General features: G+C 43.0%; 1 protein-coding gene across 2 annotated transcripts; it reads right to left on the bottom strand.

Moving 5' to 3' along the window:
• Positions 1 to 4,011: 4,011 nt before the first annotated feature.
• On the bottom strand, positions 4,012 to 37,225 carry SLC30A5 (solute carrier family 30 member 5). 2 transcript variants are annotated; one of them, XM_084801343.1, is made up of 16 exons: positions 36,854 to 37,225; positions 32,568 to 32,690; positions 30,044 to 30,110; positions 27,817 to 27,902; positions 22,421 to 22,508; positions 20,247 to 20,334; positions 19,107 to 19,183; positions 17,551 to 17,721; positions 16,780 to 17,068; positions 16,405 to 16,613; positions 15,724 to 15,881; positions 14,501 to 14,630; positions 12,091 to 12,286; positions 8,833 to 9,059; positions 5,282 to 5,410; positions 4,012 to 4,853 (listed from the first exon to the last, which is right to left on the bottom strand). In XM_084801343.1, exons 1-16 carry the CDS (start codon positions 36,928 to 36,930, stop codon positions 4,683 to 4,685), a joined length of 2,286 nt encoding a protein of 761 aa, XP_084657469.1. In that variant the 5' UTR covers positions 36,931 to 37,225; the 3' UTR covers positions 4,012 to 4,682. The 2 variants fall into 2 exon arrangements, with proteins under 2 accessions (XP_084657469.1, XP_084657470.1); XM_084801344.1 differs by lacking the exons at positions 30,044 to 30,110; positions 32,568 to 32,690; positions 36,854 to 37,225 and having other exon boundaries at positions 27,805 to 27,902.
• Positions 37,226 to 51,159: the final 13,934 nt, after the last annotated feature.

Below are 51,159 nucleotides of genomic sequence, written 5' to 3'. Positions count from 1 at the left end.
TATCTTAGCATTTCCAAGGCGTAATGGTGGGCACATGCTCCTGTTTTCGTATCAGTGTCTGTAGGGAGGTTAGAGGACAATTTGCTGGAGTTGGTTCTCTCCTTCCACTGTGTCAGTTCCAGAAAGTAAACTCAGGTTGTCAGGCTTGGCAGCAAGCACCTTTACTTGCTGAGCTGTCTCAAGGGCCCAGGATTTGTTTGTTTGTTTGTTTAGACAGGGTATTATGTAGCTGGTCTGGAACTTGAAATGTACCCTTGATCCTCCTGCTTCAGCCTCCCAAGTTCTGGGATGACAAGTATATGCTCTAAAACTAGGACATATGGTTTTAAAAAGCTCAAACCAGAGCTTAGAATGCAGTATATGCTTCTGTGTTTATGACACAGATCCTGGACTCAATCCTTACCACAAAGCAAGCAAGCAAGCAAGAGAAAAGAACAATTCAAAACTAATTAAAAAATGATTTATTTATTTATGTTATAAATAACATATAAATGCCTACATATATTCCTGTAACTAGAAGAGGGCACCAGATCTCATTATAGATGGATGTGAGCCACCATATGGTTGCTGAGAATTGAACTCATGACCTCTGGAAGAGCAGACAGTGCTCTTAACCGCTTGGCCATCTTTCTAGGCCCCAATGTAAAACTATTTATCTAGGCATGGGAGGCTAAGGCAGGTGGCTTATACATGTTCAAGGCCAGTCTGGGTTACAGAGTAAGACCCTGCCTCATAACAATAGGGGTTGGATAGATGGTCCAGTGGGAAAGTGTTGGGATCTGGACCCGGGACAAATGGCTGAGGGACTTATTTAACATACCAAAGCTGATCTGGTTTTCAGGTTCTCCTAGCATCCCTCAGCTCCTCTCTGAACTTTCCAACCAAGGGGATGGGCTTCCTCTCCCCCAGAGGCTCTTCACTATATAATACAGGCATTTTGGTTCCCTCTCGCCTCTCTTTGTGTACCCCACCCTGATCCCCTGTCTCCCTCTGCATGGTGACTTCCCAGGCCTAGTTCCTTGGGACTGGTGAAGCCACCGAGAGCTGCCCCCAATAAATTTGCATTTATGCTTTAACTTGGCATAAGCTCCGTGTAGAATGCCCATCAGTAAGAGCAGTTGATACTCTTCCATAAGACCCAAGTTCAGTTTGTCACAGGCCCCAGACCTTAGCACAATTGACACCAGGATGGAAGGATCATTCAGACCATAAACATTCAGCATGTAGATGGTGCCACCTGCCAAAACAAAACAAAAAAGGCCCAATCCATCCAAGTCTGTAGTTCTGGTAAAGTATCTAAATGCACTAACCTTGTTTTTTTTTTTTTTTTTTAAGCTTCTGTAGTTCCACTTCTGGCTAACTGTTCTTGTTATCTGAAGTATGTCAACCCAAGATATGGTTTTGTGCTTGCAAGCGCACCTCAAGAAAGGCTTGGGGCTACACTGGCATCTAGAATACCCAGTGTAGTCGCTATCTGGCCAATGAAGACTTTCTTTTGGCTTAAATCAATGTTGGTTGGCTCATGACTGCTTGCTACTCCAGCTCCGGGAGACCCACCGTGCCCAGCTGGCCTCTGCAGGCGTCCACACATAGGTCTGTACCCACAGGCACACACACATACTAAAAAAAGAAAGAATTAGGCTCTAATGACAGTGAAGAAATGGCCTTGCTGGTGAAAGCAAGCAGGCAAAGACCAAGATTCTTTCTTCCATGTCCTGTATGTAAGCTTTCAGCAGGTGTGGTCCAGAATAAAGGTGGATCTTCCCACTGCAAATATATGGATTAGAAGTGGGTCTCCACACCTCAAATGACTAAATTAAGAATAACCTCCTCACCCAGCAGTTGTGGTATCTTCAATCACAGCAGTGTGTGTGTGTGTGTGTGTGTGTGTGTGTGTGTGTGTGTGTGTGTTGGCGTGGGAGGAGCAGAGGCAGGTGGATTTCTGTGAGTTCAAGAAACTCTGTCTCCAAAAACAAAAAGCAAAGCAAAATGAAACATAAAGAAGAAAAATATCCCTTTCAGGTATGCACAGCATTATTATTATTGTTTTTGTTTTTGTTTTTTTGAGACAGGGTTCTTCTGTGTAACTGGAACTTGCTGGCCTCGAACTCACGGAGATCTACCTACCTCTGCCTTCCCAGTGCTGGGATTAAAAGTGCGTGCCTTCACTGCCCAGCTGGATTTGGGGTTTTAATTCCAGATGTCATCAACTTGACAACCAAGACAGCTGCCATACACTGGCATCTGGAACCTATGAATATTCTTCTTTACATGGCAAAAAGGACTTCAAACACCTAAAGATGGGGAGACTATTCTGGATTCTTCAACTTCAGGCTATCATTTTTCCAAGCAATCCTTGTGCAGTATATTTTATTGACTTTATAAATGAAGGGTAAATAAGACACCAAGCTGGTTGTAGTGGTGCATGCCTTTAATCCCAGCATTGGGAGGCAGAGGCAAGTGGATCTGTGTCCTCTATGAGGACAGTCTGGCCTACAAAACAAGTCCAGGACAGCTAGGGCTACACACACAGAGGGGGGGAAAAGACACAAAGAGAGGCCAATCAACTTAAAGTACTCAGCTCTGCAGTCTTCCTACATTCTGCCTGCGTTCCTTCACCTTCAGCCCTCAGCTCACCATTCCCAGTCACTTTAATTCAAGTTCTTTTGTTATGTATATACCTTTTAAGGGAAATAAACTTTTAACATTAGTATAATATTTACTGTATCTCATAATCTGAAATGTTTTTATGAATACAATTTGTACTTACACATCAACATACAATTATTTTCTCATCACCCAAGATTTTCTTAATTAAGAAAAATATTTTTTGATGAGTGGTGGATATAACTTTAATCCTATCACTTGGGAGAGGGGCAGAGGCAGGCAGATATCTGTATTTGAGGCCAGCCTGGTTTATACAATAGAGTTCCAGGATAGTGAGGGTTACACACACACACACACACACCCCCATCTTGACATACAAACAAAATTATTTATTTTTATGTGTTCAGATGTTTTGCCAGCACATATGTGTATATATCACATATATACAGTGCCCCAAGAGGCCAAAAGAGGGCGTTGGAAGCCCTGGACTGTAGTTTGAGATGGCTGTGAGCTTCCATGTAGAATGCTGGCCAGGCCCTTGTACTTTTAACTGCTGAGACATCTCTCCAGCTCTATCTACCACTCAAGATTTTAATATGGGCTGAAAATTCTGGACCAAAACACGCAAAGAAAAGATAAAGAGTACCAAAGTTACTTGTAACAAATTTCTAAATTGCCTCATATATTGAAACTGGTAAGATAAAATATTATTTAAAATGTCTGCCATCATGATAGAAAATATTATCTATTCTAAATCATATCATTCTACTTATCAAAATTCCTATTGTAATGAAAATATTCAAGTTTGCACTGAACAACATTCTTTGGTCATAAAACTGCATATGTCTATCATAATGTTTCTTTAGATTATACATCTAGCTAAAACTGGAAATGATTATGGTAGACAAAGCTATAGAAAGTGATTCTAGAGCCGGCCGTGGTGGCGCATGCCTTTAATCCCAGCACTCGGGAGGCAGAGGCAGGCGGATCGCTGTGAGTTCGAGGCCAGCCTGGTCTACAAAGTGAGTCCAAGACAGCCGAGGCTACAGAGAGAAACCCTGTCTCAAAAGACAAAAAACAAACAAACAAACAAACAAACAAAAAGTGATTCTAGGACATTCTGCTTTCATTGTAGCCAAGAGCTACGTACAAATCTACTTAGATCTTGAAAAACTACTCTGTTATTTATTGTACGTGTACATTTCCCCAGAAATCAGGGAAAAAAAATGTTATAACCACAGGTGGAGAACACAATTTTCAAATGTCAGTTATTGAGACTGCTGCATAGGCGAGGAGGTGACAAGTGAACAGTCGGACTCAGGGCGGCCGCTCCAGGAGGGTCTCAGGATGCCAGAGCACAGGATATTCCACCTCGGAGTGCACAGATAACAGGGAGTAACATGATACAACTTAGTATAAGATCTTTAATCAATTATTCATTTGCAAATACTACCAAAAATAAAAAAATTTATTTAATGGAGTGGTTAAATCACGTAACACATCAGGAACTATACTATAGTTCTCTATTTTCATTGTTTATCTCAAATCGATTTCTCCTCAATAGTTTACATTTCAAGTAGAAATACAGCTTTTACTTAATGGACTTAAATTATAATTAGAAACCAGTTTTTATATACAGAAAATTCATAAATATAGAATTTTATTTCCATTTTGTCCTTCAGATATGCAAAAATCGACTAAAAACTTCATCTGGGTCTTTGTAATAAACATGTAAATACATATTTACAGTGGAGATACTTTCTGATAGAAAGTAAATGCACGGAAGAAATTTTGGTCTTCACCAGCATCCATCATTAAGCGTCCATTTCTGAAGATGTGACAGGAGTACATCATGTTCATTCAAATGTAAGATCCCTTTCATACACATGATTCAAACGGTAACCATGTCCTCTTACACAATTAATGCTTCACTCTGCATTTCAATTTCCTCTTAAAAAGACTCCTTAGTCCAAAAGGAGGGGCTCTAAAGGCTCTGTACAGTTATGTGCAACTATCTTTCCGGTCTGACATGATAGCATCACTCAGCCTCCACTGTTGATGCCACAGGGGACATCTCACATGATGTAAGTACCATCTTTGCAGTATTTCATGGATTCCATTTGTTTTGTCATAGCCAGAACATCATGAAATCCAGTACTTAGGCCAGACATATGCTGAAAGTATGCCTCCTTTTCTACTTGAATTGTTAAGTTGTTTACTCCAGCATCTTTAAGTATTCCTGTAACCTGTTAAAATATTAGAAAATTTAAGAATTTAGGATAATGTATTTAGTACAAGTTTTCTTTTCCAAATGGGCCTTGCGATATAGTCCAGCTGGCCTAGAACTCATGCAGCTCTGCCTGCTTCTGCATCTCTCAGTGCTAGGTTTAAAGGCAAGAGCCACCATGCCCAGCAAGATTGATAATTTATTTATTTATTTATTTAGGTTTTTTGAGACAGGGTTTCTCTATGTAACAGTCCTGGCTGTCTTGGACTCGCTTTGTAGACCAGGCTGGCCTCGAACTCACAGAGATCCGCCTGCCTCTGCCTCCCGAGAGCTGGGATTAAAGGTGTGCGCCACCACACCCGGGCTATATATTTTAAAAGAGTAAATGACTACTAAGCGATATGGTGTATGCAATTCTTTACATGAACTGTCACAGACAAAAATTACCTGCTGTACAACTCTTTGTTCCAGCACATCAGATGTCACCTGTATATGAATTGTCCCTGCTACAACACTGGCAGAATGGCGCCAAAAATGAGGGTCTCGGTATGATAGTAACCCTTCAATTTTCTGTATCTGTGAAATAAACGAGAAGGAGGTATAAAATGATTTTTAAATAAAGTATATAGAGATTACTTGATCTAGAAATCATTATGGTGAGGCCAGAGAAGTGTAAAGGACAGGATAGATAGCTTGTAGTAAGGTGTGCAAGACACACAGAACGTATTTCACTTACTGTAAACATTACCCGAGCACATTTAATGAACTTCAGCGTTCTTTACACTGAGAAATATGTGTACACACACAGTTACAGAGAGAACAGATTAAAAGATAGCCCCAGTTTTCTTTTCCTTTTTTTTTTTTTTTTTTTTTCCAAGACAAGGTTTCTCTGTCTTGGCTGACCTGGACTCCCCTTATAGATCAGGCTGGCCTTGAACTCAGAGATCGCTGGCCTGTCTCCTCAATGCTGGGATTACAGGCATGCACCTCAGTTTCCAACAACAGAGGATTATCAGCTACAGAAAACTAAATGTAATAAGTACATGTAATAATACACTGGCATTAAAATGTATGTTCTTTCAATATAGCAAGCAGAGAAAGCTCATCAACAGTATTTTGCAACTTTAATTCCCGAAGTATTTATTTTTGTTTTTCTTTTACATGTATGGGTGTCTTGCTTGCATGTGCCTGTGTACCATGTGTGTGCCTGGTGTTCACAGAGGCCAGAAGAGGGTGTTGGTCCTTTGGTACTAGCATTACGCAGACCTCTGGGAACTAAATGTGGTCCTTTGAGGACCAGCCAGCGCTCTAACTGCTTACACCTCCTCCAACTCTTCAAATATATTTATGTAGTGAAACAACTTTTAAAGTGTTAATCTGCAATGGGCATATCTGCTGCTATTACTTAGAGATCTGCTTATTATTATGTATATGGATGTTCTGCCTTCATGTATGTATGTGTGTGTATGTATACTATGTGAGGACAGTGCTCATGGAGGTCAGGTTACTGGATCCCATGGAGTTATAAACAACCAAGTCACCACGTGGCTCCTGGGAGCTGCACCTGCATCAACAAGCTCTCTGAAGGGCCAGAACACGGTCCGTGTGAGGGGAATGCTCAATGTTAGCGAGAAAACGCCAAGAAAACAAGACCAGAGTCTTGTGACTTCAGTTTCTTTCTTTCTTTTTCTAGGTTTTTCGAGACACAGGGTTTCTCTGGGTAGCCCTGGCTGTCCTGGGTTTACTTTGTATATCAGGCTGGTCTAGAACTCACAGAGATCCACCTGACTCTACCTACGGAAGTACTGGGATACAAGCATGTGCCACCATGCCTTGTCTGACCTCAAGTTTCTTTTTTTGTTTTTTAAGAAAAGGTTTCTCTGTGTAGCCTTGGCTGTCCTGGACTCACTTTGTAGACCAGGCTGGCCTCGAACTCACAGAGATCCACCTGCCTCTGCCTCCTGAGTGCTGGGATTAAAGGCGTGGGCCACTACGCCCGGCTGACCTCAGTTTCTTAAATATCTTAACCAAAACAATAGAGATAGGTAGGTAGATAGAATTGTTCTTAAAATGTGCTCTCACGGCCCCCAGGTGCGGAGTAGAGGACAGGAGTGGGTTTACTTTACTGCTGATTATTCACTACAGCTGGATAGTATATGGAAAAAACCATGTTTCTGCCACATGGCTTGTGCGCTATGTCCTTGAGACTGTACACGTTAATCATGTAACTCTTAAGCCTCAGAGTGTAAACTGTCTGGTGCTTTTAATAAAGTTGGCTATTGCATGACTTTAGTTCGACTCATTTTTAGGCTCCACTCTCCCAGGTTCACACTGCCAACTAGTGGTGAACACTTAACCACTGAGACATCTCTCTGCCTCTGTATGAACTATTTTTTTGAAATAAAAAATACTTTTTAGAACTGAGGATGTAGTTAGTTGACAGATTGTTTGCCCAATATTTACAAACCCCTGGGTTCAATCCCATGTGCTGGAAACTAAAAGAGGTGAGGTGATATATGCTTGCATTTCTAGTACTTGGGAGCCAGAGGCAGAAGAATCTAAACTCAAGGCTATCCAAGGCTACATGTAGAATTCAAGTCCAGCCTGGGCTCCATACACAAGACCCCATTTCAAAAGCAATAGGAAGGTATTAAAAAGTATGACATAGTATCTATGAATTATGAGAGCATGAGAAAACTTAGGTAACTTTTTAAAAGAATCTAAGAAGTGGGTGAAGCTGGGCATAGAGGCACATGCCTATAATCCTACCCCCAGGGAGATTTAAGAATTGCTGCAAATTTGAGGCCATCCCAGGTTACAGAGTGAGTATCAGGCCAACTAGAGCTATGTAGCAAGACCCTATCTAAAAACAAAACAAAACAAAAAAACTGTATAATCACAAAACAGGGTTCTACCAATTATATTTATAATATATATTTATATATGTTTTAGTTTACTTTGTTTTGAAGCACCTTTTCTTTTTTAATGACTTGTTTTTATTTTATGTGCACTGGTGTTTTGCCTGCAGGTATGTCTGTGTGAGGGTATTGGATCCAAGGGAACTGGAGTTACAGACAGGTGTGAGCTGCCATGTGGTGCTGGGAATTGAACCTAGGCCCTCTTGAGCCATTTCTCAAGCACTTTTTCAATTGTGTGTGTGTGTGTGTGTGTGTGTGTGTGTGTGTGTGTGTGTATGTGCAGGCCCAGTGAGGTTATCCTCAAAAATGCCATGTACCCTCTTTCAAACAGGGTCTCCCTGGCTCAGAACTTCTAAATCAGGCTGTCCTGACCTACTGGGAATGCAGGCGACACTGCCATTCTTTCCCCATTACATGGTTCTGGGGACTGAGCTCAGATCCTCAGGCTTGTGAGGCAGGCCCTCTGCTGAATGAGTTACTTCCTAGCTTCCTGTCTCTTCTTTTTGAGATAGGGCGATGTAGCCCAGGAGAGCTTTGAACTTCTGATCCTCTTCCCTCTGCCTCTCAAGTGCTGGGCCACATCTTCCACCATGCCCTGCTCATGCATGCTTTAACTAATACTGAAAAGAAACAAAAGGAAACCAAAAAACAAAATCCTAACATCACACAACTAACCTGAATTAGAAAACCAGCGTCTTCACCGTATGGAATCTTTCCGTTTACTTAGCTTCTGCTCTGTGCACGGCTTCATCTCTTCTCCCTTCCTGCCCACTCAGGCCGCACACTTCCCTTTCCAGCAGCACTGGGTTGACTGCAGAGCTTGTATATGTGTTTGCATCCTCAGCTCTTTTTATTTTCAGACAGTGTCACTAAAGTTGCCCAGGCTGCCCTTAAACTTTGGTCATCTTACAAAGCAACTGCGATTATAGTCTTATACCACTAAGTCTGCACCTGTTTTGTTTATGTTTGCTAAGTTACACTGTATTTTACTCACTTATATCTTGCACATTTCTTGTTAGATCAATTTATTCAACATTAGGTGCTATTTTTAAAGGACAGGGTAAGTAACGAGGAAAGTACCTTTTCTAAAGCAGTATGTAGTTCTTTCTCGTATTCAGGTGGCAGTCTCAGAAGTAAAACTTGACAGGCATCTTTAATCAGTGGGATAACACTGAGAAATATTAACACGGCAATAAAAAGAGAACATAGGGGATCGGCAATAAACCATCCAAACTGCTCGATAAGAACCGTGGAAACAATCACACCGATGCTGCCCAGCGTGTCTGCCAATACATGGAGGAATACGCCTACAAAGGAACCGATAAGGACGTGAGAAAGCGAACTTCATCTCATTCAGCTCTTTACCCATCCTATACTATCAGCACCAGGCACCTTGCTGGTAGGTGGCCCTTCAAAGCGACTAAAACATGGTTACTGTCAAAGAATTCAGAGTACAGGGTATCTAAGGATGCAGGCAACAGTGACAGAGTGCGGTAAGCAAGAGCTCTACTACTGAGCTATGTACTAAGCCTTTGAGCCTTTTTTTTCTTTTGTAAATCTATTGCCAACCATGGTGGCACAGGCCTTTAATTCCAGCACCCAGGAAGCAACGGCAAGGCAGAGTGAGAGCTACATAGTGAGACTTTGTCTTTAAGAAGTATGTATTTCAAGGCTACCTTGTACTGCACAAAAATAAGTTACATAGCCAGGTGGTGGCACATGCCTTTAATCTCAGCACTTGGGAGGCAGAAACCAGCCTGGTCTACCGAGTGAGTCCAGGACAGTCAAGGCTACACAGAGAAACCTTGTTTCACGGGAAAAAAAGTTATATAAGTAGTTAAAAAATGGAGTGTTTTCCATAATCTTTTTAGAAGAATCCTTTAGAAAATAATGTAGTTAAGTTTGTATTTGAAAAAAAGAATGTTTTTAAAGGTTATTTCTGCCTACAAAAACTTGAAAGTAAAATTATTTTTTTGAAAAAAGTATGTATTGGGCTGGAGAGATGGCTCAGAGGTTAAGAGCACTGGCTGCTCTTCCAAAGGTGCTGAGTTCAATTCCCAGCAACCACATGGTGGCTCACAGCCATCCATAATGAGACCTGGTGCCCTCTTTTGGTGTGCAGGCAGAATACTGTATACAAAATAAACGAATAAATCTTAAAAAAAAAAAAGAAAAAAAAAAAAAAAAGAAAAAAGTACGTATTTATTACTGCGTGTGATGTGCATGACTCAAAGCACGTGTGGTGGTCAGAGGCATTATAAGCATTTATATTATTATTATTATTATTATTATTATTATTATTATTATTATTATTATTATTATTTTGGTTTTTCAAGACAGGGTTTCTCTGTGTAGCCTTGGCTATCCTGGACTCCTTTTGTAGAGCAGGCTGGTCTTGAACTCATAGCGATCCGCCTGCCTCTGCCTCCCGAGTGCTGGGATTAAAGGCGTGTGCCACCACACCCGGCCTAGCATTTATATTATTACACACATATACAATAAACTATGTATAGCAAGAAGAATCATAAAATAATCATGAATTATATAAATGTTGCATTCTTAGCGTTTTGGCTATTTCTATTTGGCAGCCTTGAAGAGAACATCTTTCTTATCTTGGTGTAAATCAATATCTATCATATCCCATCATTATCAACTTTATTTTTGTTTTTTCAAGACATGATTTTTCTGTGTAGCCTTGGGCTTTGTAGACAGGCTAGCCTTGAACTCATAGTGATCCACCTGCCTCTGCCTCCCAAGTGCGCCACCACGCCCAGCTTGTCATTATCAACTTAAAACATCTATCTAGACCTAAAAACATCTTAACTCCTAAACAACTGTCAGAGGCAGTTGTGAGGAATAGTTTCCTCCTTCTCCTTTACATGACTTCCAGGGATTAACTCTGGCCATTAGGTCATCAGCAAGCTCCTTTACCTCAGTCACTCTACCAGTTACCTTGAGCCAAGATTCCACATTACCCAATTACTAACAATAAACCATCGGTATAAAGACTCACTACCACAAGACATCAATACAATCCTACTATTTTTACAGCACAACAAACATGTAGGTTTGTTAATGGTTCACTGAAGTGTTTCCCTTGCAGTCAGAATATTCTTCTGTATATATGAAAAAAGGCTGTACTTACAGCAAGTTATTTAAACACGAGTCTTTATGCAAAGCGTGCCTCCTTGTTTGCTTTTATGGCGCTGATATTCAAAGGCTGCATGTACGGTAGGCAACTGCAGATACATCTCTCTGTACCTGAGCTCCATCTCTAGGCCCTTCATCTCCTTTTGTAAAATGACTTTACTGTGGAGGAACACAACAGAGGCTCTCTCCACTCGCCTACTTTTATAGTGTAGTACCCCATCCTGCCTACAGGTACAATGCTTCACGACTGTGGATCTTCAGAACTCTCACTAGTGGGAACACCAGGCCCAACGATCAGACTGTCCTAACTGCTCCTCTTCTCGGCTACTACTCCACGCTGAGGCGGAGTCTCACCACGTGTACCTGAGTCACGAGGTAACTGCTTTTCTGTGATGGACTTTCGCTGTTGCACTTTACGGAGTCTCTGCTTCCCTCTTCTTCTGTGCAGGGAGCCTTGGGCATGGTAGGCAAGCCCTTCACTGAGCTACACTCTTGCATGTCTCCTTTTTAAAATTCCTGAGTAGTAACTGTAGCAGAATGCTGGGCCTCGGTCCAGGAGTGAGTCATGTGAGGAGAGTTCTGGGTGCTTGTGAGAGCACTCCAAAGAACCAGACAAGTCTTGTGACCTCGGTTTCTTTAAAACAGAATTGCTCTTGGATTATGTTGTCGCGCTCCTCCTTCAGGTATAGAGTGGCTCACCTTAGACTACTCATTACTGCTCACTGCTGTTATTCAATTAAATGTTTACACTATTTTTATATGTTTCTATGGAAAAACATGTTTTTGCCACATGCAGTTTGTCCTTGTGACTGCATATAGTTTAAGCTCATGAACTTTACTCATGTGACCTTTCTTTTTTAAATTTATTTTTATTTTATGTTCATTGGTGTTTGCCTGCATGTATGTCTGTGTGAAGCTCTCAGAAGCCTGGGAACTGGAGTGACAGACAGGTGTGAGCTGCCATGTGGGTGCTAGGAATCGAACCATCTCTGCAGCCCCATGAGACCTTTCTTAACTCTCAGACTTTAAAGTGTCTGATGCTCTGAATAAAGCTGGCTACTGCATGACACTTGAGTCTTCTCATTTACTGGCTCCACTTCCCGGGTCCTACCTCCTCTAGAGCAGCGACACCAGAAAGCACACACGATTGAGACAACTAAAGCAGAACAGTACTTCCTAAGGACTCACCCCTCATGTTAGCGTTCATGCCTCCGCCTGTGAATCCGTGGCTGTGGCCGTGGTCACTGTGCCCATGAGCATGGTGGGAATGGCTGTGATCAGATGAGTGGCAGTGCCCTTGAGACGCTCCGTGCCCATGGCTATGGGCATGGCTAAAGGCACAGATACCAATGAGGTTTACTACCAGCCCTCCAATGGAAACTGGCTAGCAAAAAGGAGAAAAGAAAACTTTAACTGTGAAGCTAAGAAAAAAGAGTTGCTATTTAGAAAATCGACATGTACTGTATGGAAGCATCGCCTGTCAGTAAAAAGCTGATGGCTTACTAGCTGAGGCAGGAAATAGGAGGTGGGAGTTCTGGAGGAAAAAGATGAACTCTGAGAAAGTCAGAGGCGGGAGATTCATCCTGGACTCTGAGGAAGATAGACCCATGAAACTAAGGAGAGGTAACCAGCCATGTGGCACATACAGAACAGAGTAAATGGGTGAAATAAGTTATGAGGTAGTCAAGGAATGAGCCAACGCTTATGGTCCAGGCATTTATTCACAAATAATAAAGTCTGAATCATTGTTTGAGGAACTGGGGCATGGGTGGAAAACCAGTGGTTTCAAATGCTTAAGAAAGCACTTGTAACAAGGATTTGAATTCAAGTGACACAGAATGGCAAATCTGGGCTGGGCACCGTGCTGCATACCTCTAATCCAGCATCCAGGAGGCAGAGACAAGCCCATCTCGGAATTCTAGGCCAGCCTGGGCTACACAGTGAGAACCTGTCTCAAAACAGACAGACACGGGGCTGGAGAAATGGCTCAGTGGTTAAGAGCGCCATCTGCTTTTCCAGAGGTCCTGAGTTCAATTCCCAGCAACAACATGGTGGCTCACAACCATCTATAATGTTATCTGATACCCTCTTCTGCAGATAAAGCACTCATATACAATAAACAAATCTTAAAAAAAAAAAAAACAAAAACCCAGACAGGCAGGTACATCCTTGGTTCAAATGTACAACTGAACCAAAACTCCAAACTATGTTTAGTCTGTTGAGAATTAATTGTTCATTTTTAATCTCCTGTTCCCAGGGATTTCACACTCTCTCTGGCTGCCATGGGCACTAGGCATGCTATGTGGTGTATACATACACACATACAGGAAAAACATCCACACACATAATTAAAAATTCAAGTGCCAGCACATTGATACAAAAAAGAATTAATGATACAGAACTCATCTTAGCTGTGGAAGAATGAGTAAACAGCAACCACCAGTCAGTGCTGCTAAAAGGAGTATGCGTAAGATACAACAGGGATGCTGAGAGGAAGAGACCCCGAGAGACTGAAGATGGAAGAGAGGAGTGGGCTTAAGGGACAGTATCCCAACAGAGGAGACACGCAAGCAACACCTCAAAACAATCAGAAGGGCAGCGTGAAGGAAGGACATGCCACCTACAAGGAACTACATGCATAAGGGTTGGGGTATAGGAAGAACTGAAAGTTGCTTTAATAGTTATATAATGTATTGGGAAAAACCTGTACAATTTTTATTCTTCTCTGATTTTATCTCTGACATATTACAAATGCCTTCAGATTCTTAAAAATACAATTTTGGAAAAAAATTTATTAAGTCATAATATATGTTTTATAATGTAACTATATTTATCTAAGATATTTGAGAAAAGGATTAATTTCTCTTTTCTTTCTTTTTCCAAGACAAGTTTTCTTTCTGTAGCTTTGGCTGTCTTGGACTCACTCTGTAGACTAGGCTAGCCTTGAATTCACAGAGATCTGCCTGCCTCTGCCTCCTGAGTGCTGGGATTACAGGCATGCACCACCACGGCTGGCTTCAAGAAAAGGATTAATATAATATAATATAATATAATATAATATAATATAATATAATATAATATAATAATATAATATAATAATATAAACATGGCAGTCTTTTTTAGACCTCAATGTGTGCCTGAAGCTATGGATGGTACCAAGCCAGCCCATACATGCTGTGTTCTGTTCTATACATACACACTTATAATAAAGCACAAGTTAGGCACAGTAAGAGACTAATGGTAACAGTAAGAAGATAGAACCATTATAATAATGCAGTGCAATACAACAGCTAGAGTCCTCTTGACTATCTCTGAGGTGCTGGGCTTAAAGGCACGCATCATAACACACTGCTTAAAAATGACTAAAACTTTAGGTTTATTTGTTCAAGGAGTTTTTCATTTAGTAGACCATGGTTAATAAAATTGCACACAATGAAATAGTGCATAAGGGAGACTAAAGTACCAAGAATGGAAGTTATGCTGATTTAAACAAAAATTAAAGCTACCATAGGCCAATAGCTACACCTAGTTAGCCCTTGGTAGGGAAAAGCCATGTAAATATGAGTGGAAACTTAAACAGGAAAAGAAAAAGACTTACTGTCAACATGTTTGTGTCTAGTTCCGGAGGATCAATCAATCTAGCCACTGACTCCATAAACACAAAAAAAGCTATCACTATCAGGAAAAGTCCATTAATTAATCCAGAGAGAATTTCTATTCGGCCATACCTAAAAACACACAATAATTTTTAGAAAAAAAGACTGACAAGTATTTTAAAAATATAAACATTACAAACTTAGAATAGTGAGGAAACAAGTCCAGCTTTTCATACTAAGTTACTAATAATGTAAATTATTAAAATTTAAAGATACTATCAATATTCAAAACTCATTCCAAACATATTTGTTGAAATTTTATATATACAAAGCCCTTTTTAAAATGCCATTTTATAAAAAGCCTTGTCTAATTTTTTTTTTTAGCAAATCTCTTTCTCTCTCAAACTACAATGTTTCCTGTATCTCTATGGCACACAGATTCTGTTCTGTACCAAAATTATTGTATATTTGGTTCATTCATCTTTCAAAATATAAATCACTGGGTCTGGAAAGACGGCCCAGAAGTTATGAGCACTTGGTGCTTTGGCAGAGAACCCAGGAACCCAGGGGATCTGACTGCCTCTTCTGGTCTCTGTGGGCATCAGGCATGCTATGGCATACACACATACATGCAGCCAAATACTTAACATATGAAACAAAACAAATTTTTTTTGTTTTTGGAGCCAGGGTTTCTTTGTGTAGCCTTGGCTGTCCTGGACTCACTTTGTAGACCAGGCTGGCCTGGAACTCACAGAGATCCGCCTGCCTCTGCCTACCGAGTGCTGGGATTAAAGGCGTGTGCCACCACTGCCAGGCTCAAAACAAAACCTTAAAACAATACAAAACCACACAAGAATTCCAAAATATAAACAATTGGTAAGGGGTGGATTTATTTAGAATAAGTCTTCCTAAATAGCTTTTATACAAAAGAGATTTTAATAATGGGAAGATATTTTCATATAGTCACTTCAGATTTTGAATACTTTTAACACAAAAGACGTGAATGGTCATGAATATTTCATCTCCCAAAGAAACATGCTGAACAAAAATGTGAACATTTTAGGTGGTGTTTTTCTTTTAGCCTCTAAACAGATGTGTTAGGAAGAATAACCTTTAGCCAACTGCCATTCAGAATTAGTCAAATGTGTACCAGCATTATTCTCTGTACTGCCAGTACTGACTTTTGCCGCTGAAGGCCGTCCTCAGGCCCTGACAGCACACCTACCCATAGGAGAAAGTCCGGGTTGCCTTCCATCGACTCATGAGGGCAGCAAAGAGTCCCATGACCAGAGCCGAGCAGTCAAAGAGCATGTGGAAGCCATCTGAGATCAGGCCTAGACTATTGGTTAGCACTCCATAGAACAACTCCACAAAGGTAAAAAGCTAAAAAGAGGGTTAAAAAATTATGGGAGGAGCATGTTGAGAAATACATTACCACGGAGAATTAGTAGATTCTAATCATAAGATTTAACCAATTACCCAAACCTTCTTTGAAGATGTGCTTAAAATTCTATTGCTAGAAACTATATTTTATATAGATTATGAAGAACTAGGCCAATCAGATACATTTATTTTATAAACTAAAAGGCACTGTTTGATTTGTATGTGGGAATCAACAGACGAGGCTCTAAAATGTCAGCATCAGCAGTTACGTACTGACGACATATAAGAGGCAACTCTACCCCTTACAAGCTACTGTAGCAGTGATTTAAAGCAGCATACGAAATCAGAATTTCCACAATCCTCCAAAGACTGTTTGCCTCGTTTATAGGATCCTTGCTACTAGAGAAAAATATAAGTTTTAGCTCATCTTTGTCAGAAACTTGTGAAGTACTAAAATTACACATCCCACCAACATAAAAACATTGTGCTTTAAATATATAGCACTAATATTTAAAACTCTTACCAGATTCAAGCACAAGAAGTAAAAGATCTGCCTAGAGTCACTCTCCTCAAGAATCTGTTTTAGTGATTCCTTAATAAACCTAGGGATCGACTGAGAGCTATGCTGAAAAGCATCACCCATGAAGTGATAGAGTGGTGCTCCTTCAGGAGAATATCCAATAAGGGTACCTTTCTGTCCTCTCTTAGAGGGAGATGATAGGATGTTGGCCGCTACAAAGAGAAAAAAGAGAATATGGTCCAAGTTTTGAATGGATAAGCATCAACATGGCCACTGCCAGCCAGCACTCAACTGAGAGCACTGAATAGTATCTAAATGAAGGCTTGAGCACCAGAAACCATAAAGACTTCAGGAAGAGAAAAGCAGGCAAATGCTTACACAAAATGAAGAACACGGCACTCACTACCACGCCTCCAGACAGGACATGCTCTGTGCTCTCCTGCTGTGCTGCTCTGTTCATAGCCCGGAGTTGGTCTGTTATGGGATGAGTCCAAAAATTTCCAAAAAGGAGAGCACTAATGAAAATGGGAAAGGATCCATAGCGGGCACATTTGGAAACGTCCATTTTGGCTGAACACATGGAATCCATATAAAAATCCAGGATCATGACAAAAAAAATAACTGTGGTGAAAGGCATGATGAGAGAAAACCAAGACTCAACTTTACTCTAGAAATAAAAAACACAAACAACACAACACACAATCAGTATTCTATGGAGAAAAAGTTTAATTTTACAAGATGTTTCTGTTAATCACTTTGTACATAAACAAATACTCATGACTGAATATGATTCACAAAATGCCAGCATGTGAAAGTCACAAGATATTGGTATACTTTCCCAGTATCCCCCAGGGCACTAACAACAAAACCCTATTCTTGTTGAACTTTATAAATACTAAGTAGCCAAAACCTGAGTTCAAGACTACTAACTGGTAGTCTTTCATTGAATCCTTTGGGCCATAGAAATGTGAAATATACATAAACATAATAGTATTTGACTTACATTTTTATCAACAATTAGAACTAAAAAAAAAAAAAAAAAGCAAAGATAATTTAAGCCACTATCAGCCTCAAATTAAAAAATTCTCAATTGAAATTTCTGTTGAATAGTAACTCATTTTACTTGTTATCAACAGCTCTCAATCTTACCTCAGTTGTCACAGAAAGAACAATCACCCAGGGGCACAAGAGAAAAACAGAAACAAGTTGGGATAAGGCCTGAAGGCGCTTAGCTCCACCGACATCTGCAGAGAGCTTTCTGGAAGCCGTGTGAAAACCAACTTTACAACATAAAGCCAGCACCAGCAAGAGTACTCCACCCTATGAGTGAAATATTTCATTAAAAAAACATATATACTATCATATTCAACTCCTTACAGATTTATGTTATGTACAACATTTTGAGACAGAGCCTAACTATGCAGCTGTGGCTGGCTTGGAACTTGCTATGTAGATCAGGCTGGCTTTACACTCAAGAGACCTGCCTGCCCTTCTCTGCCTCCCAATGTGCCACCACACCTGGCAGTGTTGAGGACTGACCCTAGGACTCTGTACGTGCTAGGCAAGCACTCTACCACTGACCTACATCCCTTGCCCTGCATTTTTTGTTTTAATTTAAAACACGTGTGCTTGTATGTATGTGTCTGCACGAGTGTACTGGCACCACTAGTGCGGATGGCTGTGGAGGACAGAAGAGGGCGGTAGATCCCCTGTACCTGGAGATACAAATGGTTTTGAGTTCCCTGATACAGGTGCTGGGAATAGGTCCTCTGCAAGAGCAGTCAGCACTCTCTTCTTCTTCTTCTTTTTTTTTCTTTTTCCTGAGACAGGGTTTCTCTGTGTAGCCTTGGCTGTCCTGGACTTGCCTTGTAGACCAGGCTGGCTTTGAACTCAAGAGAGATCCACCTGTTTCTGCCTTCTAAGTGGCAGTAAGCACTCTTAACCAGTAAGCCTTATCTTCTTGATTATATATATCTTGAAGAAATAGAAATTATTTTAGTGTTGTAAACGTTTTATGTGTATGAGTGTTTTGCCTGCATGTATGTCTGTGTGCCACCTGCATGCCTGGTGCACTGCATTCCCTGGGACTAGAGTTACAGATGGTTGTGACCTGCTATATGGGTCCAGGGAATCAAGTGAGTCCTGTGGAAGAGCAGCAAGAGGTTTTAATGGCTGAGTCATCTCTTCAGTACCAAGATAATAAATATATTTTTGGAACAATATTGATGACATAGCCCAGGGTGGCCTGGAAATCGGAGATCCTCTTATCTCAGCCTCTTCTGTGCTAGGAGTAAAGGTATGTGTTAGGTATAAGTGAAATTTAAAAATTATAAATTCCATGGTAGTACATGCCTAGAGGTGGAGATAGGAGGATTAAGTGTTCAAGGTCACCTTTGGCTACAGGTCGAGTTCAAGGACAGCTGGGCTACAGGAGGCTCTGTCCCCCACCCCCAAAGTTATACTTGCTGTGACCTTTGAATTCCTTTTTTTTTTTTTTTAAGATTTATTTATTTACTGTATGAATGTACATTTACACTTGGCAGTCCAGAAGAGGGCATCAGATCACATTATAGATGGTTGTGAGCCAGCATGTGGTTGCTGGGAATTGAACTGAAGACCTTTGGAAGAGCAGCCAGTGCTCTTAACCACTGAGCCATCTCTCCAGCCCCTGACTTTTCAATTCTATTTGTAACAAAAGATGATACCTTGTGATCTGCAACACCTAGGAAGGCGATAGCCGTATAAAGCATATGAGTTAGAGCACTGTCATGATGTCCTTCAGCTGAAGAAACTAGAGTAAAGGAAAATACTTTTAAATCCCAACTCCCAAAGCTAAGGTTCTCTTGAAATTTTAGCTACTTTATTTTGAAGACACACTGGTTTGGGTATGCCAAACTCAACTATTCTTAGTAGCATGTTACTCTTGAAAAGAAAACAATTTAGTTTAATTCTAAAAAAAAAAAAACTTATAAATAAGAATGGTCTATGATTTTTTGTTTTCATTTTTTTCCCTTTCCCCCAACTGTTGGCTTTAGAGCCACAGCCTTAAAACACAGCCAAAGACACTCTTGAATTCTTGCCCCTGCCTCCCAAGTGATGGGCTTAAAGGGTGTGCTACCACACCTGGCTTCTGTGTGTACTGCTGTTTCCAGCAATGCGTGTGCTGGAGGCAGTGACTACATTTTGGTTCTTAGAGGCAGGCATAGGGAAGGCATGCCCTTGGTCTACTCCTGTCTGATGAGACGGAGGCTGCACCGTCAGATCAGTCTGTACCATCAGTCTTGACCTTGCCTGCTCTACACTGCTGACCACACAGGCCCCAGCATAGGAAAGGACATGCATCACAAGCACCTGGAGCCTTTTCTGCTCCTTCTCAGTGTAACACAGGACACTGCTGTTAGTTTACTAATAACCCAGGACACTAAGTATCAGTACTTTAAGTGCTGCAGAATAGACACAGGGGTATGGCTGGGCGAGAACAAGGGAGGTCAGAGAGGAGCGCACTCAAACTTGATAGAAAGTTGGGTTCAAGAAGGTAGCCTGAGTTGGCAGGAGTGATTCTGGACAAGACAGTAAAAGCGAGGGCAAAGGAATTTAAATGTTTTCCTGTCTTCTAGCATCAGGACATTCTAAAACATAAGCATTGTGGAAACATACTGAGGATATTTTAAAATTCCAACTAGGAATGAATTTATTATTCATCTGAATAACGATTAAGGATGTCAACATGAATCTATGAAAGTGTCACTTGTGACTGATGAGTTTAATTTCCTTCCATTTTCCTCCATTCTGCTAGCTTTCCCCCCTTAGACTTCAGGCACCCCCAGTCTGGAGCAAAAGGATACGGTGCTCAGCTATCTTAGCCATGAGGTCGTCATTGTCGAAAAGCAACAAACAGACCACAGCAATGATGAAAAAAGCAGCCCCCCTTGTCTGAAAGAGAAGAAATGGACAAAGTTCTGTTTTTGTATTTTTAAAGGTTAAGTCTTAGCACAATAATCACATAAATGCTAGGGGAAACCATTTTCCCCTTTTACTTTTGAGAAAGGATTTTACTATTCAGCCTGACCTTTGCACCCACAATCCCCCTGCCCAGGCCGCCTGAGTGCTAAGAGTACAGACATGCACCAAACATGGCTTAAGAGGAACATTAGAAAATGCATCAACATTTAATGAAAAACAACACCAACATTATCGTCTTTACATACGTTTATAGTATAACAGTAAGCTACAGAAATAAATTCTTCAGAGTGCTTTACATCTTTTAAGACATATGTTAGCAATGTATCTCCTTCTAAATGTGACTTGGCATATTTAATATGAATAAATCATTAGGGCTTACAGAGATAAGCTTCTCAATTTTTGGTTGAAAAGCCTTAAATAGCTAAGGAAGAATAGTTGGTAGAGCTGTATTGTATTCTGTAACATTTAAGAAATAGAGAATAATCTAGCTAGTGTTCCTCTAAGGAAAAAGGTCCGAGAAACCATACTGAGAAATTTAAGTCATCCTAAGATAGTGAACTGTGTATGTGTGTTATAGATGTGCATGGTGGATGGACGCTGCTCGTGTGCAAGCATGAGAAAGCCATCTGGTAATTTCTATTGCTCTCCACTTTCTTTCAGAATTTTGCTTTTTATGTGTTTGGGTGTTGTACACATAAATGCAGGCACCCTAACAGATCAGAAGGGGGTGTCAGATCCCCAGGAGTTCGAGTTATATGCATTTGTGAGCCACCCAGAGGGGTTGCTGGAAACTAAACTCCAGTCCTCTTAACCACCAAGCAATCTTCGCTCTCCACCGTAGTTTTTGAGGTAGGGTCTCTCAATGAACCTGAAGCTGGCTGTTTTAACTAGGCGGGCGGCCAGCCTGCCCAGCACTGCCTGTGTCTGTCACACAACACTGGAGGTACAGGCCGACATACTCAGGCCTGGCTTACGTGGGTGCTAGGGACCTAACTCAGGTGCTCCTGCTTTCACAGCAAGCGCTCTTCTTACCCACTCAGCCATATCTGCAGCGCCCTGATAAATCTTTTAAGTTTATGCTTTTATTGCCAGGAAAAAAATTGGATAAAAGAAAATTAGAGAAAATAATAAGCCTAGTTTATATATTATATAATACTTAGCAACAGAAATATAGTTCTGATTAAATAAAAGTTTCAAATGGAAACAGGATATTAGTCTATTCATTATACTCAATCAATTCTTAGTGTGGCGGGCATTATGACAAAAGGCAACATACATGAAAAACCTGTACAATTAATGTTTTTCCCTTTAACCCCCATTTCCACTCCATTTTCTCTGCTGCCGTTTCTTTTTGTTTTTAAAGGCAGAGTCTTACTATGTAGTACAAGCTGGCCTCAAAGTCCCTTTTATTTGTTAAGAATTATACTTACTTATTGTGTGTGGTGGGGGGGGGAATGCAAGTGCTGTGCGATTAGATGACAACTTTCAGGCCAACACACCATGCTCCGGGACATTTTAATGTGATAAAATGGAAACAGTGTAGTGCTAGCTCTAACATGCAGACCATAGACTAACAACTAATTTTCTAAAAGACAGTAATATTTAAATCACTTGTGATGAATAGGGCTGACTAGCTGGTAATGTGCTAGGTAACTGTTCAGCAGACTAAGCACAGCAAGCTCACAGGCTGCTTCTATTAAGATTAAGGCAGAGTGCTACGGCGCCACATGATGTGGTATGTGCTGGTGATACGCTGGTGACATTTGCTAAGACTTGAGGAAAGGATCATAGCACGGGCTGCACTAATATCAACCTCTAAGTTCCCTATGGGAAAAACTGACTGGAAAGCGCATCTCTGTACTGTTTTTACAATGTTCTAAGAATCTATAATCACATCAAAATGAAATAAAAACAGAGAAGTGGTTTTGTAAGAAAAATGTTGTTAGCATTGTCTCTTCCATATTATAAGCCGTAAAAGACATGATCTGTCTTTGATATGAATAATGTTTAACACCTGTATTTTCAATTGCCAAGAAGCAACAATGGAAATCTCTACCTTTGCTGGTCCTCCGTCAGAGCTGGTGAATAAAACACTGAGCAGGGAGATAACGACAATGTCACTGTGTTCAAACAGCAGCAAAGTCCTACGGAAACACAACACCACTCAGAAAACGTTTCTGACCTTTTTTAGGAAGCATGAACTAAGTTAAAGCAAATGAAAAGAAAATTAAAAACATGAGAAAAATAAATATGTACAATTCCCTCAGAAAGCATTTTGATGTAACTGCCTTAGAAATAATGATGCGCTGGGCATGGTGGCACAAGCCTGTAACCCCAGCACTCAGGAAGCAGAGGCAGGTGGATCACTGAGTTCAAGGCCAACCTAGTCTACAAAGTGAGTCCAGGACAGCCATGGTTACACAGAGAAACCCTGTCTCAACAAACAAACAAACAAGAATGATACTGTGAGTACCTGCAAATAACAACCTTTAATCTTAGAATTATGTCATTTTAAAATATCATTGTTTTGAAAAAATATATATTTTTTGTTTAAAAATGTTATTTACTGAGTCACAGTTTGTCGGAGGACAGGAAAGCTTTCAGCAGTCAGCTTTCTTCTCTTGCTGCTGGATCTGGAAACTAACCTCAGGATGCTGGGCCTGCACAACACGTGCATTTCCTTCTCAACCATCCTGACAGCCCCGATGTCTATGAGTTGTGTGCATGTGATGTGCACACATGTGTGCAAACAGAGGCCAGAGGCTGACTTTCTTCCACCGCTTTCCACATTATTATTATTGTTAATTATTTTTAAGACAGAATTTCTCTGTATAACTACCCTGGTTGTCCTGGAATTTGCTCTGAGGACCAGGGTATCCTCTCGAACTCACAGATATCTGCCAGCCTCTGCCTCCCGAGTGCTGGGATTAAAAGCATACACTGCCACCACCCAGCCTTTTATACATTTTTGTTTGTTTGTTCTTCAAGACAGGGTTTCTCTGTGTAGCCTTGGCTGTCCTGGACTTGCTTTGTAGACCAGGCTGGCATTGAACTCACAGAGATCTACCTGCCTCTGCCTCCCAAGTGCTAGGATTACAGGCGTATACCACGCCCAGTCTACACATTATTTTTTAAGACAGAGTCTCTCACTTAACCTATAACTTTCTTTCTTAGGTAGCTTGGCTGTTTAGAAAATCGTAGTGACTGTCTGTCTTGACTACCCCAGCGTTGTCATGGTTGACTCTGCTTGGCATCTGAACTCAGGTCCCCATAGCTGTGCAGCAACCCTTCAGACTTCCTGTATATATGAGGCAAATACTCAGTAAGTTTGTTGGTGGGGCTGGAGGATGGCCCTGTGGTTAAGAACACTTGCTGCTCTTGCAGAGGACCCAGGTCTGGCCCCCAGCATCACAGCTGTGCAATTTCAGTTCCAGGGGACGCCATAGCCTCTTCTGGTGTCTGCAGAGACTAGGCAAACGTGGTGCACATTCATGCAAGCAAAGCACACACATAACATAAAAATAAATAAATCTTTTTTAAAAGTGTGTTTTTATTGGCACTAATTATAGGAGATCCAAACTAGAAGTAACTTATTCACTAGTAAGAGAATATCAACGGAACATTTCCATTTGATGGACTGATGCAGGAGCAGGCATGAATGAAAAAATTTAAGTATACAAAAATAGTAAAGTGTACATTAATTTTCTTTGTTTTTGAGAGGATCTTGGTATGTTGCCCAGGCTAGCCTCAAACTCCAAACTCCTAGGATCAAGAGATCTGAGGCTGCCAGCACAAAGCCCACTGTACCCAGCTCTGAAAAGCTGAATTTTACGGTAAACAAATGACCCCCCTGAACCGCCCCCATGCAGTCTCCCCCATGCAGCTTGAGCTGTCCTGGAATTCTTTTTCTACGCAGACCAGGCTGATCTCAGCTTGCAGAGATCTGTGTGCTTCTGGGTCTCCACGGCTGGGGTTACAGGAGCATGCTCTCATGTCCACGATTGGGGTTACAGGAGCATGCTCTTATGTCCGAGGAAGAAGAGAGGCTTCCCACACAGGAACTAAGCTGTTCTTCTTACACCACTCCCAGCACCACGTAAGAGTGCACAACCACCCGGAACTCCAGTTTCAGGGCATCTGACTCCCTTTCTAGTTCTTCCGGCTCCCAAATGCATGTGGTGCACTTACACACCCTCACGCCTAAAAACAAACAAATGGGCTAGAAAGGTGGCTCAGGAGTTACAACCATTTGCAGGTTTTCCAGAGGACCCACATTCAGTTGCCAGCACCATGTGAGGCAGTTCTAGAGGAAGTGAGCCCTCGCCTGGCCTTCATGGGCACCCACACATAAATAAAAGTAAAATATAAATCTAAAACATTTTTGTCAATATTTACTATATACAATGAAGCCCATATTTAATGAATTTTATGTGGAAATACTTTATTAAAAAATAAGAGGTTGGGTGTTGTGGCACATGCCTTTAGTTGCACCACTTGGGAGGCAGAGGCAGGCGGATTTCTTTTGAGTTTGAGGCTAGTCTGGCTTACATAGTGAGTTCCAGGTCAGTCAGTGAGAGTTACATAGTGATACCCTGTGTAAAGGGGGGGGGGGGGGAGGGGGAGAGAGAGAGAGAGAGAGATCCTGACTTGGGTTGGAGAGATGGCTCAGAGGTTAAGAACACTGTCTTCTCTTCCAGAGGTCCTGAGTTCAATTCCCAGGAATCACATGGTGGCTCACGACCATCTATAATGAGATCTGGTGCCCTCTTCTGGCCTGCAGGTGTACATGCAGGCAGAACACTGCATACATAATAAATAATTAAAAAGTGGTGGCGCATGCCTTTAATTCCAGCACTCAGGAGGCAGAGGCAGGTGGATTGATGTGAGTTCAATGTCTACAAAGTGAGTCCAGGACAGCCAAGGCTATACAGAGAAACCCTGTCTCGGAAAAACAAAATAAAAACAAACAAACAAACAAAAAACAACAACAAAAACAGGAAAAAAAAAAGAAAGAAAAGAAGAAAAGAAAAGTAAGAGAGCTCCTAACTCAAAACAGGCAAGTGGCTGCAGAGATGCAGTTAAGCGGCAGAGATTATCTAGTGAGTGTGCACCCTAGATTCAATCTCCAGGACAGCCAAACTCCAAAGAGCCCAATTACTGAAAAGGAGTAATGAGGGGCTGGAGACGGCGCAGAGGGTAAGAGCACTGACTGCTCTTCCAAAGGTCCTGAGTTCAATTCCCAGCAACCACACAGTGGCTCACAACCGTCCATAATGAGATCTGGTGCCTTCTTCTGGAATGCAGGCAGAATAGAATACTGTATAAATGATAAATAAATAAATCTTTAAAAAAAAAGAAAGAAAAAGAAAGAAAAGGAGTATTACAGACCGAAACATTAACCCATTTCCAGCTATCTGTTAGTTAAATGTGTCATTTTTCTTCTTCACCTAAGTCTGTAATGAAAATTCACTGATTATAACTTTAATTTTTATCATATTTGGGAGGTCCTAATTTAAGAAATAAAAATATCAACACGGCAATACTAACTTAAAATAAGACAGACTAGAAAATATCATTGTGCCCACTTTGGAGTAGACACTTTATTTATTTTTTAAAATAGATCTTTTTATTTTAAGATTTATTTATTTTATGTAGATGAGTGCTCTGTCTGCATATACACCTGCAGGCCAGAAGAGGGCATCATATCCCAGTATAGATGGTTGTGAGCCACCACGTGGTTGCTGGGAATTGAACTTAGAACCTCTGGAAGGGCAGACAGTGCTCTTATCCTCTGAGCCTTCTCTCCAGACCCTTGAGTAAACACTTTAAAAGTGCATCATGGGTTTAGTAAAAGGTGGAGAAAGGCAATGTGGGTGGTGGTACGGGGTACAAGGGAGGAAGCAGATGATTAAATAACTTTCCCCTTTCTATCTGTATCTTAAGAAATAGGGACGGTTTCAGTAGTATGAACTAAAGCATCATTTCATGAGTAAGCAAGTTAAAAAGTGGTGGCTCTAATAATAGCACTCAATTATGATCAACCATAAACCGAAAAGGCTCAACTCCTTTGGGAAATTCAGGCAAACTTCCCATTCCTCTAGGGTGTGGCAGCTACACGCTGCACGTGGAAAGCACGGGGTATGTATAACAAGGAAATGTCAGCCCAGAAGGTACTCGGCTGGCCACAAGTCCTTCTCCTCTCCTCAGCACTGTCCACCTTCACTATTCTGATGGAGATATCTTTGGTTTTTCAAGACAGGGTTTTTCTGTGTAGCCTTGGCTTCCTAAACTTGCTTTGTAGACTAGGCTGGCCTTGAACTCAGAGATCAGCCTGCCTCTCTCTGCCTCCCTGAGGGCTGGGGTTACAGATGTGCCAATCGCGCGGGCTTCTGATGGAGACTGCCCTCAGGCTTGGCCTTCACACCCCTCCCTAGGCAAAGGCAAGGAGGAGCAAGGCGCCTTTCCTTATACTTCCTTCTTTTCTCTCTTTTGGTTTTTGAGCCAGGGTTTCTGTGTGTAACAGAGCCCTGGCTGGCCTGGACTCTCTTTGTAGACCAGGCTGGCCTTGAACTCACTGAGTTCTCTGCCTCATGCTGGACTTCTTATACTCTCTTACTAGCCCCTTTTAGAGACTGACCAACCAATCAAACCACATTTTAAAAAAAAGCAAAAAGGCTGGGTGTGTTGGTGCTCGCCTGTAATTCTAGGACTTGGGAGATAGAGGCAGGCAGATTTCTGAGGTCTGCCTGGTCTACAAAGTGAGTTCCACGACAGCTAGGTCTGCTACACAGAGAATCCTGTCTCAAAAAACAAAAAAGAGCAGAACAAAACAAAAAATCTGATGCTGATTGCACGTTTCAGTGTCTAGTAAGTCATTTTAAGCATTTCTTCTCTACACTGGCCATTTGCACAGGGACCCTCTACACAGCTCTAAGGGAAGCCAAGGCGAGCAGCCTCCTTCATTCAGCACCTTTTCCTGATGGATGCCCGCTACTCTGAAGTGTGTTTATAGGGTATTCGCAGGGTAAGAGAAAAGAGCACCTTTCAAGATGTCTCATCTTTATTGGTTTATTTCATTTTCCATTCAGATGTGTTAGCTTCTCCATCTGAAACTTTTTGGACTCTAGCCAATAAAGTATCTGTGATAGATCATTAACACAGACTAAACTGGTTTTTCTATGTTGGAATGAATTCAGTGCTATAGAAGTGACAGAAACCGTTGTTCAAGTAAATCTTTGACATAAAATAAGGAACAAGGGCAGGGAGATGGCACTGTCAGTAAAAGGCTTTTGCTGCCAAGCCTGGTCCCCAAGACCCACACGGCGGAAGGAGTGACTTGACTCCCAAAGCCCTCCAGCCCCACGTGTGCACTACAAATGCTGAAGTATAAATACACAACAAAATGAACTCAAATGAAATGTAAACACATAGTGAACATACATTTTAATTTACCTTAGTGGTCCACAAAGAGTAAGGCCAAAAAACCATAAAAGTGATATGACACATCCAGCAACGGCATGTTTAAATATTTTGATCCACTGTAAACAGGAACAACAACAGAAACAGCGTTAGTCACATCCATTTGCTAGTAAGTATTTCATGCTTAAATAAAACCTACAGGGAGGCGGCGTATGGTGAGCACTCCTTCGCTTCCTGCAAGCGGAGACAGGCAGGCAGAGCACTCACTGGTCTACACAGTGAGTTCCAAGGTGCTCAGGCCTAACACTGACCCTGTCTTAACAAGGAACAAAGCAAAACCCAGAGGGTAGAGGATAACAACCCAACTATTTTAAAGGTTAAATAATCACATATTTAAACATTAAATAGGAAATTCTGGGCTGGAGAGATGGCTCAGAGGTTAAGAGCAGTAGCTGCTTTTCTAAAGGTCCTGAGTTCAACTCCCAGCAACCACACGGTGGCTCACAACCATCTATGATGAGACCTAGTGCTCTCTTCTGTCACGCAAGTGTACATGCAGGCAGAGCACTGTAGACATGATAAATACATAAATCTTTAAAAAAAATGACCAAGATCCCCTCACTATCCTCATCTCTATCATCTGTGTTCTCAAGTGCTGTTGCTCCTCCTGCCCCCTGCCCCACGACAGGGCCTCTCTGTAGCCTTGGCTGCACTGGATTCACGCTGTAGACCAGGCTGGCTTTGGAGTCACATGGATCCAGCTTCCTCTGCGTCCCAAGTGCTGGGACTAAAGGTGTGTGCCACCACTCCTGGCTGCTGCTGTTTTTGTTTTTTTTGAGACAGTCTTACTTTGTAGCTGTGGCCTCAAACTCACAGCCCATCAGTCTCTGCTTTCTGAGTGCTGGGATTAAAGACATGCACAGCCAAACCCAGCTTAGCTCTTAAGTCTTTTTCCCTACACAGCACAATTTTCCAGTTTCCAAACAAAAATATATGATTTAGTTTTTTAAAAAAAGACTTTTGGGTGTGTGTGTGTGTCAGTCTCATTATGTAGCTTAGGGCGGCCTTGAACTCATATTGATCTTCCTATTTCTTTGAGTGTTGTGGCTTTCCATGAGCAATTTTATGCTATAGTCATGTGAAAATAGAGATTAATTGTATTTTAAAGACGTTCTTGGTCTCTAAAATAGAAGTACTTAAATTGCCACGCTGACAATATGTAGCGGACCCCAATTGTGACATGAAGCAGACATGCAATAGAGTATAACTGCTCCCAGTGAGGTGCTTTGCGAGAGACTAAGCAGAATGAGGAATTTTCTGGCATGAAGCAGTTGAAGGGCATCAAGATGACCCGTGTGATACACTGCACATGTACTAGATACTCACATGTGAGCTGTAACTAAAAACCTTACAGGTACAAGTTAATTTATTCCTCACAGACAATCCTAGGCCAATACTATTATCTTCACTTTATACGTGAGCAAAATTAAGACAAGAGAAATCATGTAAGTAGACCAGGATGTGAATAGGACTGACTTTAGGGGCCTCCCTCCCAACTCCTCACACAATCTATCCCCACTGACTCTAGGCTCTCGGGCATGGCTTCACACCTCATCTGTGCATCTTTCTGAATAAGGACATCCCTTTAAAGCCTGCTACTCCTTTCTACATTTGAAAATATTCCATTACACTGACGTTTTGTTTGTTTATTTTTTGTTTTTTTGAGACAGGGTTTCTCTGTATAGACTTGCTGGTGGGCTGTCCTGGACTCACTTGGTAGACCAGGCTGGCCTCGAACTCACAGCAATCCACCTGACTCTGCCTCCCCAGTGCTGGGATTAAAGGCCTGCGCCACCACGCCCAGCCTTGAGATTTTAGTTTACTCTTAGAGCATCAATTCTGAAAAGTCAAGAGTGAGTTAACCCTCGCTGAGCATGTAGCGGGCTATTGTGCTTGCCCAGCGTCAGCACCCCGTACGGGGAATGGCGGTGTGAGCCTGCGACAGCAGTGGCCGGGGAAGCAGAGGCAAGATGACCAGGAGCGCACGGCCATCCTTGGCTGCACAGGTCTGAAACCGGAATGGGCTACAGCAGATGCGATCTCAAACCAAGCTGAAAACCAAAACTCAACGAATAAACAAACAAGCAAACCAATCAACCACCAACCACGAAGTTAAGCCCAGAAAAATGTAAAATGTCACTTTATTCTGGCCTACCGAAGGGGAAGCTGTTAGGAATAAATGATTCTGTCAACATCTCACCTGATGTTTTGTGATGGTTTTCCCAGAAGAAAAAGGTTTTTGAAACAAAACCAGAAAAAACGCAGTCCTGTAAACATTGAAAGAGTAACAGTAACATTAAGTACAAGGTGTAGCTTTAACAAATACTCCAGAACTAGACATGCTTTCCTCCAGAGCAGGACTTAACCTCTTTGCACTGTGGCCCCTTCCCACCTGACATATTTTTGTACTATTGTTGTATATAAGTATGTAAAATTCATGTACAAATCAAACATTTACTGCTAATAAATCATAAAGAAATTTATCTTTAAAAATATATCTTAGCCAGGCATGGTGGCGCACACCTTTAATCCCAGCACTCAGGAGGCAGAGGCAGGGGGATCGCTGTGAGTTTGAGGCCAGCCAAATCTACAAAGTGAGTTCAGGACAGCCAAGGCGACACAGAGAAACCTTGTCTTGAAAAAACAAAACAAAATAACAACAAAAATATGTACCTTATAATTTTTCTATTTATTAGAGATGAAAGCAACTTTGCGTCCTACTGAGATGGATACGTTTATACAACCCTTAGATATCCTGATTTAATACAAAGATGCTGAAGAACGGCTCTAGGGAAATGTTACGTCTTTGCTTTCTGTAATTAAACCATTATGCTTCTTTAAGAGTAGAAAATTTTGTATATAACATAAAAACACTAATTCAAATCACAAGAGTCTTGAGAGCAAATTAAGGTGATGCAGAAATATTCTTTGGCACTATGTGGCATGAAAGTACACACAGCACATTCAGTGTTCATGCTGTGTGCAGAAGCCAGACGGCAGCCACATCCTACCGCAGAAACACCTCAGATTCATCATGCATTGGATTCTCAATTTTTGGTTGCCAGAATTTTCATGACCATCACATTTAATTTGAGAAACTTTGCTCTAGGCTGGGAATAGTGGTGCACACTTGTAATCCCAGTGCTTGGAAGCCAGAGGTAAGTAGATCTCTGTGAGTTTGAGGCCAGCCTGGTTTACAGAGTAAGTTCCAGGTCAGCCAGTGATACAGAGACCCTGCCTCAAGAAATACAACAACAACAACAGCAGCAGCAGCAGCAGCAAGTGTGCTAGAGACTGCCTTTATCATGATGAGGCTTTCATGGCAAAAGTCAGGACCTTCTTTGGTAATGGTCTTCAGAACTAGTTCACAAACCACAAAAGTAATACTGAGCGTCTGAATTTCAGAGGCAGGATCTGTCTCGCTCAAGACGCCGTCCAGGCTGATCTTCAACTTGACATTCTCTAGCCTAGGCCTCCTGAGCGCAATTACCAGCATGCGCCTCTATGCTTAGCTTTCAATGCCTTAAAACAGCGAAGAAAACCATTCATCTTCTCTTAAAATCAGTAGTAATAAATCTTGAACCATGCCACCATCTTTTTATTATCACTATATAAAAATGCTTGCCGGGTGTGGTAGCACACGCTTTTAATCCTAGCACTTGGGAGGCAGAGGCAGGTGGATCACTGTGAGTTTAAGGCCAGCCTGTACTACAAAGCGAGTCCAGGGTAGTCAAAGCAACACAGAGAAACTGTCTCGAAAAAACAAAAAACCAACCCCCCCAAAAAGCTTAATTCTTCTAGTCAAGAATCTCTACCTTAAATTGGCTAACTATACCCTCAAGAGTATTTGATAAAATTTTATTAATACACGGGGGCGGGGCTGGGTGTTTACTATCAATCTCAAGGCCCAAGAGTCTCTACTTAGGAAGAAAGCTACACCAACTGTAGCTATAGACCATCGGAACCCTGTACTCTGACGGTATTATGCAGAGGGCACAGCACAGCACGATTTCATTGGGAAGGGTCTGTGCTAAGGCAGCCTTATGTGACATTTATGACTGACTCAAGACTGAGCCCAGGGAGTACAAAGGCAAAACTATTTTTTTAAAGACAATTTTCAGTTGTGTATGTGTGTACCAATGCCTACCGAAGCCAAGAGTGTCAAACCTGGAGCTGGTTTTATAGGCAGGCGTGAGTTACACTTGTCAGGTGTGTAAAGAGCCCCCCCCCCCACCACACACAATGTGAGAGTAAATGATATAAGACATCACAAAAGACGGCCTGCTAACACAGATAGGAACCAAACTATTAAGCTAGGTATTAAAAAAGCTTTGCAAAAACCTTAGCAATACAAACTAAAGCTTATGTTTGCCAAGTCATTAGAATTCAACCACCTCTTTTTTACTTTATTCTTGAGACAGAGTCTCTCTGTGTAACTAGGGCTGGTCTCCAATTCATAATCCTCTTGACTCAGTTTCCCAATGTTGAGATTATAGAAGGCTACACTCAGCTAAGAGAACCCTTTTCTGATGGGTCTTTGCACATCTACCCTTATGTACGTTTCTATTTAAGGAAAGAAATTATCAAATAGTTGTCAGAAGAAACAAACTTCATAGAACACATAGATAAGATTTCTTAAAGATACTCAGTTAAAACAGGATCTTTTTTTTTTTTCAAAACAGGATCTTAAGATAAATAAACATTAAGGCCCTCTTGATACTCACCCAAGTTTTAATATAAAAATAAATTGAACAATGTGAACAGCTTTTAGGAGATCATATGATTCAAAAAGTCCCACAGCCTTCAAACATTTGGTTAAACATAGCAACACAATGTATTTTGTTAATCTGAAAAATAAAAACAGAAACAATTGTTAATATAATTGAAATCACTAGGATCACTATAATCATAAATACAGGAGGGGATAATAGAAGAAACTATAGACATACACAGGAACACATATAAAACAGTAACAAAAAGCCTCCCCAAACAACCCACCATCTACATGACAACTGCTGGTAGCATTTTGGTAATACACTACTGGTTTACTTTTAATGCGTACTCAAGTCTAAGGTGGACCGGGTAGTATATGCCTATAACCCCAGCTACTTGGGAGGCTGCGTAGAAGGATTTTCTTTCTTCCTTTTTTTGACACAGGGTTTCACTACATGGACCAAGTTAGTCCTGAGCTCACAGAGATATGCCTAGGAGCAGAATGTGTTTAAGACCAGCACGGGCAACTTAGTGAGTTCCCATCTTTAAAAAAAATAAATAAATAAATAAATAATAGGCTAAGGATGTAGTTCAGTGGTAGAGTGATTGTTTAAACTGTGGGAAGTCCCAGGTTCAATTCCCAGTGCTCCCTAACCCCCACAAATAATGTGTATAGTCTAGCAAAATTAATGGAGTAATTTGAAATCTGCATTACTAACTTGTTATTCGAAAACAAAGAGAATTAAGAAAACAAAACAGAAACCACATTCTATGTGCAGAGAGACTGGAAGATTACAACACAGAGGCATCTGTCCCTCCTCCGTCCCACTAAATGACTACACTGAGGGTTACAGTCACAAGTCAAGTGACCAGACCCAGAGTCTGAACAGGAGAACTGAACATGCTTCATAAAGGCAGCAGGAAGCTGCAAAGGGGGTGTGTGCCGGAAACTCTTCCAGGAAATCAGGCTCCCAGATTCCTGCTTCTCCACATCCAGACAACTACTCATTCCCAATAACTTCTGGCTGAATATTCCATGCTCAATTAGGATGTGATGGATGTTATGTATGGCCAATGAGGCCAAAGGAAGTCTAGCAAGAATGCTGTATTAATTTTTAAAGTCAGAATATGAAAATTAATATAAAAGAAACAATAGCAGGGAAGAGGCATGAGAAATTGGGCCCAGGGGGCATCACTGTGGGCAATCTGGTTTCTTTTTTGTTTTGTTTTGTTTTTTTGAGACAGGGTTTCTCTGTGCAGCCTTGGCTGTCCTGGACTCACTTTGTATCCCAGGCTGGCCTCAAACTACCTGCCTCTGCCTCTCCAGTGCTGGGATTAAAGGCGTGCTCCAATCTGGTTTCTTTTATGTGAGAGAATCCCTATTTATTTAAGTCTTTCCAGTTTCATGATTCTATGTAATAAACCAGACACTAAACACATGTGAGGATGCTGCTTTCAAGGAGTTCCAGGTCAGAAAAAATAGGCAAATAGACAAACCCATGTGACCCAAAGAAGTATCCTGAAGGTTCTAAAAGATGTGGTAGCCACTAAGTCTAGAGAAGTTAAAGGGCATCTCCACAGAGTTTGAGATCCAGAAGGTAATACAGGAACCAAACAAGGAAAGGGAGGAAGCTGTGCCGAGCACAGAGTGGATGTGCAGAATGTGAGCACTGGCCAGGGGCCCTGACGATCCTACTGCACGTCCATCGAGGGAGCTCATTTAATCTAGTCTAGCAACACACTGCTTATGACTGAAATTGAGGAAAAGGCAAATTATACTTAATATTCTTTACAGATACATTTCTATATAAAGTACTAAAAATTAAAAAGTTGGTACTTGAATGAAAGATACAAATTCATGTAAAATACTCATTGATAATTTATTAGTTTTAGAAAACAAACTTTAGGGAGCTGGAGAGATGACTCAGAGGTTAAGAGCACTGTCTTCTCTTCCAAAGGTCCTGAGTTCAATTCCCAGCAACCACATGTTGGCTCACAGCCATTTATAATGAGATCTGGTGCCCTCTTGTGGCCTGCAGGCAGAATACTGTATACATAATACATAATTTTTTTTTAAAGGAAACAAACTTTATTTTCATACACAAATGCATGTATAGCACTCCAGAGGTTACAAGGTTAATTCCTGAATAGCTGAGTATTGGAAGGGTTTTAAATAAAATCATTTCTAGCTTTTTCCTCGCAGGTAAACAATTTAGGCACACCTATGTCGACACACTTTTCCTATGTGTGTCATCTCTGAAACACTAGTTAAGGCTAAGTAACCATATACAAAAGCACTGCAGTTCATGTAAGGAGGGAAATAATTAGGAGACGGGTATGGGAGAAGAGACAGGCTCTTATAAAGGCCACTGAGCCTCAGGGCGATGCAGGGGCATTTAATCTAGCTCCCCAACTTAGAAACTATTATTTGCTATTAAGGGATCTCATAAAAAAAGTGTCTCTGAATAAATGCAGTTAGACATTTATTCGGCTCCCTGAACTGGCAATTATTAAAATTTGGATATGGGTATATAGCTGGTTTTGAACTTTGACCACTGCTTCTACTCACAGTTCCCTAGATATTAAAAAGAGGAGGAGGGCATGGAGAGGTACGAGGGGGAATATGCTCAGCAAACAATTTACTTATATAAAAACTTAAAAACTACAGTAGACGAGTGGGAAGCCGGTTCAGTGGGTAAGAACACTTGTGGAAGCGTAAGTTTGAACCCCATGGCATTCACATAAAAGCCAAGTGGTAATCACTGCACTGCAGAGACAGGGGGATGGATGTGGCCTGCTGGCTGCTAGGCTAGCTCCAGGTTCAGCAATGAAACACTAACCAAGACAGAGGTTGGTACCAGGGACTGGGCTATGCCGTGATAGGCCTGACCATGCTTTCAGTGCTGCTTGATGAGCCAGCCTAGCAGAAGCATGACAGACAGTGGTGCCGAAGTGATGTCAACTGTCAGGTCTCCTATGCTCATGGCACACCCAGTGTGGTACCCAGGTTCCATCTGCTGCTTGAGGATCAGTGTGTAGAACTCTCAGCTCCTTCTCAGCACCATGTCTGCCTCGACGGTGCCACGCTTCCAGTCATGATAAAAATGGACTAAACCTCTCAACTGTAAGCCAGCCCTAATAAATTGTTTTCTTTTATAAGAATTGCTGCGGTTGGCCAGGCATGGAGACTTGGGCCTTTAATCCTATCACTTGGGGAGGCAGAGGCAGGCGGATCTCTGTGAGGTCGAGGCCAGCCTGGTCTACAAAGCACGTCCAGGACAGGGACAGCCAGGGCTCTTACAGAGAAACCCTGTCTCGAAAAACAAAACAAAAAGAATATGGCAAACTCTGCTTTGAGACCAACAGTTATGAACAGGCAATTTAACAATGATCTGGTACGTTAATCAGTCTCCACAGTCCAATTTTGTGAACTGACCTAGCCTTGTCCCTTCTCGTATTTCTCCCTTTCCACACCAGTGGCCCCTCTTGCATTTAGCTGTAATCGGTCACTAAGTCGTGATATATAAACGAACTGCTCAAAACAGACAGAAAACCAAATGCGCACTACAAACCCTGCCGTTGGTTTAAATCCTATTCAGCATATGTGTTCTTTTCGCACACCAAAGTTAGGGCTGGCAGCGCTGTAACTACAGTCTGGGACATTATCAAAACAATCAGGGAATCTCAGAGTACATAATGATACTCGGAAAAACGGACTCTCGTTAAAAATGAAGTTTTTACGTATCTTTAACACTCTCTCAGGACTTGGGACAGGCCAGGAAGGACTCTGGCTAGTGCCACTGTATATCCTTGCTTTTAGGTTGGAGTGAAGGGAAATAATTTCCACTTTACGAATTCTTGTACAGCATGAACTTTGGGGGGGGGGGGAAACACATTTCTTATTACTAAGATAAGCCCGCCACCCCTCCCCACAAAAGTACGGCAACGAAAGCCCGATGACAGGGCTGGATTTTTGCTGTGCTTGTACGTACACCCGAGTCCATCGGGTTGTACTTTGGTTTCTTCGCGTGAGAGACGGGTGACACCTTCCGCACATCCACTCGGGGGAGGCGCGGGAGAGGCTAAGGCGTCCCGTGTTCCCGTGGCAGGGCGGGAGGTTGGGGGGCATCCAGCTCGTGTCTCTAGGGACTGGAAACTGGCAGGCGGTGAGCCCGGAGCCCACACTCCTCCCGCCCCGCTCGCTGATCTCCACCACGGATCGCGGCAACAGCCCGCGGGGGCCCCGAGCAAGGGACACCGGCCGTGGTGGTGGTGGTGGTGGGGGGTCGCTCCTTACCGGGCGCTGGGCACGTCCACCGGTCCGAGGCCGCCGCCCGGCCCGGCTCGAGCGTCCCCGCCGTACTTCTCCTCCATGCCGGCTCAGGAGCCGCCGCCGCTGCCCGCGCCGCGGGCCCTCCTCATGTCTCGCCGCCGCTGCGGAAGCGCGGGCGCAGGCGCAGGCGGGCGCGTCACTCCCCCATGCCAGCGGCGCACCGCGTCCCCGCCGCTAGCCCGGGCTCGGCCGGCAAGCACACGCGCGCTGGGCGGGACTAGGCCGCGGGCGGTTCCGGCAGCGCCGTTCCCCGGAGTCCGTACGGGACCGGCAGGGACGTTACCAGGCCACGTCATCCGGCCCAGCAGCCCTCACTCCCCCGGGGAGGGGAAGTGACCAATCCTGCGCCTGCGCGCAGGCGAACACGTGGCTTCTCTCGGGCCGCAGGCTCCTCCCACCGCGGGAAAGTCTCGAGTCGCCCCGCCCCGTTACGAGTGTTTCCTAGAGAAGCCCTGGGCGCACTTACTCGTCCCTGCAGCGCCACCTAAGGTCCATCTCGGGTATATAGCCTGTTTGCGTGAATGGGCGGTCTCGTAGAAAATGCACATTGTAATTTCAAACTGAACTTGCTAGTTTTAGCCCTTTGCGTTAGGGGGGTCTTCTTTTTTTGTCTGTACCCCAAGTGGCCTAAAACTCAGCATGTGGCTGAGGCTAGCCACCAACATGCTGCTGTACTCTTGCCGGCCTCATAAACCTGAGTATTGAATTTACGGGCGTGAGCCACATCTCGGCACTGCTGAAATTATTTTTGGATCTCTGATGATACTATGACACAGAGAGGGAGGCTGGGAGGACGTATCTATTGAAAAAAAGAGAAAGACAACTGTTTTGGTGGGTTTTATTTAATTGTTGGGCAGGAATACTGGCGATATGGCTAGACTGCTCAAGTGTGTAAGGGCCCAACACAGAAGGAAGGGACTTTGGGCGTTGCTAAACAATTTTATAAACAATTTTATCTCCTTTTTGAAAATATAGATTTTTCTTTTAATCGGCTTTTGAAAGTATACTACTTAAGGGAGATACATTTATGTAAAAGCTATTTTCCTGTTGCCAGAGAGTTGGGAATACAGGCACCTGTGTCTCTATTGGACTGAATCTCAATATTTAATAATTGTGGTCACCTTAGTCTACATGCTGGTGAATGCAGAATGCCAGTTGTAGCCAGAGGCAAGAGGATTACCCCAAATTTGACGCCAGCCAGGGCTACAAGATGAGACCCTGTCTCAAAAGCAAAGAAATAAACAATTGTAGTCACTTGACCATCTCTCCAGCCCAGATAATTGTTTTTTTTTTTTCCTAGTAAAAGAAAAAAAAATTAGCGGTTGCATTTTCTTTCTTCCTCTCCATTTCTCAGGCTGTTTCTGTCAGGTTTTCAGTTCATAACTCCTCTGAAGCCTCTCTTCCCTACCACCTCACTCTCTTGAGCTTTCAACACTCGCTTCTCCCTCCTTTAGGCAGCTACTCTGTTACTGAGTTGTGTTTGAGTCCCACCTCACTTTCTTTTGAGGAAGACACAGTGTCTCTCTCTGTTGCCCAGTCTGGCCCAGAACTCCTGCCTCAGCTAGCTCCCCTCACCTTTTTTTGTCTGTTTATGTGTTCATGAGTTTGTGGGTGCACTCATGGGTGTGACTACTCTTGTGCAAGGTGCACATGTACGTGCAGTTGTGTATTTGGTGGTCAGAGGACAACTTCAGACATGGGTCACTAGGGAGACATAGGGAAGGGTCCAGGAAGATAGGATGTGCAAGCCTGCTTTGTCTTCAGTTGGTCTTAGGTTCTGGGTGCCTCTGATGCCGTCCTAAATTTAACTCCCAGATGAGACACGATGTAGATTTTTATTAGGTTACCCACAGGCTTCTCCACCATAGCCTCATCTGGGTTTAGTGGGTGAATACAGTAACCATTTCAATGGTCCAGGGGACTTCCCTGACTAGTTCTAAAGGCCCTACTGGGCTTTCTGAGGGGTAGACCAGATTAGGTAAAACATGAGCTTTGCTTCACATGTTGGCTTTGTTCAAAATCTTCATGGAGTATGAAGCTACAACTCTTTTATAAAATATTTGAAAATGCTGCTGGCCGGTAGTGGCGCACGCCTTTAATCCCAGCACCCAGGAGGCAGAGTCGGGCAGATCTCTGTGAGTTCGAGGCCAGCCTGGTCTACAGAGTGAGTTCCAGGACAGTCAAGGCTACACAGAGAAACTCTGACTCGAAACAAACAAACAAAAACAAACAAAAAGCAAGCAACAACCAAAACATTTAAAAATGCAGGAAAGTGAAAGGAAGTAGATACACTTAAAGCCATCCGCTGTCCGTACAAAGATGGCATGCCGTTATTTTAGTTCCCCCCCAACTCCAACCCCTGTTCCTTTCATATTTTGGATTTCTGAGATGGGATCTTGCTTTGTAGCCTGAGATAGCCTTGAACTCATTATCTTTGCAATTTATCTCTGAGAGCTGAGATTATGGGCATGTACTATCACATCTAGTGTTTAGTTCCTTTTTCCTCCCTCCCTCCCTCCCTCCCTCCCTCCCTCCCTCCCTCCTCCTCCTTCCCCCTCCCTCCTTCTGTGGTTCCCTCCCTCTCTTCCTTCTTCCCTTTCTTTCTTTCTTTTTTTTTTTTTTTTGAGACTCTATTACTATTTAGCCCTGGATGGCCTGGACCTCAATACTTTCAGTGTTACAAAAGGGAACAAAGAGAAAGAGATTTTGCAATATGATTGTTTTGGGGATCTGAGTGGGGGATGACTCCCCCCCTGGGGGATGTAGCCCTGGAACTTGCTATGTAGCCCAGGCTGGCCTAGAAGTTATAGCTATTCACCTGCCTGCCTCTCTAGTGCTGGGGTTAAGACATTTGCCACCACAGTCAGCCTAGGCAATGGTTGCACCAGAACCAAAACTGGTTAGCAAACACACTTGCCAAAATGACCTCTAATAGCGGTGGTGACTGTATGTCATTCCATTACTCTGACACCAAAGGGAAGGGATAGGTTCAGGCCTTTGTTGGGATGACTATCCTTGATAGAAAAAAAAAATGTTTTTCACATTATGTAGGCCTGGCTGACTTCAAACTCACTGAGATCTACTTGCCTCTGCCCTGCATCCCAAGTGACTACACTCAGCTTTTCTCTCCCTCCCTGGCCCCCTCTGTTTTTCGAGACAGGGTTTCTCTGTGTAGCTTTGGCTGTCCTGGACTTGCTTTGTAGACCAGCCTGGGCTCGAACTCACAGTGATCCGCCTGCCTCTGCCTGCCTCCCTGAGTGCTAGGATTAAAAGTGTGCGCTGCCACCGGCTGGCTACTCTCTTTTCTAAGCAGTGTTTTTGAGTTTCAGTTTACTATTATCGTACATGTATATGTTGTGTTTTTCTCCCATTATTAAAACTGTATAGGCTAATAAATGATGTAACTGCATATACTGAACTCCCAAAATACGTGCATATGCATTTTCTTTGTTCATGTTATAAGATGACAGTTTGATAACTATCCTTCCTTTCTAAGTGTAAAGTTTATGGGGGCTCCTTGTTTTGGACTAGCCCCTGCTAGGTCCCAGCAGATCACACCAAACCAAAGCAGAATCACTTGCACTGGAATCACACTGAATTTCCAGACAGACCAGTACCCAAAAATGCCGATCATAGTTAGCATCTTCTGTTTTTAACAGATCTGGAATGACCAGTCTGCTTGCTCCTTTTTTGTTGTTTTTGTTTTTGTTTTTGTTTGTTTTTTTGTGACAGAGTTTCTCTGTGTCGCCTTGGCTTGCCTTGGGCTCACTTTGTAGACTAGGCTGGCATAGAATTTACAGCATCCGCCTGCCTCTGCCTCCACGAGTGCTGAGATTAAAGGCATGCGGCCACCACGCCTGGCTCAGTCGGCTGGCTCTTGTCTGTGCCTGCTTCCCTCAGCCTTCCTGTCTACCATGCCAGACGCCCCTCTTGTTCAGATGAGAGTTCTGTTTAACACGATGAGATGTCTCAGAGTCCAACATTGTGAACAAAAGCCAAATTTGTTGTAACTTAAAAAAAAATGTATACAATATTCTGCCTGTATGTGTGCCTGCCTGCCTGCCATAAGAGGGCACCAGATCTCACTGTAGATGGTTATGAGCCACCATATGATTGCTGGGAATTGAACTCAGGACCTCTGGAAGAGCAGCCGGTGCTCTTAACCTCTGAGCCATCTCTCCAGCCCTGTAAGTTTTTTTTTTTTTTAAGTATGGATTAAGCAGCCTGGTAGCAAATAGCAAAAGCACACAATACAGATAAAAGACAACTTAAGGCAGATGGTCACAGACAAGATGCTGAGGCCCATGCATGGGGAACTGTAAATGGAAGTCATGATGAAATACAGTTCTGTGTTCCGTGGGTTGGCCAACCTTAGCAGTGTTACAGCATCAAGTATGGCTATAAGAAAGAGGACTCTAGCTCCTTGTAGGAGAGCCTGTGATGAAAGCCCTTCTGCTGAGAAACGTCACTGTTTACTAAGTTGAAGACACAGTGTTTGGTGGTGCCATTTAGCTCCAGAATGCATAGCCTAGGGCCTGATCTGGGACCAGGATCTTCAGGCCAGCAGCAGGTGCCACTCAGAAAGGGGACAGAGGCAGCAGGCAGCAGGCTATGGCTTAAGAAACCACCCTGGCGATTCTAGTGGTCTTCAGAGTTTGTGAACCATGCCCTGGAGTCAAGGTTGCAAGCAGGCACAAGAAGTCAGATTCATTGTTCATTCTCTCATTGTTTGTGGTGGGGGAAGAATGAGATAGCAACGTTAATTTCTGACTTAGCTACTTTTCTATTGTTGTGACAAAACATCATACTCAAGGCAGCTTATCAGAGAAAGCATTTAATTGGGGATTTGCTTATAGTTTCAAAAGGGTAGGTCCATGACTATCATGGTGGGGAGCAAGGCAGCCAGGAGAGAGAGAGAGAGAGAGAGAGAGAGAGAGAGAGAGAGAGAGAGAGAGAGAGAAGCAGAGAGAGAGAGAGAGACAGAGAGAGGCATAGAGAGAGACACACACACGGGGAAGGGGTGCGGGGGGGGGAGGAAGAGACACACACACACACACACACACACACACAGAGAGAGAGAGAGAGAGAGAGAGAGAGAGAGAGAGAGAGAGAAGAGAGAGAGAGAGAGAGAGAGAGAGAGAGAGAGAGAGAGAGAGACTGAGCTTGGGATGGGCTTTAAAAATATCTAAGCAACCTGACTCAACAAACAAACATCTCTTAAGTCCACACCTCCTCCAACAAGGCCACACCTCCTAATCCTTCCTAAACAGTTCCACCAATTTCAGACGCAGCATGCACATCTATGAGCCCATGGGGGCCGTTCTCCCTCAGACCACCAAAATGCCCACGAACATGACGCAGAATAAAAATGACATATTCATCTCAAATAGATGACTTAGAATTATGTGTAACAAGTTGAATGAATATGGGGGAAACGGAGTAAAAAAAGAAATTTTAGAAGGTATAATTCTAAAGTAAAAGTAAGTTAAAGTAAAAATTCAAGCTGTGGGATGGCACGATGGCTCGGTAGGTAACAGTGCTCACTGACAGCATGAGCTTGCTCCCCAGAAGCCACAAGTGGAAAGAGAGAACCGACTCTCACACGTTTTTCTCTGTCCTTTGTACACCCAACCAACACACACACACACAAACACACACACACTTAGGTGAATGAAATGTAACAAAGATGCATGCCAGACAATATATTTTGCCAAGAAATAGTCACCCAGATGGTAAAAGCATAACTACATGAAAGGGAGTGACAGGTACTATATTAGAAATATTGTATTGGGACTGTGGTAGGAGAATAAATATTTTCTTTTTTAATGGATGTGGTGACACAAGGATATTGGGGTACACACCTTTAATCCCGGTACTCGGGAGGCAGTGGCAGATGGATCTCTGTGGGTTCAAGGTTAGCCTGGTTTAATGTATTGAGTTCCAGGCCAGCCAGGGCTATTTTTATTTTTCTTTCAGCTCATTCTGGTTTGGTTTGGAGGGCTGTACCCAGGCGAGGTAAGCACTCTTCTCTCACTGAACTACAATCCCAGGCCCAGAAGTGATTTATTTTTTGGCTTTAGTTCTTATCTGTGGTCAACAGGCCACATCTGATCATGTGTCTTATCTTTTACCTTGGTCAGTCAGCTGGTAGCAGCTGTAGACTCGGGGGATATGGGATGCAGGGCTTCTAACCAGCTTCTACTACAGGGAACCCAAAGCCTCTTCACCAAGATTCTTGTGGTCCCTTTCAGTCTGGCACGGCAGCCTTCATCAGCATGTTAGTACTTAGAGAAAAATGAATCGCCATCACCCTTCTGCTCCCCCAAAAGATTTTTGGGGCACCAGCCCTCAGGGGGCATAATTTGGGGTGAAGAGTAGGGACTGGAAGCAGCAACATCAATATTAAAAGAAGCCAGTGACAGAAGACCGGAAACCCTTTCCCACCAGCTTATGCAACAAACAGAGCATGCGCAAGAGAAACCCAGGTTGTATAAACATGGGACAGGTAGGTGCTTATGGAAATGATTTATAAAGGGTCATAAGCCTGTGGCCCAGTGCCTTCCCCTCCCCCCCTCCCCCCCCCCCCCCGGCGAGACAGGGCTTCTCTGTGTAACAGTCCTGGCTGTCCTGGACTCACTTTTGTAGACCAGGCTGGCCTCGAACTCAGAGATCCACCTGCCTCTGCTTCTTCGTGCTGGGATTAAAGGCATGCGCCACCACGCCCGGCTGGCCCAGTGCTTTTTGAGTGGATACCTTCCCACAGTTCACTAGCCAATTTCCCTCCTTGTGAGTCGCTCCCACCGCCTCTCTCCCTTCCTTCCTTTAAAATTTTTATTCATTTATTTTATGTATATGAGTGTTTTGTCTGCATGCGTGTCTGCACATCCAGAAGAGGGCATCAGATCCCATGGGACTACAGTTATAGATGACGGTGAGGCATCGTGTGGGTGCTAGGAATTGAATCCAGGTCCGTTGGAAGAGCAGCCAGTGCTCTTAACTGCTGAGCCATTTCTTTAGCCTCTGGTTTTCCTTATTTAATAAGCTCTCTATTTCTAAAAAAAGTTAGAGTCCAAAACGCATAGGTTTTACTATATTTAGTGAGTAGCTTCCATTTGTCTTAAAACTTCTACTTTGCAAATGGCATCACCTTTGTGTGCTCATTTTATTTTATTCTTATATTTGTGTATTTATTTATTTTGGTATTTTTAGGAGAGGGTCTCACTGTGTAGCCCTGGCTGTTTTGGAACTTACTCTGGTTGTCACCTGCTTCACCTACAGCCCCTCTGTTGAGACCCTACCTTAGTTCTTAGCGGCACTGTAGCTCCTCTGTTAACACCTGCGTCACCTTTAGCCGATCAGCCAAGGCTCCGTTTTGATCACCAGGTGAAATTAAGGTCAAGTTCTCAGGCCCTGTGTGCCTGAGACCAGGGTAGTTCAATCCCTGTTGCTTAGAACAAAACAATAGATAGTAAATGCATGCTCTGCTTGAGTTACAGATAAACGTATGTTCTGTTAGAGTTAAGATTGCGGCATCCAGCTGTGCTCCGGTCTCCTGGAATGGTGGAGAACTACAAAAGCCTCCCCAGGCTCATATCCTAGCCAATCAGCTTAGAATGCTTTGCCTAGCTACCTGGATACAATACGCAATAGAGCAAGATCTATTATGTTTAGCTAGTCAGAATGATGTAAGGCTGCCCCTCCCCCCACCTTGCTTCCTACACCTGGCTACCCAGTTGCTACCTGGTTACTGTTTTTTCATACAAAAAGCCTGCCTTAGAAATACACCTGCATCCCTGTCTGGTTCCTGAAGCCAGACACGGCCCTGAATAGTCAGTTTTTGTTCAGCATTCAATAAACTCCCACCAGTCTGAGTCTGGTGGTCCAGTGGTCAGTGTGTGGCTATTCCTGAATCCACAACACTATGTAGGCCAGGCTGGCCTTGAACTCACGGAGTTCTATCTGCCTCTACCATCTGAATGCTGGGATTAAAGGTGTATGCCACTACACCTGGTTTATGTTCTAATTTTTATGTTGAATTGGATTATTTCAGGAAATGTTACAACATAATTGTTAAAAATATTTTTCAGCTAAGGGCAGAGGAGACAGCTCAGCCTATAAAATGCTTGCCTTATAAGCATGATGGCCTGAGTTTGAGCCCCAGAACCACCATAAAAATGTTTTGTGGTGTGTGCATATGTGTGTGCCTGTATGCTGTTGTGTATGTGATGTGTGTTCGCATGTGATATGTACATGTTTGTGTATGTGTGTTTGTATGAGTGTATGCATGGAGGCCAGAGGTCAATACTGCCTGTCTTCTTCAGTTACTCGCCCCTCTATTTTGAGACAGGGTCTCTGTAGACCAGGCTGGCCTCGAACTCACAGAGATCTGCATGCCTCTGCCCCCAGAGTGGGATTAAAGGCAGTGTGCCACCATGCCCAGCTACTTTTTACATTTACAAGTGCATCACTTTCTCCTTCCTTTTTGTGCTCTATTTCATCCCATGAAACCCCCATGTTCTCCCCCAAACTCAGGGCCATTTTTCTTTTTCTTTTTCCCCCCCCTGAGATAGCGTTTCTCTGTGTAGCCCTGGCTGTCCTGGACTCGCTTCGTAGACCAGGCTATCCTTGAACTCACAGGTTCTGCCTCTGCCTCCTGAGTGCTGGGATTAAAGGCGTGCGCTACCAGACCTCTGCCTTCTTTTCTTTAGTTGCTGTCAGACCACATAGAGTCTCACCCCTGTGTTTAGTTTGTTTTTTTTTTTCTTCCTTTCCTATCCAGTTTCACCCCCATCTTTCTTACCTCAGTGCCCGAGGCTCAGTCACCTCAAAGAATAAGATTCTTGAGTGGCTCCTTATCTGAGGCTCCTTATTGGTACATGTGACCAGGAGCACTTTAAAGCATGAATCAATTTACCCTTTGATCTACTGATATCTTAAAATGTCACAAATAACCAAAGCACTAAAAACTAAAAAAGAAAGTGCATCATGGCAGGTGCAGAGCTGTGTGCCCCAGATCCACTTTCAAGGCAGTACTATGTATCTGTCAGCTCCTCAGGGCTTGCAACAGTGTCTCAGAGTGGTTCCAAACTACTGTGGTGGAGTTAACAAGGCCTGGCTATTCTGCCCAGCACAGGCAGCTCTGATGGAGCTAACATTCTCTAGAGCATGTCCTGGGGCGGAGACTTGGTTAGGCTTATACCTTGGTTACCCTTTCTATCTACTCCTTGCTTTTTAATTATTAATTTTGTAAAAAAAAAAGTGTATGGGTGTTTTGCTTACACACATACTTGCAGAACACATGAGTGCTTACCTGGTGGTCACAGAAGCCAGAAGAGGGTGTCAGATTCCTTGGAACTATAGTTATGGATGGTTGTGAACCACCATGTGTGTGCTGGGAATCAATCCCAGGTCCTTAGAAGAACGTCCAGTGCTCTTAAACGCTGAGCTATCACTCCAGCCCTTGCTCCCTGTTTTTAAAGATGTATTTATTTATTATGTATACAGTGTTCTGTCTGCATGTACACATGTGCACCAGAAGAGGGCACCATTATAGATGGTTGTGAGCCATCATGTGGTTGCTGGGAATTGAACTCAGGACCTTTGGAAGAGCAGCCAGTTTTCTTAAGTGCTGAGCTGTCACTCCAGCCCCTGCTCCCTGATTTTAAATGATTATTTGCTTCTTGTTTATTGATAACAAGTATATCTTATGCAAATTCTAAATCAATGTCTTCCTTTGTGCAAATCAACCAAGTCAGATCCCTTTCTGTTTTCAAATTTTCAAGTGTTCATGAACAAACTAGAAGGAATAGTGAGGGGGGAGTTATGGGTGATAGAAATTATTATGTTTCAACCTTTAAACATTTTATTAGCATTGCTTTATTCTTTCAATATCATTACTTTTGTAATTTGAAAAGGCACACTGTAAAATTATGTTCACAATGGCAGAAAAGCTAGAACCACTCTCTAGGAGCCAAGTGCAGCCAGGTATGGTAGTGTAATCCCAGCATCTGGGGGTCAAAAGGACAGCGAGTTAGAGGGTAGAGTCAAAAGGACAGTGAGTTAAAGGCTAGAGTCCAAACAGCAACGAGACGAGGCTAGCCAGGGCTGCAAAATGACATCCTGTCTCAATCAAAATGAAATAAACAAAGCCAAACCATCTTCAATCAATGAAACTACAGAATAAATAACAATAACAACAGCATTACACATTCTCTCTCTCTCTCTCTCTCTCTCTCTCTCTCTCTCTCTCTCTCTCTCTCTCTCTCCTTCCTGAGTGGGACTGGAGATTGAACTCAGCGAGCATGCTGCAGCTCAGCCACACCCCAGTCACAAAGTTCTTTCTCCTTCCTTCCCAGGCAGTCTTCCTCCCCACTATCTGTTTAGTTGGCTGTAATAAAATATCACAATACCTTGGCTGATTAATAAACAACATGCATTTATTCTTCCATTGGAAAGTCCAAGGTCAAAGTGCAGATTTGGTGGTATATGCAAGGGACCACTTCCTGTTTCATAGACACATCTTCTTGCTCCGTCCTCATAGGATGCAAAGGAGATAGCTAACTCATTGAATCTTACATCATTTTGATACCAAACGTTTATTAGCTAGTATTTGTCATTGATGATTAGAGTCAGCATATGAATTTTGGAAGAACCATAGCATCCACCAAATAGAGAAAACAACTATTTCAATATGTTTTTTATTCATTTTTTGTTTTGTTTTGTTTTGTTTTGTTTTTTCAAGACAGCGTCTCTCTGTGTTAGCCTTGGCTGTCCTGGACTTGCTTTGTAGACCAGGCTGGCCTGGAACTCAAAGCCATCTGCCTGCCTCTGCCTCCTGAGTGCTGGGATTAAAGGCGTGCGCCAGCACACTCGGCTTATTCGTTTATTTTCTGTACATTGGTATTTGACTGTATGTATGTCTATGAGGCTGTTGGATCCCCTGGAACAGGAGTTATAGACAGTTGTGAGCTGCCATATGGTTGCTAGGAATTGAACCCAGGTCCTCTGGAAGAGCAGTCAGTACTTTCAACTGCTGAGCCATCTCTCCAGCCCTTAAAATTTTTCAAAAACATTTATTAATTGATTTTGAGATAGGGTTTCACTATCTAGACCTTGTCTCGTCTAGATAGACCTCACTCTGTAGACCAGGCTGGCTTCAGTCTCACAGCGATCCTGTCTCTGCCTCCCAAGAGCTAGGATTAAGAGCATGTACCACCACACTTGCCCTCTCCCCCAAGATTTATGTTTATTTTTATGTATGTGAGTGTGATTATGTCATATGTGTGCCAGCGCATGCCGGGGCTAGAAGAGGGCACTGGATGGCCTGCAGCTGGAGTTTCAGACATCTGTGAGCCTCTTGCTCTGGGTTGTCAGAACTGAACTCTGGTCTTCCGAAGGAAGAGCAGGTGCTCTGCCGGGCGTGGTGGCGCACGTTTTTAATCCCAGCACTCGGGAGGCAGAGGCAAGCGGATCACTGTGAGTTCAAGGCCAACCTGGTCTACAAATCGAGTCTAAGACAGCCAAGGCTACACAGAGAAACCTTGCCTTAAAAAAAAAAAAAAGAGCAGGTGCTCTCAATCTCTGTACCATGTCTTCAGCCCTGCTATCTTCCACCATAGAGATTTGTCCTTTATAGCACTTCATATAAATGCAATGCATCAACACTAATATCGAAGAATTGTAGAGGTTCTGTTGACCCACATGGTGCTCTGAACTTTTCTGCTTTTTTTGTATCCATAACTGTTTTTGTTACGATTTTGTTGTGTTTTGTTCCTATATGGACAAATGACATTTTATCTGTTTTCTTCTTCATAGAGATCTGGGTTGTTTCCATTGTGGGATATAATAGATGAAGGATTACATCATTCTTTGTGTTGACAAGCGTTTCCTGCCCGCTCCTCCCCAACCTTATAACCCCATTGACAATGGATGAGAGTTCTGATTGCTCTGGCTCTGCCTTAACCTTTGGTGCTGTCAATCTTTTCAAAGGCGAGACATTCTGACAGCTGGACACACAATAGCGTCTCTTTTAAGCTACATTTTTCCCAATGACTAATAAAAAAGTAAGTATTTCTTCTGTTCCTGACATTTCATTGTCTTCTTCTGAGAAGTGTAAACTCGGCTTGATAGGCCCGTAGCCATCTTGAATTGCGTACTTCCATGACTGCCCCCAGGATAGCTACATCTGTGGTTTTCAAAGTATCCTATCCCAGAAAATTCTCTCTCTCTTCCCTTCCACTGTCTCTGTCTCCCTGTGTATCTGTATACGTGTGTGTGCTTGCACTTGGATTGTGAGACAAGGCCTCACTGTGTAGCTCAAGCTACACGGAGCTCACGGTGATTTCTCCTGCTGCAGCCTTCGAAGTGCTGGGAGCACAGGAGTTTACTGCCGCACCGAGCTCTTAGCTATTTTGTCTTCCCACGTGGTACTTGATAAGCCTTTTAAAGCCAGCCAGTAACAAGTGAGTGTTTCTTCTACTTTAAAATCGAGTGACAGTTTTTTTGCTCCCTGAAGCCTTGAAGTAGGAGGCTTGTCCTAGCCATGCTTTCGGTACGGACTGATGGAATTGTTCTACTTCCTGTTGACTTTCTGTGTTCCATTGGCCACCGCGTGGTTCCCTTGCAGGAATGAGAGACAGATGTCGAACATCCAAGGAGAATTATTTCAGAAGTGAATTCTTTCTTTTTTGAGTACCTAAAGCTATTTTTTTTTTTTTTTTTTTACTATTCCTCCGTGTAGCGCTCTGATGCTGATGCTAGAGACTATGTGCGCACTCTATAAATACTTTGAGGGTGTGCTGGCTAATTTTAACACAGGCTAGAGTCATCTGAGAGAAGAGAACCCTGATTGAGAAAATGGCTCCATAAGATTAGGCAGTAGGCAAGCCTGTAGAGCATTTTCTTAATTAGTGATTGATGGGGGAGAGCCCAGCCATTGTGAGAGAGGACATCCCTGGGCAGGTGGTCCTGCCCTCTTAAAGAAAGCAGGCTGGGCAAGCCATGGGGAGGAAGCCAGTGAGCATCCTTCTCCATGGCCTCTGCATCAGCTCCTGCCTCCAGGTCCCTGCTCTGTTTGAGTTCCTGTACAAATATCAGTGATGTGGAAGTGTAGGCCAAACAGGCCCTCTCTCCTCCTCTAATTGTTTTGGTCGTGATGTTTCATCAAGGTAGTTAAAACCCTAACAAAGAGAGAGGGCGTGGGGATGGTCCATCTGCACCTCTCACATCCTCTCTGATCGATAATCACCGAGTCTTATACACAGAGAATAAAAAAAGAAAACAAGACACCTGTTTAATAAATAATACAATATAAAGCAAAACAAAATAAACCCCACCTAAAAAGCCCCAAGTCCCCACACTATACAAAGCTGAGACAAAAACTGCTTAGTGAGCTGTAAGGCTACATCATTGTCTTGTTCAGGGAGTGAGACACGACTGAGATGACGGGGCCCTTTCTAGCATCCCTTGCGGGCACAAGATTCTGCAACAGCGATCCGCTTGGGACACACTAAGCGGTTGCACTTGCTATCAACAGGAAGCTTATAGCCATCAAGCTTTGGAGCTTCGCGCTCCCAGTCATGGCCCCAAATTTACACGGAGCTGCCTTGGGATTACACAAGAGCCTGCTTTAGTCAGTCAGACTGTTTGCCAGTGCGCCACGGGCAGCGTGGATGAAACAACCAACGTTTAGCCCTCAGTTTTGGGGGGCGGAGAAGTTCCAAGTTCAGGGGCTGGGGATGAAGTGCCCTTGGGCGTGTGCTTGCCTAGTGTGCACAAAGCAGTGAGTTCAAGCTCTAGCACTGCAGGAAAAAGGAGCGATGGCGCACACTTCCAATCCCAGCACTTGGGAGGGAAGTGGAGGCAGGAGAATCACAAATTCAACGTCATCTTCAGTTACACAGTTTGGTGGTGGCGTTTGTGACAGTTTTTGTAGCCCAGGCTAGCCTCAAACTCACTAATGTCTCATTACCCCCTAAGCCTGGGCTACAGGAGAGCCTTCTCTCCCACCCCGGCATGGTGGGGCTTTGATAGCTCTGTTCCCGGCTTATGCATGTGTCTCCTTCCTGTGTCCTCACACAGTAGAGGAGAAACTCCAGTGCTTTCTCTTTCGTGTAAGGCAGTGGTTCTCAGCCTGTGGGTCGCGACCCCTTTGCGTGGTCAAATGACCCTCTCACAGGGGTCGCCTAAGACCGTCAGCCAACAGATGTTTATATTATGACTCATAACAGTAGCGAAATCACAGTTATGAAGTAGCAATGAGATGATGTTAT

Source organism: Acomys minous, assembly GCF_964271855.1.
Source record: "Acomys minous genome assembly, chromosome: 11".
NCBI lineage: Eukaryota > Metazoa > Chordata > Mammalia > Rodentia > Muridae > Acomys > Acomys minous.
The sequence above is the reverse complement of the archived record's forward strand: the minus strand, read 5'-3'. Positions and strand labels throughout refer to the sequence as shown.

Excerpts from the sequence above, each read along its gene's own strand:
- SLC30A5 (XM_084801343.1), bottom strand. The coding sequence starts at position 36,930 with ATGGAGGAGAAGTACGGCGGGGACGCTCGAGCCGGGCCGGGCGGCGGC. Across the intron at positions 30,111-32,567 it reads ATTTTTATATTAAAACTTGG|GACTGCGTTTTTTCTGGTTT; the intron begins GTGAGTATCAAG and ends CAATGTTTACAG. Across the intron at positions 9,060-12,090 it reads CATGAACGCTAACATGAGGG|GCGTATTCCTCCATGTATTG; the intron begins GTGAGTCCTTAG and ends GTTCCTTTGTAG.